General features: G+C 51.9%; 4 protein-coding genes across 6 annotated transcripts in view; 2 read left to right on the top strand and 2 right to left on the bottom strand.

Moving 5' to 3' along the window:
• LOC103188998 (leucine-rich repeat transmembrane neuronal protein 4) overlaps positions 1-7,837 on the top strand; it is a 23,485-nt gene extending 15,648 nt beyond the window's left edge. Inside the window, exon 3 of the mRNA XM_042344424.1 lies at positions 7,610-7,837. Within this exon, the coding sequence (XP_042200358.1) occupies positions 7,610-7,837 (228 nt within the window). The remainder of the gene's footprint in view (positions 1-7,609) is intronic.
• Positions 7,838-33,204: 25,367 nt separating this feature from the next.
• Positions 33,205-37,531, top strand: adra1aa (adrenoceptor alpha 1Aa). The gene is made up of 2 exons (XM_007912385.2): positions 33,205-34,120; positions 37,035-37,531. Exons 1-2 carry the CDS (start codon positions 33,205-33,207, stop codon positions 37,529-37,531), a joined length of 1,413 nt encoding a protein of 470 aa, XP_007910576.2.
• Positions 37,532-44,573: 7,042 nt separating this feature from the next.
• Positions 44,574-54,003, bottom strand: LOC103191394 (dihydropyrimidinase-related protein 2). 3 transcript variants are annotated; one of them, XM_042344473.1, is made up of 14 exons: positions 53,911-54,003; positions 51,361-51,449; positions 50,975-51,159; positions 50,209-50,373; positions 49,910-49,971; positions 49,710-49,790; positions 49,323-49,391; positions 48,953-49,073; positions 48,546-48,702; positions 48,210-48,351; positions 47,552-47,722; positions 47,188-47,367; positions 45,961-46,174; positions 44,574-44,933 (listed from the first exon to the last, which is right to left on the bottom strand). In XM_042344473.1, exons 1-14 carry the CDS (start codon positions 53,947-53,949, stop codon positions 44,842-44,844), a joined length of 1,767 nt encoding a protein of 588 aa, XP_042200407.1. In that variant the 5' UTR covers positions 53,950-54,003; the 3' UTR covers positions 44,574-44,841. The 3 variants fall into 3 exon arrangements, with proteins under 3 accessions (XP_042200407.1, XP_042200408.1, XP_042200409.1); XM_042344474.1 differs by having other exon boundaries at positions 45,967-46,174; XM_042344475.1 differs by lacking the exon at positions 53,911-54,003 and adding an exon at positions 53,182-53,282.
• Positions 54,004-66,769: 12,766 nt separating this feature from the next.
• The window catches only part of LOC103171632 (BCL2/adenovirus E1B 19 kDa protein-interacting protein 3-like), a 10,424-nt gene continuing 6,522 nt past the window's right edge, over positions 66,770-70,671 (bottom strand). The window contains exons 4-6 of the mRNA XM_042344502.1: positions 70,549-70,655; positions 69,861-70,010; positions 66,770-67,712 (exon numbers count right to left, since the gene is read on the bottom strand). Of these exons, the coding sequence (XP_042200436.1) occupies positions 67,661-67,712; positions 69,861-70,010; positions 70,549-70,655 (309 nt within the window). The 3' untranslated portion in view covers positions 66,770-67,660. The remainder of the gene's footprint in view (positions 67,713-69,860; positions 70,011-70,548; positions 70,656-70,671) is intronic.

The following is a 70,671-nucleotide window of genomic DNA, read 5'->3' as shown; positions in this document are numbered from 1 at the left end:
ACTCTAATGTACAATTGAGACGCTCAGAGACACACACGACAGATGCCGTACTTTCAAGCCCACACAGGGAGAATGTCAGTCTCTCTCTCTCTCTCTCTCTCTCTCACACACACACGTTATTATTTTTTTTAGCAGCGCAACAAAATGCGTCAGCCCAGAAGCTCGCGGTTGTTCGATAGTGCCCCTGAAACGTATGGGTTATGGTGCGATCATGTCTGCCGCGCGGTGCCTTAAGCAGAAGGTCTTTTACTTTAAAGGCAGTTGTGGAAAAGCACTCAACTTGTGGCTGAAATCCCGAGAGGCGGGAGGAACGCGGAGAGACGGGGAGCTGTAGGAAATGGCAGGCGTTGTTTGGCTCAGCGCGTGCGTGTGCGTGTGCGTGCGGGCGGGCGCGCCCGCCGGCCACTTTAATGAGGAATCTTTCGGGCCCCGTTCCCTCGCCTGTGGAAGCTTAAATGATCTCTGGTGGGAGTTCCCTGTGGCTCAGGGGTTAGAGCCCTCGCCTGGCAAGGGGTTCGATGCCCGGGCGGGTCAGGTCAGGTCAGGGCGAGGCATTGGGCAAGTTTCCTTACTCCCCCGCCGCCCGCACGCCCGCGCACACGCACACACGCACACACGCACACACACACACACACGCGCGCCTCTGTTTACCAGCAGTAAGTAGGAACCCAGTTGTTAGTTGATTGCTGGATTGCTTTTCCCGTCGGGGGAGGATCATAAAAGAAAAATAATAATACATCGAGCACTCAATCCACTAACCACAGGGTTCCTACTTACTGCTCGGCAAACAGAGGCGTGTGCGTGCGTGCGCGCGTGTGCGTGTGTGTGTGTGCGCGTGTGGAGTAAGGAAATCTGCCCAACATTTCGCTCTGACTCGCCCGGGGATCGAACCCGGGTCCTCTGAAAAATGGTCTCTCTCTCTCTCTCTCTGTGTGTGTGCACTGCACATCTCTGCCTTTCTCTCCAGGATTCACTCACAGGCACGAGCGAGCGAGCGAGCGAGCGAGAGCGCCAGAGAGCGCTCCAGAGATTCTCAGCAGCCTCGAGAAAGACAAACCGGGCCGTTGTTTAATCGGGAGTAAGAGTCGGTCATTTTGGGGGAGGGATTTCCTCTCCGTCCGCCACCTTTTTTTTTTTTTGTCGTTGCAAACATCAGGCGAGGTGCTCGGTTACTTAATCCTCGGGTGTTTGCGGACAAATGCACGGGAACGCCACGCTCAATTTATTTTTCTCTCTCTCTCTCTCTCTCTCTCCCCCCCTAAAAGATGAATTGCTTACAAAGCTATAATTCCTCCACATGCAAAGTGAGGGCCCATTAATCACAGCGAAATACCAGCCGCAGACTGGCAGTTTCGAGCTGCAAATCTCTCGCTCCCTCTCCCGCTTTCTCTGCTGCGGGAATCTTACTCCGGGGGTTTTATTATTTTTGCAGAGCAGATGTCCCTCTTAAAAACGTGACGTTGCGGTCCCCCTTCCCACCCACGCGCCGCCTCTTCCACTGCGCGGGTTTGCGGTACGGACAGACGGGTGTCTGGCACGCACACGGGGACCCCGTCGCCGCGCGTCAGTGCTCTCCCGACCGAACTGAGGCACTCTGCGGCGGAGCGCGGATTCACCGGGGAGATACCAGGGCTGGAAAGAGTTAAATTGGCCGCCGCGTTTCGCCCACGCAAGACGCGCAGTCACTACACTTTATGGAGTACCCCGTGAAGCGCTGTGAGACGTCTCGAAGACCCGATAAGGCGCTGTGTCAAAATGCCGGGATTATTTGGGGGCGACGACCGATTTCACTGACCCGATCCCCTCACCCCCACTCCTTGGAATTAATTATAATTAATAATAATAATAATCATCCTCGCATTCGATATAGCGCCTTATGGCGTCGTTCAGACGTTCCACTGACTCGCTGTTATATTTGTGTGTCTTTGCCGGCGCGCGCGTGTGCGTGCACACACGTGTGTGCGTGTGTATGCATCTATGTGTGTGTAAACGTCTGTGTGTGTGTAAATATCTGTTGTGTGTCTGTGTGTGTGTCTCTGTGTGTGTGTGCACATGTCCGTGTGTGTGTGTGTGTGTGTACGCGTCTGTGTGTGTATGTGTGTGTAAATATCCGTTGCGTGTGTGTTTCTGTGTGCAGTACACATGTCTGCGCGCGTGTCTGTGTGTGTGTGGGTGTCCGTGTCCGTGTGTGTGTGTGTGTGGGCACAGAACGAGAGGAATTTAATGAGTGCATTTTCCAGCGCCAATTTTCTCTGCCTGACCCAGAGAGAGAGAGGGGGAGAGAGAGAGAGTTAATTACAGTAAGTAAAGCCCTCAACACGGCTGAATTTATAATTAACGTGTCAGTGCTTCACACCCATCTATCCTTTGTTCGTAGCATTAGTTCAGGACTCTAATTTTAACCAGAGAGAGCGAGAGAGAGAGAGAGAGAGAGTTAACTCAACATAACAGCCCTCACGCACCAGCTAACACCCGGCTGCTAACTTTACACAGCGTAGAAACTGAGGCGGTCCTGTAACGCAGGGGGTTAGACCCCGGGTTCGATTCCCGGACGGGTCGGGTCAGGTCAGGACGAAACCTTAGGCAAGTTTCCTTACTCCCCACCGCCCCCCCACACGCGCACACGCGCCCGCGCACGGGCACCTCTGCTTGCCCGGTTGTTAGTCCATTGGCTGATCGCTTTTCCGGGGGTAATAATCCCCTCAAAATAACAAGATGGCAGTAATAATTTGGTCGCTCAATCCAGCGCTGTTTGTGGGGTAAAGTCGCTGTGCGCCGTTGGCTGCCGCGTTTCGCCCGCAGAGCGCGCAGTCAACGGTGTAATCCCGCGAAGCGCTTTGAGACGTCTCGAAGACGCGATGAGGCGCCCGGTCCAACGCGAGGGTTATTGCTGCTGCTGTTCCCCCATTATTATGGGGGAATGTACCCACGTGGGGTCCGGCAGCCTGGAGCCAGGACCTGCGGCGGGAGGCACGGTCGAAGGGGAGAGGTCTTTAGACGGGACGCGAACGGCGACGCGAGCGCCAGTCTGCGGCTTTGCCTTGCGAGGCTGGGATGGCGAGGCAGCGGTAATTTGTGGGCAAGCCACACCTTGAAATGGCTCGTTGGCTAATTATCGGGCGGGGCTGAGCGCCGATGGCGGCGCGTTACCAGCGACTTAGCGTTCAAACCGCGGCAGGAACCGCCGGGCGGTGCGGTCCTCTGGGCGTTTTGTTTTGGAGACGCAGCAGCCAGTTGCGCCCAGCGACATCCCCGTGGGTGCGGGGGGGTGTGGGGTGGGGGGTGGGAGGGGATTTCGTTTGGGGGGATTGTTGGCTGGGAAACTGAGGGAGGGAGAGAGAGAGAGAGAGAGAGAGAGAGAGAGAAAACAGCGCCCACAGGAGATGTTTAATGTCCACCTGAACAGGTGAGGTTTCACGACTGATTCAAAGGGCAGCGTCTCGAACTACACACCACCCCCACCCCCCCAGCTCTGCACTGGGGCATTAGCTGAGACCCTTAGAGACAGATAGAGAGAGAGAGAGAGAGAGAGAGAGAGAGGGGGAGAGCTACCACTGAACCGGGCTGACACCCACAAGACGAAACGCACCTTCTCAAGGGCAGCGTCGCGCCTGAGACGCGAATCGTTGAGCATTCAATTATCGCTCGGTCTGTTGGCTTTCATTACCTGAGAGCGAGTGTAAATTCTCCCGAGTGCAGTTGTGTGTTCCCGTCGACGTTATTAATGGGCGAACAGCAGAAGCCCCAATGGCAGAAAAATCTTCTAATTAACCCGCGGCTTCCAATTAGGCAAATATCCCAAGGTCCAGCGGGGAATTAACCTGTGCCTCAACAAATACTCTCTTGAAAGAACGATCTCTTAATTAACCAGGAGGCTGCCACCCGCCAGCGGCTCTGGGTGGGTTATTTTTTTCCCCCCCCCCCACCACCGCTCCCCCCCCGCTGCTCGGAACCCAGACGTCTCAAAGCGCGCCGTGAAGTGTCGTGGCCGTGCAGTTTGTGGGCGAAACGCGGCGGTCGATCGCGCACAGAGTCGTCTCCCTCCCTCCCCCCCACCACCGCCACCCACACCCCACACGCGCGCGCGCGCGCACACGTGGATTGAGTGACCCGAGTTATCATTTTTTTTAAGGAGTTATTATCCCCCCGGTAAAGCCATCTGGCAAGTCGACTGACAACCGGTTGCTGCTGGGTAAACGGAGGCGCGCGCGTGTGTGCGTGTGTGTGCGTGTGCGTGTGTGCGTGTGTGTGCGTGTGCGTGTGTGTGCGTGAAGTAAGGAAACTTGCCCATCTTTGCGCCCCGACCGGTCCTGCCCGGGAATCGAACCAGTCGCTCGGGCTACTGAGCTACAGGACTCCACAATTGATGACTGGCCCGCGCGTGTGCGTGCGTGTGTGCGCGTGTGCGTGCGTGTGCGCGCGCGTAGGGAGAGGGCGGGGGGAGCAAATGGGGAACCCAGACCGGCTGAACTGATTCCCCCAAAGGTTTCGGGGAAACTCGAGCGATAAACGGCGGATGGAGTGTGAGTGGGGATGGATTCTCTGAGGCATTTGGTCAATTCCAATCATCCTCATGAAATTGGACGCCATCGTGGTCCGTCTGAGGCTCGAGCGGTCGCTCCTCAAAGGCTCGGGGGTCCGAGCCCTCGCCTCGCAAGTTCAGTGGTGGGTTCGATTCCCGCGTGGGACAGGTCAGGGCGAAATATTGGCCAAGTTTCCTTACACACACCCCACCCCCCCCACACCCCCCACCCCCCACCACCCCCCACCACCACACACACACCTCTGTTTACCCGGCAGTGACCGGTTGTTAATCGGTTGGCGGGATCACTTTTCCTGCTCTCCCTCCCCACACGCACACCGACACACGCACACACGCACATACACGCAGTCACACACAGGCTCACACGCAGCACACGCGCCGCACAGCGAGCACACAGACACGCACCATCTCACACGCGCACAGCACACGCGCACAGCGAGCACACGGACACGCACACAATACACACACGCGCGCAGCACACGCACACACACACACACAGTCTCATACACACACACAGTCTCACACGCGCACACACACACACACACACACACACAACTAACCCCCAGCTGAAGACCTTCTTTTTTGATGGTGCTTACGGTCACCTACCGCCACCCCCTCCCCACCCCCCTGGCTGGGGGGTCCCCCTCCCCCCTCCCCCCCCCCCACACTGTCAAGCGCTCCGGGACGCTACCCCACGTGACGGGCGCCGCGTCAGCGTAGTGACTGTGTATTTTTTGTGTGTATAATTGGGCGTGCACACCAATCCAGACACACGCCACCGCAACCCCCACCGCCACCGCCACCACCGCCAGTCTCGTCAACGGAGTGGGGTGGGGTGGGGGGGTAGAGAGTAGCAAGTGTACAAGGGCGAGGGGAGTGGGGGGGGGGGAGACGGGGGGGGTTAGGGAAACACCCCCAGCCTGAGATTACTGCCAGAAAACAGCCTGAGGAACGAGCAAAGCGCGAGACGTAGGGTCTCGGAGTGAGGAATGTACCCAGTCAGCACTCAGGGAGAGTGAAGCTGCCCCCCCGCCTCGAGAGGCAGAGACAACAGCAATCACAGTACATTAGCAGTTTGTTATGTCAGTGCGTATCCGACAGCCGTCATTAACACACTCGCACGTCGCGGGGAGCTGGGAGCTGGGAGCTGGGAGCTGGGAGCTGATCACAGAGCGCACACACACTCCACTCGCTCGCTCGCTCGCTCACTCACTCACTCACTCACTCACACCACACACACCACTCACTCACACCACTCACTCACACACACACCACACACCACTCACTCACACCACACACACACCACTCACTCACTCACTCACACCACTCACACACACACCACACACCACTCACTCACACCACACACACACCACTCACACACCACCCACTCCACTCACTCACTCGCTCACTCACTCACTCACTCGCTCGCTCGCTCGCTCGCTCACTCACTCACACCACACACACACCACTCACTCACACCACACACACACCACTCACACACCACTCACTCACACCACACACACACCACTCACTCACACCACACACACACCACTCACACACCACTCACTCACTCGCTCGCTCGCTCACTCACTCACTCACACCACACACACTCCACTCACTCACTCACTCACTCACTCACTCACTCACACACCACTCACTCAATCACTCACTCACTCACTCACACCACACACACACCACTCACTCACACACACACTCCACTCACACCACACACACGCCACTCACTCACTCACTCACTCACTCACTCACTCACTCACTCACTCACTCACTCACTCACTCACTCACTCACTCACTCACTCACTCACTCACTCACTCACTCACACCACTCAAACCACACACACGCACACACCCTCACACCATGCACTACCCACACGCCACCATACCTACGGCCCATCTGTTTTGGGTGTGGGGTATTCTGCACACGTATACACACTCCTTGCGTTCGATACCGCGCCTGATCACGTCTTCGGGACGTCTCAAAGCGCTTCCCGGGATACGCCGTCAAGTGTAGTGACTGCCCGCAGCTCTCAACGTGACTGGCGCAAAGATGGTTCATTGCGCAGGAAGCAGCTCTCCTCGGTGTGCACATTGCCTCGCGACCGAACAAGTTCCGGGAGCGCTTTTAACGAGCCATCGAGGTTTTATGGCTAATTTAAGAACTGGAGCGCGTCAGCTGCCGCCTTTGTCGACTTCAATTAGATTTGCCGAACCACTCTCCCTTTTTTTTGCCCATTAAAATGCAATTTGGGGGCCGTTGGAAATTTAATCGCTTTCCTGCTTTGTAACCAGACATATATATGTATAAAAAAAACGAGAGGGTGGGGGTGCGGGAGAGGTGGGGGGGGGGAGGTGGGAGGGGGTGGGAGGGGGGGGGAAGCGGGGGAAAGTGGGGGGAGGGAGTGGGTTCAGAGGTTTTTACTCGCCTCGCAAGCGAAGAGGACCCGGGTTCGACTCCCGGGCGGGTCGGGTCAGGGCGAAACCTTAGGCAAGTTTCCTTACTCCACACGCGCACACACACGCGCGCACACGCACCAACATACACCCCCCACCCCCCCTACACGCACGCACACGCGCCTCTGTTTACCGAGCGGTAAGTAGGACTAAGGTGTGACCTGTAACTTTGTCGTTAGTCGAGTGGCTGATCGCTTTTCCGGGGGTAATAATTCCTTCAAAAAGAACTTACTCGCTGTTCGCGGCGGACGCTGCTGTCCGCAGTTTTGGCTGCCGGGTTTCGCCCGCAAGATACACAGTCACTACGCTCTATCGCACTCCCCCTCTATCCCTCCGCCTCGACCCCCAACTTCCTTCCCCATCTTCAGGTCGAGCCTGACGACCTTCCTCTTCGGGCTTCCTCTTTCTTCGACGAGGCGCTATATCACGTGTAAGCATTAATACTAATTATTGTTACTGTTATTACTATTATTACTGCTATTAACCGGCGTCGGCAGCGAGCGCGTGAAAGCGCTCGGGCAAACCAACTGCGTTGCACTCAAACCTGTTCCTCTCCTGTCCCCCCCCACCCCACAACCCCCGACCCCCTCCCCACAGGCCCCTCTTCCGATGAACATCACCGCCTTCTACAGTTACAACCAGCCCCTCGTGGGCTACTGCAAAGCCCACCAGACCCTCCACATACACAAGAGGTACGAGGAGACCCTACACGAGGAGCCCGAGGGGGGCGAGACGGAGCCCGGGACCCCCCACGCCATCATCTCCACCGTGGCCCGTTCTGCCGTGCTGCCCAACAATCACGTGGAACGACCCCAGTCGTCGTGAGAGGGAGACATCGACTCCAAAGACTTTGGCGTCTCTTTTCCTCGTGTGCGCGTGCGGCCGTGTTGAGGAGGGTGGGTGGGTGGGTGGGTGGTGGTGGGGCGGGGGCGGGGGTTTGGAAGGGAGGGAGTGTCAGAGCGGAGAGAGAGAGAGAGAGAGAGAGAGAGAGAGAGAAAAGAGGGGGAGATGAAGGAAGGAAAAAAGGAAACGGATCAAAACTCCCCCCCTTCGAGGAACTGCTTCGATGAGCCGTTTGGAGACGGACGCGACGGACGTGAGCTCGGAAACTCGGTGGCTTTCCCTGTGCTTCAGACCCTCGAGGGTGTACATAGATACGAACTCTGCTTATCATGTTCTTAAGAAAATAAAACTCGGAGAAAAAAAACAAAAGCCCCCGCGAAGGCACACCTCTTAGCTCTTCAAACCGCACCCCCACCCACCCCAACCCCTACCACCGAATGGCCTCCTCCTGTTCCTACGCTAACGGAGCGAGAGAGAGAGAGAGAGAGAGAGAGAGAGAGCCCACGGTGCTCGGTTGTAAGCAAAGCCGTTAATGACGACAATCTCCGTGACCTAACCTGAAGGGCGCTATATAAATGCAAGTTGTTGTTGTCGTTGACGACGATGATGATGATGATGATGATGATGTCCCTTCTCTTCCTCTGTGCCTTCGGTCACTCTCCCAGCCTCTTGCCCTCCACCCCCGAGGGCCTGGGCAGTCGGGGATTTGGACCCGAGCTGGGAGGGTTGGGATCAGGAGGGGGTGGGAGGGGGCGGAGGGGTGGTGGGGTGGTGGGGGCGGCAAGGGTGGTGGGGGGGGTAGGAGGATGGCTGAAGGCACGGTCGAAGAGGAGGGTTTTGAGATGGGCCTTGAAGGAGGCGAGGGAGGGGGTGGGGGAGGGGGAAATGGAGTCCCAGAGGGTAGTGGTGGTGGTGGGGGGGGGCAGGAGAAGGGGGTAAAATGCATTGGTATTTCGAAGTTGAATGGAAAGTGCACTTTGCCATCTGGGTCACTACGTGTATGTGCGTGTGTGCGTGCGTGTGTGCGTGTATGCAGTCATGTGTGTGAGCGACAGAGAATCCCTCAACGTGAGGAGCCCCCGTCCTTTAAGGGGATCTGTTACCTCTCTCGAGACGCAGTGGTAGACTACTTACTGCTGGAGTGAGGTTTCGCCTCGTTACCCGGGGATCGTACCCGGGTCCTCTCGCTTGCGAGGCGGGGGCTGTAACCCCTGAGCTACGGATCTCCAATAAATGTCCATCACTTACCCCTTCGACCCTCGTCAAACACGCAGGAGACTGATCACTGGTGGAGAGCCATGTCTCAAAATAAACCCAGTTTGAGGCAATACCTGCCATTTAGTGCCGATAATTTACATCCCTCCCTCCCCCCCCGCCCACCCCCTCCTCAATAGGTATTGATATTCCATTTTCAGATTGATAAATTATTTCTCTTTCCCCCACTGGAGCTCTCTACTCTAACCCCCAATTCCCTGCTCTCCTTGGAGCACAGAAGGTTGAAGGGGAGAGCGGGGGGTGTGCGGTTGATCGGGGCTATGGGGGGGAGCGTGAAGGGAGTGGGGTTGACCAGGTCTATGGGGAGGGTGCGGGGGAGTGGGGTTGATCTGGGCTGTGGGGGGAGAGACCATGGGCCGAATGGCCTCCTCCTGTGCTGTATGATTCAGTGATTCTGTGATATCCTCCCGACTAAAAACAGTAACTGCCCAGCGTGGTAGGTGGGGGGTGGGTGGGGGTGTGGGGGGGTTGGGAGGGGGGAGTGGCGCGGGGTGGGGGGGGCAGTCGGTTAAGCGGGAAACATCAATCAGTGACATCAAGCGCTGGGAAAGGAACATAGCACTTCAAGCGGCTTCACAGCGAGAACAGAATTGGATTTAGGTGTGGAATTGCTCCTTTGATATGTCATTGTGTTTGATCAAAGAAACCCATTCATCCATCGGTCCATTGTGTCGGCACCGGGGGTGGTGGGGGAGAGGGGTGGGGGGGGGTTTGGGTAGGAATTCTTCTGTCAACCCTACAAGCCAAAGCCCTAACGGAGACAACCTGTTGGACTCTGCTCTCAGTAACAATAGATAATGATCCCAATAATCCTCGCGGTTGACCCGGCGCCTGATCACGTCTTCGAGACGTCTCAAACAGCGCTTCGCGGGATACCCCGTGAAGTGTAGTGACTGTGGACTTTATTTTGTGGGCAGTTGATGTGCGCCCAGCAGCGTCCCCACAGACGGAGACTTTGAAGGGATTATCATCCCTGGAAAAGCAACCGACTAACAAGCCGGGTTCCTACTTGCCGCGGGGGTAAACAGAGGCGCGTGCGCCCGCGTGCGGAGTAAGGAAACTTGCCCAACGTTTCGCCCGGGAATCGAACCCAGGTCCTCTCGCTTGCGAGGCGAGGGCGCTAACCACTGAGCTACATTAGCCAGGATGCCTGTAAAAATTCTCTTGCTCTCTTCTCTTGAGCAGCACTGTGTGTGTGTGCGCAGAATCCAGTTAAAGTGGCTCCTAAATAAACTTTGCTGACAGGAAAATTATATTGCCGCAGCAACTGGGCTGTAAAGCTTGATGTATGTGTGACAATATTTACCGCCAGCCCCATCAATATCTTTCCATTCCATTATCGTCCGACAGAGACAACGACACACAAATAATTAAACCCCCGGCAATTTCCTTTTCCCTCGTAACGCCTCGCCTGAATCAGGGGGAAAAAAATGGCACTCCATTGCGCCCGTTTCCCGGTCACTGTGGGGTCTTTGGCTCCACGATGAGCTTGAAGTGGGACCTCCTTGGAGGATCAAGGAGGAACTGGTTGCTTGGCGGTTCGACGCTGTCTGTGGGGACCCGCCCGCCGGGCGCAATTGGCCCTGCCGCGTTTCGCCCACGAAACACCCACTTTTTTACGGTGTGTCCCTGTCAAGCGCTTTGAGACCTTCTCGCGGGTCGAGCGCACGGCCGATCGATGCGCAGGGAGCGAAACGCGAGCGAGATCACGAGTATAATCGCCGAAGTCGCTGGGGACACTCACACTTGCTCAGCGGGTCGGGCAGCATCTATGGAGAGAGAGGATCGCGTGTTAACGTTTCGGGCAAAAAAAGAGATGCTCCATTAACTGGAGGGCGATTAACGGCTGATTTGGGGACAAGTTGGTTAGGAAAGGAAGGGTTGAGGCCAGGACCGAAAGGTTATCAGCCTGAACGGTCACCCCCTCCTTTCCTCTCTCCATAGATGCTGCCTGAGGATGTCCCGATGCCCTCGCTGGGCAGTCAGGGATTTGGACCCGAGCCCGGGGAGAGGGGGGCTTGGCATAAAGGAGGGTATTGAAGGGTAGGAGGGTGGCAAGGGTGAGGAGGGTGGCTGAAGGCACGGTTGAAAAGAAGGTTCTCGAGACGTGCCTTGAAGGAGGCGAGGGATGCATGTTCCAAACGGTGGGAGCGAGGGGAGTTTAATAAGGCTCCTCTCTAAACTCCGTAGCCCCATCACACCAGTCTCGCCAGGCTCCGCTGGCTCCCTCTCGTCCCTCCCTCAGCCTTGCCCCATTTCTTCATCGAGCACAGGTGATATCCAGGAGGAATTAGTGGCCATTTCAATCACTCAGCCTGACACTCAACATGCTTCCCCGTAAAGCTTAATGGGCCCTTCTGCCTTTGCAATCACACTGCCACTCACCGAAAGAAAGCCTTCACTTTGTCCTCGCCCGACAGCTGCCAAATTGGCCCGGTCAAGCGGGCTGTTGAGGCATCTTCGGGTGATGCTCACGAGGACTCCTGTGGTTAGAGCCCTCGCCTCGCAAGCGAGAGGACCTGGGTTCGATTCCCGGGCGGGATAGGTCAGTGCGAAAGGTTGGGCGACTTTCCTTACTCCCCCCCACCCCCCCACACACACACTCACACACACACACACACACACACGCGCCTCTGTTTACTTCGCAGTAAGTAGGAACCCGGCTGTGGGGACGCTGCTGAGCGCAATTGGCTGCCGCGTTTCGCCCGCAAAACACACAGTCACTACACTTTACACTGTATCCTGTGAAGCGCTTTGAGACGTCTCGAAGACGTGATAAGGCACTGTGTCAAATGCCGGGATTATTATTATGATTATGATTATTATTATTCCAAGGACCGGAGTACGGAGCTCACAGGCGACCGAAGGGGTTCAGTCGCAAGTGCGATAGGTGCACAGTTTTTGGAGAGGAACTCTTGCGTTATGTATCATCGTCAGTGAGAAATGTGTCCCAATCGGCACGTGGTCTTTCCTGGGGTAATAATCCCTCCAAAATAAATCGGTCGCTTCAATCCACGACGGTTTGCGGGGGAAGCCGCTGGGGGCGCAGTTGGCCGCCGCGTTTCGCCGGCAAATCACAGTCACAGCCGCCGCACTTTACGGTGTAACTCTTCCCGCTGATTGCTGCGGGTGTTGTCCTCGATCTTCTGCAGCCCCAGCGCTCGAGCCGGGGCTTTAGAGATGTATTTAATCTGGCAAATAAATCGGCCTTTCGTTGCACGTCTGCACCCTGCTGGTGATAACCTGTGAGGCGCGCTCGGTGGTACAGTTGGATGCTAACTAACTCACTAACTAATTAACTAACTAACTAAACGAGGGTGGTCCTAGCTGGACAAGCAGCGGGAAAGCTTGGCCAGACAGTGGTGTCTAAGCGCTTTGAGACGTCTCGAAGACGTGATCGGGCGCTGTATCAAATGCGAGGATTATTATTATTATTATTAAGCAGCGTTTCGGGGGTGGGGGATAAATACACTATATTCTATAAATATAATATAATAAATGTAAAAATAATAATAAAATGTGAGGTTAGTCGAAGGAGGGTTCGAAGAGGAGGGTCTTGAGGTGGGGTCAGTGTCTCGGAGAGCCGGGCAGATAGAGAGAGAGATGGGAGGTGACCCTAAACACAGTGGGTCTAAGAGGAAGGTCTTTGGAACGCAAGAATTATTACATTATTATAATATTATTATAATACAGGGCAGAGTTTGGGGTGAATTGAGCAGCCAGGTTTGCAGAACAAACTGCTGTGGTTTAAACCCAGATTCAGACCCCCCCCAACCCCAACCCCCCAACCCCCCAAACCCTCCGAGAAGGGACCAGTTCCTCACAGCAATAAAATGGTTCACAAACATTGAATTTTATGGGCCGTGAATTAGTTTACAGAGTTACGGAGAAACTGGTCCCCGGGAGGAAATAATCCACTGCTTTGTCTGCGGGTGAACAGATATAGAGTTGTTGCCGAAAATACTTTGGGGACCGAGCGTAAAGGACTTGCGCTGCTTCTACCGAGCGGTTGTCTGTGCGCGAGTTTCAGACGCTATTCCACGAGGGTTCAGTGAAGACCAGCAAACGGGAACTTTGGGGAGATTCGGAGCACGTGGGGGCGGGCGGGCGGGGGGTGGAGGGGTGGGGGGGGTGGGCGGAGGGGGTGGAGGAGAGGCGGGGGGGTCGAAGAGGAAGTCCTGAAGGCGGTCAAGGAGTGGGGGCGAGGGGGAGACGGAGGGACTGATGCGGAGGCTTCCTGTGTTTTCATGGCAGAATGGGGCGTTCCCCCCTTATCTCTCCAAACCTGTCTCTCTCTCTCTCTCCTCTCTCTACACCACAAAGTACACAGTCACTCCACTTTACAGCGTATCCTGCGGAGCGCTTTGAGTCGTCTCGAAGGCGTGATAAGGCGCCGGGTCAATTGCAAGGACTATTATTATTATTATTATCATTAATATTATTATTATTCTACTCATTCTCCTCCCGTTTGAGACGCGTTACAAGGAGGAAAAAAAAACCAGCCCAGGGGTTTGTGCTTGAGATGCCGTTCAGCTCATAGCATCTGATTTACTTTGCACTGACAGCCCCCGATATACGCGGCTGCCGTGTCCTCAGAGACAGGTTCGATCAATCTGTCAGCGGAGGTCAGAGACTGTTGAGTTGGGAGATGATTCACGTATTAACTTCCAGGCTCCGGTGATCGAGACAGACAGGGGAGGGGTGAGACGTTGGGCAACGTTTCCTCGCTCCACGCGCCTCTGTTTGCCTCGCAGTGATAATAAAAATCCTCGCCTTCGATGCGGCGCCCGATCGCGTCCTCGAGACGTCTCTCGAGACGGGCTTCGCGGGACACGCCGCGAAGCGCTGCGACTGCGCGTCTTGTGGGCGAAAGGCGGCTGCCAATTGCGCGCAGCGACGTCCCCCCCACGAACAGCCGTGGGTTGAAGTGACCAAATTTATTATTTATTGTTATATACTTAATTTAATTGTTTAGTTATCCGTTTATCTCTCTATCGCTCTCTCTCTCTCTCTCTCTCTCGGTCCGTTTGTCTGTCTATCTATTCCCCCCGGGGGGGAAAGTTTCGCCCTGACCCGCCGCCCCCCCGCCCGCCCGCCCGGCCGGGGATCGAACCCGGGTATTGCGACCCAATTTCGGGCAAAGGCTCTTGTTTTACGGGCAGCAAATAACCGGCATTGCAACAGATTGACGTAAATAATAATAATAATAATAATCCTTGCATTTGATATAGCGCTGTTCACGTCGGGAGGACGTCCCAAAGTGCTTCACAGAACACACTGTAAAGTGAATTGACTGTATGTTTGTGGGCGAACGCGGCGGCCAATTGCGCACAGCAATGTCCCACAAACAGTCGCGGATTGAGTGAACAACATTTTTTTTTGGGGGGGAAGGGATTATTAGCCCCGGAACAGCGATTCCCCCCCCACCACCCACCCCCAATCGACTAACAAGCGGGTTCCTAGTTCCTGTTGGGTAACAGGCGTGTGCGTGCGCGTGTAGTGAGTAAGGAAACTTGCCCCAATGTTTTGCCCTGACCCGACCCGCCCGGGAACCGAACCCCGGGCCCTCTCGCTTGACCTGCAGCGGCTTTCCACTTGCACTGATCGCGAGGTGAGAGGGATGCGAGTCCCCGCCTGCCTCCGCGGCAGCTGGAGGAAGGCACGGAGCCAGGACGCAGCTGTTGGGAAGTGCGAGAACCAATTTTCCAACAGGATAGAATTTGCAACGACATTGTCAGACACGGCAATTTATGCCCGGTGCACTTCGTACTCTGTCAGTAATTTATTCTCCCGTGCCAAAGTCCCTCTGTACCATACATCTTAACCAGATGTACTGTCGAGACCGTTCTGACCTGATTGCTTTACTGAGAGAGACGGAGAGAGAGAGAGAGAGAGAGAGAGAGAGAGAGAGACGGAGAGAGAGAGTTATTAATTTCCTTAGTGGGCTGTACCGTGTTACGATAAGAGTCGGATAGTTGGCGCGATTGATGATCGGACCGAAAAGCGGTGGGTTAGTGGGTGTGAGGAGGGTGGGGGGGGGGTGGGGGGGGGGGTGGGGGGGGTGAGAGGTTAGATTGGGAAATGGTTCCGGAACTGATGAACTGTTGAGGGTTTTCTTGAAACTTTGCCCTTGAAAGCGACTCCCGGACAAGAACGGCTCAGACCCTTACGACTGGCGCTCGCTCTCAATTAACCTTCGGGTCGCGCAGGAAACTGCAGAGGAATTAACCTCCGGGCAATTATACAACTCATGACAAAATTGGACGTGGGTTTTTTTTTTGTCTTTTCGGAGGAGACTGTTTCTCTATCGCCCGCGCTCTCTGCACTCTTGTTTCTCTCCTGTTAATTAGCTGTTGCGAAGCTCCCTTTACAAGGCACTTAACTGCTCACTTGACAGCTCCCGCGCACACAGTTATAACTCGCTCGAGCTCCTCGCAAATCGCAGGGATCAACTAACCCCCTGTAAACTCAACGGTCGACGACAGGTTGGTTTAGTGGGGGTGGAGGGGAGTGGGGGGGGGGGGGAGAGAGAGAGAGAGAGATGGGGGTTGTAAGATAAATAATAATACTTGCATTTGATATAACGTCTTCGAGACGTCTCGAAGCGCTTCACAGGATATACCGTAAAGCGTTGTGACTGTATATTTTGTGGCCGAATGATACAAAGTCGTTGCTGTACAAAATTCCCCCATTCCCTCTCACCCACCCCACACCACCCCCCCTCTCCACAAACCCACACACGCGCCTCTGTTTACCGGCAGTCAGTAGGTTGTTAGTCGATGGGGGGAATCGCTTTTCCGGGGGAGAATAATCCCTTCAAAAAAAAACCCCAATAATAAAGTGGTCGCTCAATCCACGGCCGTTTGTGGGGTAAAGTCGCTGTGCGCAATCGGCTGCCGCGTTTCGCCCGCGAGACGCACAGTCACTTCGCTTTACAGGACGTCTCGAAGACGGGAAAAGGCGCTGCACCAAAGGCCAGGATGCTTAGAGGTTCAACCCCCACAGGGTAAGGTGTGAAAGATGATTCTCTTGCTCTCCACCCCCACCCCCCCCCCCACCTCCACACCCCCTCCTCCTCCGCTGGTCAGAGACCCCGACAAGACATCGTGTAACGGGAGCAATGCCGTGGATTGTTGTGCATTTAATGCTGTGGTTCATCGTATGCGGGTTGACCGACTCCGTGTAATGCAGTCGAAATTGTTTTGTGCCCTTCACTAGCACTCTCTCTCTCTTTCCCCCCTCCCCACCTCTCTCTCTCTCTCTCTCTCTCCCCCACGCCCCCTTTTCTTGGCCTCAGCATTGCGATGTTTAACCCCCGAACGCGACCCCTCTCCCCCCCCCCCAAAAAAAAAAGAAAACTGCAGCGCGGACTGATCGGCCGCGAGGAACCTTGTATCCCGAGGAACCAAAGCACGATCGTGTGGTGGGGGTGAGGATGGGGGGGGAAGGAGAGGGATCGGGGGTTGGGGGGGGGGTGGGGGTGGATAATGGGGGGGGGGGCAACAAACCCAGCCCAGAGGAACAAGAGCTGGAATACATTAATGCTAATATATTACTCATGTAATGAGGGGCAATATATTTCGGGCAGATAGTAGCTGCTGAACTAATGGGCTATTATGCTGTTTATACGATTAGTTCCACATGATCACATTCAATTTGGGTCGGGTTGACCTGAATTGAATGAGATTCCTCGGGGCTCCCGTCTCCAGATCCGTTTGCGCCTTGGGAGACATCATCAAAGGCGGGAGGGAGGGAGGGAGAGAGCGGGAGGGAGGGAGGGAGGGAGGGAGAGGAGGGGAGGTGGGCGGGAGACGGAAGGGGAGCAATGAGGCAGGGTGGGAGGGAGGGATGGATGGATGGAGAGAGGGAGGGAGTGAGAGGAGGGAATGTGAGGGGAGGCGAGGGGAGGTGGGCGGGTGAGGGAAAGGGGGGGGGGGGAGGGAGGGAGGGATGGATGGAGAGAGGGAGGGAGTGAGAGAGGGAACGTGAGGGGAGACGAGGGGAGGTGGGGGGAGGGAAGGGAGCAAGGAGGGAGGGAGGGAGGGATGGATGGAGAGAGGGAGGCAGTGAGATGAGGGAACGTGAGGGGAGACGAGGGGAGGTGGGCGGGAGAGGGAAGGGGAGCAAGGAGGGAGGGATGGATGGAGAGAGGGAGGGAGGCAGTGAGATGAGGGAACGTGAGGGGAGACGAGGGGAGGTGGGCGGGTGAGGGAAGGGGAGGGAGGGAGGGAAAGGAGGAGAGGAGGTTTAATGGATGCCACCTGTGAGCACTGGTCCCCATCATGTTCTCCCGTACAAACAGCTGTGTGGTGTGTCCTCCCCAACAGTGGGAGCGCAGCACAGATGTTGCTGACGGTGTGGGAGGATGTGGGGATCAGTCGGGCGTCTGCGCTGAGGGTTTCTGGCTCAAGAGAGGGAAGTGTAGTAACTGCCCGGTTTGTTAGTGGGCCCCATCGAGTGGGAGATTGTTCCCCCGGATACTTGTCATGTCGCTGAACCATCCCCAACACACGCACACACACACACAACATACTACACACACACACACACATGACATACACACGACATACACACGACACACTACACACAGATACACACACAACACACTACACACAGATACACACACACGCAGATACACACACACACACAACACACTACACACAAATACACACACGCGCACACACACACACACACACGACATACATACAACACACTACACACAGATACACACACCCACACACAGAGATAGATACACACACACTAATAGACACACACTGATACACACACGCACAACACACACTGATAGACACACACACTGATAGACACACACACACACACGAACGCACACGCAGACCCCAACAGGTCCCAGTCCTGATGACAAATAGGGGGTGACAGGTCCCCAGGGTTGTCTTGTGTGATGAACTGATACGCTGTACACGGTGGATACCCATTTCGGTAAGTGAGTAATAACCCCTTCAAAAGGGGACGCTGCACAGCGCGATTTGCTGCCCGCATTTCGCCCCCAAACTACACAGTCACTGCACTGTGTTTGACGCACACGTTTTCCTCTTCACAATGGCGGCCGGTGTTGGCCGCGGGTTAACTGCTCCACTGACTGTCCGTCTGTCTGTCTGTCTGTCGCTGGGGGCAGAAGGTAAACCGTACAGACGCAGAATAAAATATCCCCCCCCCACCCCACCCGTCCACAGCTACCAATCCTCCCCAATAATAATAATATTAATAAGCCACGCATTCGATACAGCCCCTAATCAGGTTTTCGAGACGTCGCAAAGCGCTCCACTGGACACGCTGTCGGGTGTAGTGACTGCGTATTTTGTGGGCGAGACCCTCGTTAATGCACCGTCCTATTCGAAGGTTCGCCTCCCAACCCATTCAGCCCCTCGAGCCTGTTCCGCCATTCTGTTAGATCGCGGCTGATCTGGACCTCGAACCCCAATTACCCTCCTTTGCCCCCAATCCCTTGAGTCCCCCCTGACCTGACATCCACCTCCATCTCGAAGAGGTGAACAGATCCTGGCGTAATCCATAGCCGCTTGGGGGGGAGGGAGAGAGAGAGAGGATGAAGACCCTTCCCTACACCTAAAGACCTTCCTCTTCGACCGTGCCATCCATTATTCGGATCGCAAACACAAAGCGGTACCCGGGGCTAACGGGTTCTTTCGGAGGTGAGAAAGGATGTCGTTTGGGCCGCCGGCGAAATGGAAGCCTGAGGGCTTTCAGGGCTTTGAGTCAGACGACGTACGATCGATTAATAAAATACCGACAGACACAAAGGGAATACTTTGTGTGTGTGTGTAAAGAAAATATACATATATACATATATAACGTGTCACTTGGCCAGACAGCACTCTCAATGGCCAAGCTGTGTGTGGGTTTATTTGCTTAGACTCCAGCAGTTACCCCCCAACGCACACTCTGGGCTCACCCCCCCCCCCCCCACACCAAGCCTTGGCTCTCGCCAACCTGCGCCTAATACTCTCCGGAATTATGTAAGCAGGGAACGGGTCCCTCCAGGGGGAGAGAGAGAGAGAGAGAGAGAGAGAGAGCATTCCATTCCAACGACATATCTCTGGGATTTCCACGTGTGTGTAGGTGGGAAGCACTGAATTCTCAGTGGGGGTTGAAGACTCTTAAGCAACAGTGATGGGAGGGAGGGATGGAGGGAGGGAGGGAGGGATGGAGGGCGAGAGGGAGGGAGGGAGGGAGTTGGAGGGTTTCTAGGATTGTTTTAGATAAACTCGCTTTCCACATAGGGGAAAAAAAACCTGAGCTTTCTTCCCCGTATATTTATTCGCACGACATAACTTAATCGGTTTTTAATGACACGTTTTAATATTCCAAAGTCAATTTGGAGGCGGTTGATGGTGGTGGTGGTGGTGGGGGGTGGGGGGGGGAGAAAAAATGCTTCATCAAATTAAGTGCGTGAATTATATTAGCTTTTAGAGACCGAGTTGAGGGTTTCACAAAGCAAAAAAAAAATAAGGTGATGTTTAAACCGTCAACTTTAATCTCTTTATAATTCGCCCTTAATTAGATCTCGCCAAAATTTAATTAAAAAAATATAAAATGAAGGACGTATTTGGGATTTTTCTTCTACAAACGCCGCGTAATGGAACTCATTGTGTTGCCTTCAGCCCTTACGGGGGCTATGGTTTAGCAACGAAACTTCCGACCCGACTTAGCGCAAGGGGTGGAGACGTCAATCGGGACGTTTGACGTGTTTGCTGCTGTTGTGCGCAGTCGGCTGCCGCGTTTCGCCCACAAGATATACAGTCACTACACTTGACAGCGTGTCCTGCGAAGCGCTTTGCGGCGTCTCGAAGACGCGTATCAAATGCGAGGATTATTATTATTATTATTAAAGCCATACCACAACTTAGACTCACGGGATTAATGCCACACACACACACACCCACACACCCCCCAGCACCGCACCGCAAGATTTATTCCGACGCTGCAAACCGCCGGTACAAACGCTACTGACTGTCGGTTGATTCAATTTGCCGTCGGAGTGAAACCGAAAGCCCCGAAAAGGTTTCGAAATTGGACGCGTATAAATCCACCCCTTCGGCGATCGCGTTGGGATCCACAAACCGTGACCACTGTCATCTTATCTCTCCGCCAAATGCCCTGTTAATTTATCACTCATTTCAGCTCATCCCGTGACTTGTTTAAGGAGTGTAACATTTCACGCAGCTGTGCTTTGACATCCTTTGACTACCATTTGTGTGCGTGTGTCTGTCTGTGTGTGTCTGCGTGTGTACGTGTGTGTGAGTGCGTATGTGTGTGTGTATATATGTGTGTGTGTGTATTTCTGTGCAAGTGTGCATGTCTGTGTGTGAGTGTGTATGTCTGTGTGAGTGTGCGGGTGATTGAGTGTGTGTGTGCGTGTATATGTGTGTACACGTGTAAGTGTGCGTGTCTGTGCATGTGTGTGTGTGAGTGTGTCTGGTTCAGTGAGCGAACGATAAAGCTGTGGAACATCCCTGGAGAGACGGTCAAAGCAGATTAGATAGTTTTCTTCCAGGAAAATACGACGATGGGAGTTCGGGACAGGACACAGGGAGTTCGGGACACGTGAGCAAGTGACCGCCAGGAAGATGGAAGGAGAATTAGATGGACCTCAAGTCCTTTTTGTCGTGTAGCATTTCTTCTCTTCTTATATCCCCAGCAACGCCGAGATAAGAGTAAGCGAAGGGGGGCCATTTCAAGACAGACACCAGGAAGTATTCCTTCCCGCAGAGGCCAATTAATGCCCGGAATGGGCATTAATTGGGTAGAAACTCAAAGCTTTGAATGAGTGGACGGAAGAAGGGAGTGAGATAAGATGACAGATTGCTATTCACCCTCTCGAGCTGCAAGGAACACGCGGTTTTGCTTCTGAACGGGGGGCTGAGCGATTGCCTCGCTCGCGAAGACTTGATGGCTCCGTGACGTTTGACGGTCACTTGGAATATTACACCGAGTTTCCTCTCTATTGCTTGCTGTCCAGACCGGTAGCACATGGGCGCGTTTCACAGTCTAGCGGGGGTCTGACTGACAAACAGAACACGGGCGCTGTCGTTCTCCCCCTTCGGAGTCTGCACCAACTTTAACCATAAAATAATAATAATAGGAAGAAGAAGAATCCTCGCGGTTGACACAGCGTCTCATCACGTCTTCGAGATGTCTCAAAGCCCTTCACGAGTCAGAAGGTTTGCGGGTTCGAGCCCCCGTGACAGGGATTGGAGCTCACGTAGTCCAGGCTATGATGGCCGGGCGGGGGGGGGGGGGGGGGGGAGGGCGGGGGGGGTGGAGGTAGAAGGGGGAAAAACCCCATTATCGGAGGCACCATCTTTCGGATGAGATGTTAAATCCATTTCCTCTTCCGGACCCTGATCTCGGACAACACCCCCTCTCTCCCCCGGGTTAAAAATCATATTTCATCCTCCCCCCTCCGCACCCCGCCGCCGATTAAAAAAAAAAAAAATCGCTCACTTACTTCACGGCGGTTTGCGGAGAAGTTCGGCGGCTCCGTTCACCTGCAAAAGGAAACAAAAAAAAATAAGAAGAATAATCCGGGCACCGAATCCACGACTGTTCGCGGAGCGCCGCTGCCCGCGTTTCGCCCGGAGAGCGAGCATGCGCTTCGAGACGTCTCGACGACGTGATCAGGCGCTGTGCCGGACCGCGGATGGTTGATCCGCGTTCACCTCGAAACGTGCGGTCGCTGCGCGTGTGACAGAGAGAAATCCTACGTGAAATGCCCGGAGGGCAACCGGTGGATTTTTTTCCACTGCCTTAACGCTTTTATTGGTTTCAAAAAAAGGCAATGGAGCTAATCTAACACCATAAACATTTGCCCAAGATTTTGTTCTTTCTAATTGAAAGGCGATATTAAACCCCAGACAGTGATAAGAACAATTAATGACACATTTGCTCTGGAAGGCACTTATGAAGGAAAATAATTAGCGGGGACTCGTTAAAGCCCAATTTGGCCCGAGTTGCACGTTGCGCGGAGGAGGGGATTTGTGCTTTCGCTGCAATCAAGAACGCGACTTAACTTTCTTCCCCCCCCCCCAAGTTAACGGCCATTAATCTCTCAAACAGTATGAGCGGCCCTTCAAAGACGGGTGACCGCTGGAGCTAAGTGCGTTGATAATTAATCGAGGTCAGAAAGAATTAACGGTGGAGCGATTCCAACTCCCCGCCTCCCAGATTCACGCGGAGTCAGACTCCCCACGTGGTTACGTAATAAGCAGCCGGATGCTGTGAAGGGGTGTGGGGTGGGGGGGGGGGGTTGTGGGGGGGTGATAAGATGGGTGGGGGGGTTCTGGAGGGGGGAGATCAGTTGGGCCGAAGGGCCTTCTTCATCATCCGATGCCACCTGGTACAACCTTCTGGATCGTGTCAACTTTGGACAGGTTTTGAGGGCTGAGACGATAATAAAAATAATAAGAAGAAGACGTCTCAAAGCGCTTCACGGGATCCGCTGTGAGGTGACTTGACTGCGTATTTGCGGGCGAAACGCGGCGGCCGAAGCCATGTGTGTGTGTGTGTGTGTGTGTGTAGTAAGGAAACTTGCCCAATGTTTTGCCCTGACCTGACCCGCCCGGGAATCGAACCCGGGGTCCTCTCGCTAGAGTATACGATAGTCTGTCTCGGTGATATCTCTCGGGGTCTTGGCGCTGATCTACTCAGACCTAACCCATTTGACTGAGGACTCAACCTCAACCCACTCATGTCCTCTCCCCCCCCCACGCGCAGTGTTCTGCTGCCATCTGCCGTCGTACTCTCATCACTGCCTGGATTTAATCTCGTCTCATCCATCTGCCCACCCGTTTCCCCCCCCCCCCTGCAAAATAGCTGCGGCTTTGCCCACGAAATACACAGTCACTACACTCCATAGCAACAATAATCCTACAATAACAATCCTTGTGCTCGACACAGCACCTTCCAGACGTCTCAAACTGCTTCACAGGATACACTGTGAAGCGTAGTGACTGTTATAGTTTGTGGGCGAAACGCGGCAGCCAGTCGCGCACAGCAGCGTCACCCCCTCCCCCCCACACACACACCCCGTCCCACACAAACAGTCGTGGATTGTGTGACCGCATCGTTTTGGGGGAAGGCTTTATTGCCCCCGGAAAAGCAATCCATTGATCGAACAACGACCGGGTTCGTACTTACCGCTCGGCAAACAGAGGCGCGTGTGCGTGTGTGCGCGCACACGCACGCGCGCGTGGAGTAAAGAATCTTACCCAGTGTTTCACCCTGACCCGCCCGGGAATCGAACCCGGGTCCTCCCGTTTGCGAGGCGAGGGTCTAACCACTGAGCTACGCCGTGAAGCCAGTTGGCTTTCAACGTCTTCCTCGAAATGAGCAACTTATAAATAACTCATCGGATCATTAAAGTCGGGGATATTTCTGCAGCGTCAGAGGAGACCTTAAACAGATCTGCAACACCATCAGAGACTGATGGGAATAAATTGCGAATGAATTGTCTCTTTCCGATCAGGTCCTTGATAAAAACAGACAGCTGAAGCCAACTGCAATCTAATTATGTTTCAATTCTGTGTTCAAATCAACTCAGATTGAAAATCCATCCAGTGGATTTAGTCCGACACTTAAAGAGTAAGTAAACGCTATCAAGTTAGTGGTCATGATCCGGTTTGAACAAACACTAAGTCTGCAATAAATCCGGTGGGTGAGACTTGAGGGACCGGTCCTCGTCTGTCGGAGATTTATTTGCGCGAGGCAAAACGTTATGTAATGGGAATAATAATGCCCGCGTCTGACTCAGCGCCTTATCGCGCCTTCGAGACGTCTCGAAGCCCCTTGTCGGGCCTGCGAGACGTGTTCCAAGGACGCGCTGTAAAGCGCGGTGACTGTGTGCTTTACGGGCGAGTGTTAGAGCACACGCCGGCGTATGCGCGACCATAACGTGCGTTTGGACAGCGCCCCCACCTCAGGGTAGGGTCTCGGAGCACGACAGCGAGGCTGAGGGGGGGGGGGGGGAGAGGTGACCGTAGGCACTGATCGAAAAGGAGGGTCTTCAGGTGGAACCTGAAGATGGGGGGGGTCAAGGCGGAGGGATAGAGGGTGAGTGTGACAGAGTTCCGGGGAGCAGTGGCTGAAAATGTGGCCACCGATGGTGGAATGGAGGGCGCGAGGGACGTGTAGAAGCCGGAGACACTCACTCTGACACACACTCACTGACACACACACTCCGACACACACAAAGTCTCTTACACACACACACACACACACTCACTCTAACACACACTCTCTGACACACACACACTCTGCCACACACTCACTCTGTCACACACTCACTCCGACACATACACTCTCAGAAACACACACACACTCTTACACACACACACACACACACACACTCTCAGACGCACACTCTCTTGCACGCATACACACTAAATGGGAACGGTCTTCCCGGGGTCTAATTTAGGGAAGCATTAACTGGGCTGATCTGCGCAGCAGCTAACGGATGCCGTGAAGCCGGAGAAACACTGCACCCGGCATTGAGCAGGTAACCAGACTGCGACTGAATCGAACCGCAGACAGTGACTGATTCATTCAGTGGAGATTTTTGGCGATGTCTCAGGCAGATCACGCCGCCGTCATTAATCTCCGGAAAAGACAGGATCAGTTGAGGAGATCTGCCGTAATTGAAGGCGAGAGCGTGGAGAGAGTTTGAGAGCTCGGGTTTGCTCTGTCCAGGAACAGCCCCCCCACCCCCCCCACCACCACCACCACCCCTAAGCCCTCTTCTCAATCAGCCGATGGCTTTTCCGCGGGTAATAACCCCTTCAAAGAAATGATAATGATGTTATCGTCCCTTCCAACATCCCCCCAAGTTCAGTTCCAGCCAAACACCTTCGACCTTGAAAGGACAACTCGTTTATTCCTCTCTCCTCTGTTCAATTCCTCTGTTGGGAGTTCTCGGCCGCGGATCGAAGCGACCGAATCATTATCGTTATTCCACCATAACGATAAGGGTTTGGTCACTTCAATCCGCGGCCATTTGCGGGCGGGGGAACGTGACAAGGCCCTGTGTCGAGCGCGAGGAGTTATTATTATTATTATTATTATTCATATTTATTGTTCGCCTCCTTTACCCCTTTACAAAAGGAACCTTAGATCGCGGTCACAGACCCCAATAATCCCAACGGCAACTCGCTGTTTTGGGCAGCGATGCTCGTTTCTTCCTCGAGACGCCCCATTTCTGGGCGTATTTTTGTAGCATCGTCGGAGTTGGGGGGGGGGGGGCGCGGAGGGGGGGAGATACCCTTTAGGGTCAAAAGGAAAATAGGGGAAGATTGCCCACAAGGGGGCAATGATGGCTCACAAAATCAATCCCCTGCAACTCGGCCCCAGTGACTGTAGGTGTCCACAGCACTCGCAAACATAACAATACAATAATAATAATAATAATAGTAATAATAGTAATCCTGGCAATTAATAATTCTGTGAAGGGCTTTGAGACGTCCTAAGGCGTCGTATCAAATGCAAGGATTATTATAATTATTATTATTATTATTTGATGGTTGGGGTACAGGCTTCGGGAGCAAGTCCCGAGCATCAGCCCTGACAGCATATTTCCCTCGTCGGTCTTTTCGAGTGACCCCCTGTCAAGTCCGCGAAATTAGGGTCAATTACAGCCCACCCCCCCCCCTCCCCACCCCGGGGGGAAGCTGAACCCGAGGGACTTTTTGCTCAACGGGAACCAAATTGACATTGAAAATGACAAATCGTTCCTTTCTCTCCCTTCATACTTTAACCCTCACTCTCTCTCACTCACTCTCTCTCTCTCTCTCCCTCTCCCCCACCCCACAATAAGGAGGGAGGGGGTATAGAGAGAGAGAGAGAGAGAGAGAGCGCGCGAGGCGGGAGGGAGGGGGGAGAGGGAGAGAAGCCATCAGAAGAGTTTCGAGAGTGGGCAGCAAGTGGCTGACATCGAATCGAGATGGGAATAACCGTCCGTGTTGGTCGTTGGACGTTGGTTGCACGGAGGGAGATCACACAAAATATTATTATTATTATTATATATTATTATTAATATCATCATTATTCTGTTACCCGCCTTTGCCCCGTTTCCCTTGACGCCCCGACCTAATAAATACCTATCCTTTGGGGGAGCGAGGAAGTGGGGGAAGGGGGGAGAGGGAGGGAGGGAGGGAGGGAAGGAGGGAGGGAAGGAGGGAGGGAGGGAGGGAGGGAGGGAGGGAAGGAGGGAGGGAGGTCACAGAACTGGTGGCAACTGTATTGACGCACAGTTTGGCAGTTTGAGCCGTTACCGTTAGTTGGCACAGAGCTCTCTCTCTCTCTCTCCCTCTCTCTCTCTCTCTCCCTTTGGATGGTGTCCCAAATCCGCAGCTATCTTTCACGGGACGACTCCGGGGACATTCCCGGGGGCACGTCTGGCCATGGAGTGGAGTGGCATCTTCCTGGCTCGGAGCAGGGAAGGGGATGGAGGCGCAGATTTATCCCCTTTGGTCGCCGCGCTGATTAAAATTATTCTGCGCCGAGTTCTTTTTATTTACGGCAGCGGCGGCTTCTGGAAGAGGGCCAGGGAATCGTTCCCTGTCCGCCAAGATATAATACACAGCATCCCGGAGTACTTAAAGCCCACGGTGTCGAACTCCTGGCGTTCCCCTAAGCGAAAGTCGCGTGAAATGTACTACTCATTTATGGTAACATTTGCAGAGCTCGAGACGCAGCGCTGAACGGTTCTCCGAGAGTTTATTAAAACAGATTCATTTTGTTCCCGTGGCTTTTAGTACCCCCCGACGCGCAGGCGAGTTCCTGCAAGAACGACCGTAAGATTTTTTACGGCAGAATTATATTTTCTTTATTGCTTTGGAGGTGGGAAACCCGGCGCTTAAAACTTAACAACCGCTGGAACTTAGGAAGATTTCGAGCCGCAAAAAATACAGTCAGTTCACAGTACATTCGTTAAAGTGGATCAGCGCTTCGCGGGATGCACTGCGAAGTGTAGTGACTGTGCGTTTCGCGGGCGCAGCCGATGGCGGACAATGGCGCACAGCAGCGATCCCCAACAATCCGCCGTGGAATTGAGTGAGCAAATGATTATTATTATTAGTTATTTAAGTCTATTCCCGATCGCCGAACCTTTACTTGGAAAGAAGAGACGAGAAAGGTCACCTCACCCCATTTTAACGGTTTCACCCAATTAAGGATATAAGGTCAAAAGGTTTCTCCGCCTCACGGCCACTGAGCCATCGGGGCCCAGGGATGTTGTAAAAATAAAATGACGCAGGGGGTCAGCTTCAGGGGCATTTGAGTACATTTTTATTCAATCCCCGAAAGAGCGAGCGGAGGTCCCGAGTCGGTAGCGAGACTGTGTGATCGGGGGCTCGAGCGCTCAAGAGAGTAGAAGAAAACAAAGCGAATAATTGGGGTCCACGGCTGTTTGCGGGGGACGCCGCTGTGCGCGATCAGCTGCCGCGTTTCGCCCGCACAACTTGCGGCTATCGCGTGAAGCGCCCTGAGACGCCTCGAAGACGCGATAAGGCGCTGCGTGGGATGCCAGGCTTTCCCCTCTGCGATCGCACGCGGAGCCGCAGCCTGTCGCCCCCACGCCCCTCACGGGAACGCCAGCCAGCCCGCCCGCCCGCCCGCCCACTCTTTGCCGGGCCACGGGAAATTAAAAAGCGGACCTCCCTCCGCAGAGTTATGCGTCCGTAGATGAGCGCTTATTGCGGAGCAGATTAATGGCTGAGACGTCTGAGAGTCCAAGTCCGTAAATCCTACTCCTCCGCTCCTACTCCCTGGAAACCACAAATGACTTTGTGATCTGTTCGTTTCCAGAATAGTAATGAAAATGGACTATTTTTCTCTCTCCCCCACTCCCCCCCCCCCCCCACCCCACCCCGCGCTCACGTCCGCATCCCACTTTATTAAAGCATCTCGATGGGGCGATGGAAAGCCATCGGGTGCGCGTTAAGGAAAGATAAGTGGGGTCCTGGTGGCTCAGGGGTTAGACCCCTCGCCTCGCAAGCGAGAGGGTCTGGGTCCGATTCCCGGGCGAAACTTTGGGCAAAGTTTCCTTACTCCACACACACACACACACACTCACACGCCTCCGTTTACCAGCAGTAAGTGATCGATTGGTGGATCGCTTTCCGGGGGTAATAACCCCTTCAAAAAAAAAACAAAAGTAATAATAATTTGGTCGCTCAACCTACGGCTGTTTGTGGGGGACGCTGCTGTGCGCAATTGGCCGCCGCGTTTCGCCCACAAAACACACAGTCACTACACTTCACAGTCTTGACGACGTGATGAGGCACTGTATCAAATGCAAGGATTATTATTATTATTATTATAATCAATCAATCACTCAGCCTTGACTTGACACCGTTGGCTTTGATATAAAAGATAGACAGAAGGGAGAGAGAGATAGAGAGGAGAAAAGTCGGGGTCGGGGACGTAATTTAATGAATAAACCGGACACGCTCAGCTCTGAGCTCTAAATCGCGCCGTCTGCAGTGAAAATCAGACTGTCAGGGAATAATTACACGCCGCTCTTTGCCAAAATGGATTGTTTTGTGTTAAAAGATTAGCAAAGGCTGATTAACACCCTTCCGATTCGCGAGGAGTTTGAGCGAGGAGCAAAGGAATAAGGCGGATTAACTCACGGGGGCAGATTTTAATGGAAAAAAACCTGACCGGCCTCAGAAATATGTTCCGGTCGGTCTTCACGCAGCTTTTCGGAGCTGTTTGACCGGTGGCAAAACAGCCGAGCCGACGTGGGAAGGAGTCCCAGAGGGTGGAGGTGGGGGCGAGGGGTGGAGGGGGGGCGCAGAGAGGATAAAAAGGCTGTGAAGCTGTCCAGCGGATATCTGAGGGGGTGAGAGGCAGATGTTTCGACCTGAACCGTGAAGAGGAAATGAGTTTAGAGTGGAAGTCTGGACTGTGTCCGCGCTTTATCTGCTGAGCATCAGTCTGTCCGACGTTGCCCTGGGCTGGAGACTAACCCGTGAGCCTTCGCCGCTCTCCTCCCGTAGCCCTTTCCTCCCGGAGTCCCGGAGCTCAGCGGTTAGACCCCTCGCCTCCCGAGCGAGAGGACCCGGGTTCGATTCCCGGGCGGATCAGGCCAGGGCGAAACCTTGGGCAAGTTTACCATATCCCCCCACCACCCACCCCCCCCACACACACACACACACACACGCGCACACAAAGTTATTTCCGTACTCCAGTCACTTCTCTTCACAGCGTACACCCGTGAAGCGCTTTGAGACGTCTCGGAGACGTGAGGAGGCGCTGGGTCAAGGGCGGGGATTAATTGTTGTTAATTATTAATTATTATTATTAATCATAACAAAGTCCCGGCCGGCCCCAGGCACACGGCAACTGGCCAGCACATCACGGGAGAAGCCAACACGTCCAAGCCAACGATCGGGAGACGGAATAACAAGCAAGTCCCACTAAATGTTCCACTGCTGCCATTGCCACTTGTCGGAGGACTTCCGGGACGGTTATCAGCTGAAAGAATTACGTCCCTGCTATCTCCACAGCGGGCCGTGAAGAAACAGAACCGATTATAAGTCAAACCCCCACCCCCCCACACACAAAACACTCCGCAAAAGCAAGCAGATAAACGGGCAAACCACTCGCAACCTCTCGAAGCCTAAAACTCCTTGATTTAGGGAAGACTGCAGCTCGGCTTCTGCACCTGTTTCCACGGGATACACCGGGAAGCGAAGTGACTGTGCGCGTTGTTTCGTGGCCCGGTGTCGCCCCTCAAACAGTCTTGGAAACTTGCTTCGGGTTTTAATAATAATAATAATAATAATCCTTGCATTTGATATAGCGCTTTTCACGTCGGGAGGACGTCCCAAAGCGCTTCACAGAACACACTGTAAAGTGAAGTGACTGTATATTTGTGGGCGAACGCGGCGGCCAATTGTGCACAGCAATGTCCCACAAACAGCCGTGGATTGAAAATGACCAATTTATTATTGTTTTTGGTTTTGGAGGGACTATTATTAGGCTCTGTGTGGAGTAAGGAAACTTGCCCAAGGTTTCGCCCTCTGCCTGGAATTGAACTCCAATCTCTCGCTCGCAAAGCGAGTGCTCTAACCACTGAGCTACAGGACTCCACAAGTTTTAGTCCTGCCTCGGGAATCGAACCCAATTTCCTCGACACAGACCTGACGAGCCACACGTTATATATTACCTGTCGAGCTTAAGGTGCAATTTCCTGCTGATCAGAGATCACGGGTTTAATAGACGGAGCAAACATTGTATTACGAGGCCACTCGAAGCCAATTTCAGACGGTCAATAGCAGCTGTGGGTTTGATCTCTCCCCGGGAATAGGTTTGAGTCGCCTGAATCATAACGGGGGGAGCGAGCACTTTGATATTTATCTATCGCGCGTGTACGATGACGTCGTTTTGGTCTCGAGAGACGTCTTCGAGGGCTTTGCGGGAATCGTCGTAGTGTGCAATGACCGCGTTTCACTGACGCACATCGACAACGAGAGCTTGAGTTGACAAAGCAGCTGCCGAGCGCAATCGGCCGCCGCGTTTCGCCCACGAAACACACGGTCGATTCACGGTACGATGTATATTCCCTGAAGCGCTGCGAGAGGTCTCGAAGACGAGGGTTATTGTTATTGATATCATTTATTTATCGCCGGCCCTCGTCCGCCTGACAGGTTTCAAACACCAAACCCACGGCACTTCACGTTACTTCGAGGGCGAAACTTACCCTCCGGGTCAAATAGAAATTAACCTTTTATTTCGTCCGCAAAGCCCACTGTGTGTGGAGGTGGGGGGGAGTTATATATATATATATAGTATTCCCTGTTGTATTTCCCAATGCCTGCATTGCCTGGCAGAATCATCTGTCCATCTTTCTGTACGTCAATGCAAATCAGGCAATTTTATTTTATTAAAAAAGACACAGAAAGGGAACTGTCCTTCGGAGATTTAAAGCTGTCGTTTGTCTTTGCTTTTGCGGAGTGGAAGAGGGAGAGATAGAGAGAGAGAGAGAGAGAAGGGGGTGGCGGGGGAGAGAGAGCTCTGTGGGCTTTGGGTAGGAAATCACTGGATGGTCATTAAGAAAAGCATTGACGCGAGTGAGTGAGTGAGAGAGAGAGAGAGAGAGAGAGAGGGAGTGAGTGAGTGAGTGAGTGGCTCAGAGCTGACAGCACAGTCGGGCTTTCAGTCAGTCAATGCTGCACATTAACAGCGAGTCTCTCTTCTAAGGACATCAGCACTGAGCCACGGACGGACGGACACACACGCACACACAGACGGACGTGCACACGGACGCACACACACACACACACACACGCACACGCACGGAGCTCAAGTCCTTCACTCCAACTGGAAGAACCAGATCTGTGGCTGTAATTTTTCCCCTCGGTGCTTCTTTCCCCGCAAATCACCTGAACACCACCAGCCTCGTAAGTAGAATAAAGTACGATCGCTCTCTCTTTTTTCGCGGGCGGGCGGGCGGGTGGGGGGGGGAAGGGTGGAGGGAGGAGAGGGCGAGTTGGTTGGTGGTGGGGGGGTGGGATGGGAAGGGAGAGCGACGAAGCTAAAATGCTGTCTCATTTGATTTGATTCGTATTCCGCGCCACCGGTAACCCTTCGCAACAAATAATGAGCGACATTGATTGCCAATGAATAATAAGTACGACTCGTGATAATAAATCCTCGCGTCCGCTGCAGCGCCTCATCGCGTCTTCCGGACGTCTCAAAGCCCTTCGCGGAACAGACCCCACGCAAACAGTCGTGGATTGAGTGCCTAAATTATTATTATTATTATTATTATTTATTTGAAGGGATCATTAACCCCACCACCCACCCCCCCCCGGGAAAAGCGATCCACCGATCCACTAACAACCAGGTTCCTCTTTACTGCTCCGGTAAACAGAGTGTGCGCACAGTAAGGAAACTCGCCTGAGGTTTCGCCCTGACCTGACCTGACCCGCCCGGGAATCGAACCGAGGTCCTCTCGCTTGCGAGGCGAGGGCTCGAACCCCCTGACCCGCCCGGGAATCGAACCGAGGTCCTCTCGCTTGCGAGGCGAGGGCTCGAACCCCCTGACCCGCCCGGGAATCGAACCGAGGTCCTCTCGCTTGCGAGGCGAGGGATCGAACCCCCTGACCCGCCCGGGAATCGAACCGAGGTCCTCGCGCTTGCGAGGCGAGGGCTCGAACCCCCTGACCCGCCCGGGAATCGAACCGAGGTCCTCGCGCTTGCGAGGCGAGGGCTCGAACCCCCTGACCCGCCCGGGAATCGAACCGAGGTCCTCGCGCTTGCGAGGCGAGGGCTCGAACCCCCTGAGCTGCCCGGGAATTGAACTGAGGTCCTCTCGCTTGCGAGGCGAGGGCTCGAACCCCCTGAGCTGCCCGGGATTCCCTACGTCACTTGTCATAGCATCTCGTCAGAAAATCTCGTTTGTTTCAAGAACAAATGAGATCGATTTCTACGAGAAAATAATATCTGGGGGTGGGGGGGGGTGGTGGGGGGGTTGGGGGAGTGGGGGGGGAGGCAGTGTAAAGTTTGGGGGGACAGGACATGTCAAGCGAACAGATGCAGAGAAAATTCTTACGCTCTCATATGTATCGCGCCCCAAAAATTGTGGGTTAAGGAGTTTGGTTCCTTTTCTTGTCCCCCCCTCTCCTCCCCCACTTCCCCACACTCCCCCCCCTCCCCCCACCCCAACCCCCAAACCCCCTCACCCTGTCAGGGGGTAATAATCCCTTCGGAAAGTAAATAAGTAAATAAGTAAATAAATAAATCAGTCACCTCAATCCACGGCTGTTTGTGGGGACGTCGCTGGGCGCGATCGGCTGCCCGTGTTTTGCCCACAAAATGCGCAGTCACTACACTTCGCGGTGTACCCCGTGGGGCGCTTTGAGACGTCTCGAAGACGCGATGAGGCGCCGCATCGAATAATTGGCTTATTATTGTTATTATGATGATTACTATGATGATTATTATTATTATTCAGAGGCCGGCAGGGCGAAGGACAGACTGGGAGGGGTCAGGACGGGGGGGGGGGGCGAGGCAGAGAGCCGATGGCGTTCTTCTTTGCCAATGCGTCGTCGCTGGTCATCCTGAACTGCTCGGGGTGCGCCCCCCCTTCACTGAACCCCACGAGGGCTGTGTGCCTGGGGCTGGTGTTGGGCTCCTTTATCCTCTTCGCTCTCCTGGGGAACATCTTGGTCATCCTCTCGGTGGCCTCCCATCGGCACCTGCACACGGCCACTCACTACTTCATCGTGAACCTGGCCATCGCTGACCTCTTGCTCAGCTCCACCGTCCTCCCCTTCTCCGCCCTCTTGGAGATCTTGGGGCGCTGGGTGTTCGGAAGGCTCTTCTGCAACATCTGGGCGGCCATGGATGTCCTGTGCTCCACAGCGTCCATCATGAGCCTGTGCGTCATCTCCATCGATCGCTACATCGGAGTCAGCTACCCTCTCAGGCACCCCGCCATCATGACCGAGAAGCGAGGGGTCCTGACCTTGGTGGCCGTGTGGCTACTTGCCCTGGTGATATCCGTGGGGCCGCTGTTCGGGTGGAAGGAGCCGGAACCGGAAGACGAGAGCGTCTGCAAGATCACCGAGGTTCCCGGCTACGTCCTGTTCTCCGCCTTTGGCTCCTTTTACGTCCCCCTGGCCATCATCCTGCTCATGTACTGCCAGGTCTACGTAGTGGCCAAGAGAGAGACGAGGAGCCTGATGGCCGGGGAGAAGAGAGAGGGCTCGGACACCAACAAGGTGACCTTACGCATCCACCGGAAGAACGTGGGAGGTGACGTCTCGCCCAGATCCGGCGAGCACCACTCCAGGGGCAAAGGACATCACCTGAAGACACATTTCTCCGTGCAGCTGCTCAAATTCACCAGGCAGAAGAAAGCAGCGAAGACCTTGGGAATCGTGGTGGGAGGCTTCATCCTCTGCTGGCTCCCCTTCTTTGTGGTCCTTCCACTGGGTAAGAGACCCCATCCATCGCCGATCGGGCCTTCAGCCGCTCTGCGCCCCTCACCCCCCCATCCCCCCCACCACCCGACCCCACAACTCACCCTCTGGAACTCCATCCCACATTCCCTTCGCCTCGTTCCCTCCCTCTCACCTCCTCCAAGGCCCACCCCTCTTCGAATTTTATATGTGAAAATTGGGTTGTGGCATTTGCCCGCAAGACACACAGTCACTACACTTTACGGTGTGTATCCCGCGATGCGCTTTGAGACGTCTCGAAGACGTGATGAGGCGCCGGGTCAAACGCGAGGGTTATTATCAGTATTGCACATCTTAGTCCAACAACGTTGAAGTTCCTCGAACATGTCCTTGAGACGTTAACCCAACGAACAGCGACACACATCATCGCTGCCCCATATAAATCAGGACCGTTTGTTGGGTTAGAGTGGGTGGGACAGGTCAGGGTGAAACCTTGGGCAAGTTTCCTTACTCCCCCCGCACCCCCCTCCCCCCCCCCCACACACACACGCCTCTGTTTACCGGCAGTCAGTAGGAAAGTAGGGACCCGGTTGTTAGTCGATTGGGGATCACTTTTCTGGGGGTAATAATCCCTTCAAAAATAATAATAATAATAATTTGGTCACTTCAACCCCCGGCTGTTTGCGGGTGACGCCGCTGTGCGCGTTTCGCCCGCAAAATATACAGTCGAATCGCTTGACCGCACGTCCTGTGAAGCGCTTTGAGAAGGTCTCGAAGACGCGATGAGCCGCTGGGTCAGGCGCGAGGATTATTGTCCCCCGGGTCGTCGCTATAAATCCGCCGCTGTGAGGGTTAATAGCCAACCACGTGACGTGACATGACCAGGAGACGAAAGCCACGTCGGAAGGGCTTTGCCTTGTGGAATTCAAGGTCGCAGGACCAAAAATGTTCCAAAAATAACGGTCATTAAACTGTCAGACCCGGTTCGAGGAGTCTGGGCCGTGTCCTGTCCCCTCTAACGAGCTTCGCTGGAAGAATCCTTGCATTCGTTGCAGCGTATTGTGTCGCCAAAATGTCTCCAAAGTGCTTCACGGGCTTATGTACTGCGAAGTGGTGTGACTGTGGCTATTTTGTAGGCCGGTAGTTTGCGCCCAGCGATATCTTTCTCTCTCTCGCTCTCCCCCCCGCCCCGCGCAGAGCGAGTGAGCGATTTTTATCGGAGGGGGGGATTTGTCAGCTGTGGGGAAAAGCCCCCGTTGTTGCCCGTCATCGATCGGGCTTTCACCCTCTCTGCCTCCGCCCTCTGGAACTCCATCCCGCAGCCCCGCCACCTGGTCCTCCCCCCACCCTCACCTCCTTCAAGACCCACGTGGAGACCTTCCTCTGCAACCGTGCCTTCGGTCGCCCCCCCCCACCCCGCCAACCCCTCCCCTCCCCTTCGACGCGAGATGGTGGAAGCCGCCGAAGCACTGTGCGTCGTCTCGAAGACGCGATAAGGCGCCCTATCAAATCCAAGGTTGTAGCAGTATTATTAGTGTTATTAGTAGTAGCATTATTATTATTAGCAGCAGTATTAGTAGTAGTGGTACTATTATTAGTAGTAGTAGTATTATTAATAATAGTAGTAGCAGTAGTATTATTATTAGTAGCCGTATTATTATAATAATAATTAGTAGTAGCAGTAATATTATTAGTAGTAGCAGCAGTATTAGTAGTAGTATTATTAGTAATGGTAGTATTATTATTAGTAGTATTAGTAGCAGTGGTAGTAGTAGTATTATTAGTATTATTATAGTGTTGAACATTTAATCAGCTAAGATGCTGACGCACTCACTCAGTTGCTGTTCTATCCTTGAGCAATTGTAACGGTGCACTGCCGTGCGGGAAGGTAATTGGCATTTTGAATGCTTTCCTCCTGTCACTGTGGTCTCTCATCACTGTCAGAGCTTCGAGGTGACTCAGTGCTGTGTAATTAATGTTCTGAGAGACACAGACGAGTGACGCAGAGACCTGAGGCTCTGCACGGATCCTGTTCCCCTGCAGTTTGTCTGGTGTCACACAATCCCACGGCCGCTTTGCCCATCTCTGCCGTGACTCTCTCTCTCAAAACATCCCCGTCGCCCTCTCCCTAACGAAAAGGGGCCCTCTCTCTCGCTCTCTCGCTCTCTCTCCCTCCTCCACTGTCCTGGATAATAATAATAATAATAATTAATAATAATTAATTACCCCCGGAAAAGCGATCCCCCAATTGACTAACAACAGGGCTCCTACTGACTGCTGGTAAACAGAGACGCGTGTGTGTGTGTGTGCGTGTGTGCGTGTGTGGGGAGTAAGGAAACTTGCCCAACGTTATTATTATTATTGTCGTCTCTTGGCCGATTTGGGTTATTCCCTTTTTTGAGCAAACGATAAGAGAATTTTTAACAGCCATCCCACTTGGGAACGGTTCTCAACTCGGGCTCTGCGTTCGAGTAACCGAAGGGATAAATACAGTCTTTCCCGTTTGGTGGCAGTGAGCGTCTTCTCCTCCCCAACTTGGCACTTGGCACCGGATCCGTTAACAGCCGCACGAAAGGTCCCATCAATCCTCTACGTTCGGGCAAACAGACTTGAGAGCAACTGTCGAAAGGGAATCGGATGGAGAAATAACTGGCAAAGATATTGGGGGGTGGGGGGTGGGGGAGTAAGAGCTGTTGGATGGGGGGAACTGGGGCTGATTGAGTAGTCCACCCCCCCCAGAAAAGCCATCTGCCAATCGACTAACAACCTACTTACCGCTGGGTAACCCAAGGCGTGTGTGTGAGTGTGGACTTCAGGCGACTCGCCCAAGGTTTCGCCCCTGACCCTCCCCTCCCGGGGCTCGAACCCGGGTCCCGGGGCGAGGCGAGAGCTCAAAGCGTTCAGCAGTCGGTCTCCACGTCCCTTACGGTTGTCCCCTGTTCCTCCAGGCTCCTGCTTCCCGGCGTACCGGCCGCCGGAGACGGTTTTCAAGGTCACCTTTTGGCTGGGCTACTTTAACAGCTGCCTCAACCCCGTCATCTACCGCTGCTTCAGCCAGGAGTTTAAGCGGGCCTTCCGGAACGTGCTGCGGGGGGAATGTCACCGCAGGAAGCCCCCCGTGAATCAGGGCTCGAGCCTGAGCTCCTCCAGCGCCCACAGCGGGGCCGAGAGGCCGAAGGAGGTGGTCCGCACCCAAGTGGGAACCAACGAGGCTTTCCTCGGGATCGCCCGACCCCAGGCCCCCAGCCAGTGGAGCCTGCTCCCCGCTCGCCCGGACCACCGGACTGCCCGCTCGCCCCGCCAGCCCCCCAGGGCTCTACTGGGCTCGTGCTGCGGGGGTGGTGGTGGTGGTGGTGGTGGGGTGGGGGGGGGCCGAGAGGGGATGCCAGAGCCAAGCCCACCTCACGCGCCCCCCCAAACCCCGCTAGGCTCACACCACACATGATGGGAAGACCCTCGAGCTGAACGTGCGTTGAGCGAAGAGTTTATCGCTCCATTGAGGACTTCGATTGGGCTCCGAGAGGCCTTTGAAAGAGTTGAGAGACACACACACACACACACACACAAGACACACGCAAGATACACACACGCGCACACGCACACACGAGCAGCGCACACGCGCACACACGAGCGCCACAGAAAGTGGTACGTAAAAAAAAAAATCACCCCCGTCCCCTCGCGCAGGGCTGAGAGCGAGGGGCGACAAGAGGGCAAAGGGGCTCGAGAGAGAGTTTCGCCCACAAAACGCACGGAGGACTCCCCCCCCCACACACCCCCACCTTCCCCGAAGCGCTCTGAGGCGTCCTCCCGCGCCACGACACCTCTGCGCCGGCGTCGAACCTTTCGGGCCACGAAAACGAAACGGAATCGCGCCTCGAGACGAGAGAGAGAGAGAGACACAGAACAGAACCCCGGGGAGAAAAAACACCCGGCATCGAATAAAAAAAAAAACAAAGACCCCCCCCCCCCCCCGGGTTTGCGTCCGTCTTTGCGTCCGGCGTTCCGTGATTTCGCGCGACAACCGTGTGCGCGCGCGTGTGTATGTGCGTGAGTCTCTCTCTCTCTCTCCCCATCCGAGGGTGTTGCAAACGCACAGTCACTACACCTGTGACTGGGGGGGGAAGGGGAAAGGGGGGGGGGACGAGGGGGGAGGTGACCGTAAGCTCGGTCGAAGAGGAAGGTCGTCAAGCGCGAACGGAGGTCGGGGAGGGAGAGGGGGAAGGCTGAGGGAGTGGGTGGGGTTGGGTGGGGGGGATAGATAGAGGGGTGAGAGCGGTAAAGTTTCGGGGGTGGGGGTTTGATAGTGGGGGCAGAGGGTCGGGGCGGGGTGGGGGGGGGTAGTGTTTCACGAGCGGAGCAATCAGACGACTCTCCCAGCCATTTGCTAATGTAATCCCCCCCCCCCTCACCGCTCCCCCTCACCGCCCCCCCCTCACCGCCCCCCCTCACCGCCCCCCCCCAGTCCCAGCGGTTGCATTCCTACAGCTTTTAATAAAACTTTGTCTGACGCGTTTAAAACTTCCCTGAACTTTCCCCCGACTCCTTGTCCGGCCGGAGTTTACCAGATGGGCTGCGTTCACAGGCTCACACCCCCCACCCCCCAGGGTCTCGGAGATTAACCCCCGCACCGCCGGCACAGTCACCGCCCCTCTCCGCTAAGGGTCTGCCGGGCGAAAGAAGACCCGGGTCCAAGCAGTTCGCCCCCAGACTATACACGGTCTCTACCACACCAGCCACCCTCCGCCCCACCCCACCACACCAGCCACCCTCCCCACCCCACCCACCACACCAGCCACCCTCCCCCACCCCACCCACCACACCAGCCACCCTCCCCCACCCACCACACCGGCCACCCTCCCCTCCCCACCCACCACACCGGCCACTCTCCCCCACCCACCCACCACACCAGCCACCCTCCACGGCACACACACGCACACACACACACGCGTGCGCTGGCAAGTCTGATGCAGGGCTCCCTTTAAAGGCGAAAACCGAATGCTCGCACAAGGCTAAAACCAGGCGGAATTTGGGGAGTGGGATTTGGAGTCTCAGTCGTTCAAGTGAACACGTAAAGCAGATGATTCCCAAGAAAGAGACGGAGTGAGAAACAGAGAGAAACAGAGAGAGAGAGAGAAATATAAGACTGTTTTCTTTACTTAAAACCTTTGTGGGACGGCAATACTCCGGCTAATGCCTCCCACATTGCTCTGGGAACGCCGAGCTGTTTGGTAATTAAAAGCTTAGGGTTTCCTCCTTGGGAGTACTTCCTCCTTCTGGTTTCCACACATTCCGTCTTTAATGAAATTAAAAAGTCGGGTCGACTTTTCCCAGACTTTTTCCCACTCAATACAACCTCATCTTCCACTGACCACAGGAATTACAGTGATCCCCCTTTTTCCTCCGTATTGCTCCAAATTTCCACCCCCTCCTTCTCTCTCTCTCTCTCTCTCTCTCTGTCTGTCTGTCTCGTGTCCAAACTGACAAGAGGTCAATAAGGAGTCCCGTGGCTCAGGGGTTAGACCCCTCGCCTCGCAAGGCGAGAGGACCCGGGTTCGATACCCGGGCAGGACAGGTCAGGGCGAAATATGGGGCAAATTTCCTTACTCCCCACACACACACGCACACACACACGCACACACGAGCCTCGGTTTACGAGCAGTAAGTAAGAAACTTTTCGCCCACAAAATACGCAGTCACTGCACTGTAGCGTATCCTGTGAAGCGCTTCGAGACGTCTCGAAGACATGATAAACAATGACAAGTAAAGAAGCCTCCGAATCAAGACTGAATGGATGAAACGTCCACATCGCTGTGGCCTCTCAAACACTTAAGGCAAAACAATCTCTCTCTCTCTCTATCTCTCTCTCGAGGTCTTTCCCGATCAGACTATACAACTGCACCGGCGCCAGGACTACTGCAGTCCACCGTTGTGGCGTATATTTGTAGAGATAACGTGGCATTTGCACAGACAATTCTGTCCTCTGGTGGGAACTCAATGCCGTCTGTGTGAACCACATTCTTTTTATGGACAACTCCGCTCTCCAGTGGACACCGACCGTCAACGCAGCCAACTGGTCAAACCCGGGGGATGGCTTAAGGGGACTTGTTTGCAACTTGCTGCCGAAACTCGGAGGAATTGATGATGATAAAATAAAATAATAATAATATAATAATCCCGGCATTTGATACAGCGCCTCATCACGTCGTCCAGACGTCTCAAAGCGCTGCGCGGGACGCGCTGTAAAGCGAATCGACTCTATATTTGAGGGCGAAACGGGGCAGCCGCTTGCGAACCCACACACAGTGGTGGATTCAAGGAAACTTGCCCAACATTTCGCCTCCATCCTACACCCCCCCATCCCCACCCACTGCTCCCCCCCCCCCCCACCACCCACTGCTCAGGTCCAAATCCCTGTCCAGTGGCTTGGGACGTCCTCTTGACGTAAATGTCATTTCTTCTTGTAACGAGGGTCGAAATAAAGGCCAGTGGGTGGTTCCCGGAGGACTTGGCATTGCTCATGGTGAAGAGCATTAAATATTGGCAGCTTTAAAGAGGACAACAGAGGTCAGCAGGAGATTTGGGTTCGATTGAAATTGATATTTCCGTTGACAACTGCTGGGGCCGTTTGAGTGAGTGTCAATTACTCAGCTCTACTGTCTTCCCTGAACCATTGCCCTGAAGCCCTGGGCTTTCACTCGGAGTGTGGAGCAAAGGCATTGATCCAATAAATGGTCTCTTTCCGAGCTGCGCCTTGCATTGCAATCCCCCTCCAGGGCTGATGGCCGTAGAACTCCAGAGACACTGAGACGAGCAGACGCACAGACACCACGAAAGCGAATTGACCGTATATTTTGTGGGCGAAACGCGGCAGCCAATTGCACACAGCAGCGTCCCCACAAACAGCCGTGGACTGAGCCACCAAATTATTATTATTTTTATGGAACCCACTATTCCTCCTTTTCCCCCACCCAACCCCAGGGCACTGTAGAGACAGAATCAACTGGGGAGCAGATGACTAGATGTTTGGGATATTGAGGACATTTAGTAAATACAAAGAAATGTGTATTTTATTTTATGATCAATTCACTTTACGGTGTATCCTGTGAAGCGCTTTGAGACGTCTCGAAGATGTGATAAGGCAAGGATTATTATTATTATTATTATTAATTGGAAATGTAACCGCGATCTGACAAGGACCTTCCCTGGAGCAGCGAAAGCGCTCAAAGAAACGATCGACTCTTAAACCACCACGGAAACACTGGACGGTAATCTGCCCCCATGGGGTCTGGAGTAATCAGGTCCCCTGTGGTCAGCTCTGGCTCCCGCCCGCCTCGGATTCCTTCATCGTCACCGGCCGAGGACGCTAACCTTTCGCCCAGGCCTGTCAACCCCCAAACACCCGCGAACATATTGGGAGTTCCCTGTGGCTCAGTGATTAGACTCCTCGCCTCGCGGGCCGGAGGACCCGAGGGGGTCAGGTCAGGGTGAATTCCTGCTCTCCGCACCACTCTTTTTATCCAGGCATTCAGATCCATGATCTCCTTTTGCCAGTACCAATTAGCTCCCGGCTCAGGTAACAGTCCCGATATCATCACTTTGGAAGTTCTATTCCTTAGTTTAATTCCCAATTCCCGGAAACTCGCTCCTTAACTCGTCCCCACTGGTCCTACCAATGTCATTGGTCCCTATTGGATCCTCTCCCTCATGCCTCAAATTTATCTCCAGCCCGGCGGTGACATCCGTCACCCCGACCCCAGGAAGACACCAGAGTCTTCTTGTCTCCCCGCTACGGCGACAGAAAACTGTCATCAGTCCTCCCGACTGTCTCATCCCCAATAAGAATTACATTTTTAACCTCCTGCACAGGGGTGTTGGGGTCAGTTTGCCCGTCTTCCTCACAGATTTCCTTATCCACACAGGTTGCCAATATTTCATACCTGTCAGACAAGGCTAAAGTCTGGGATTCTTCAGCCCCTCTCTGTCGGGAACGCTTGCCTTCACCCAGTCGTGTCCGTCGCTGCTACAGTCTTCTTCCTTGGGACTCAGGGGAGTGTCCGGCTCCAGGAGAAAGCTGTCCAGGAAGTTTACTCCATCCCTAATGCTGTGCAGCGTCTCCACCCAAATTCCCTCACGCTCTGGCCTCGCCTCACTCCGGACGTAGCTCGCTCTGGGCTCTCGGCTCCAGTGAGGCTCGCGCAGCTATCTCCTATTTATACTTTCTGGGTACAACCCGTTTCTGATTTGCTCAGCAGTGATTTGGAATTAACGCCTAATCAAGTGGTTAATCAATAAGTTAATTTAATCAATAAGTTATGTGTTATTGGCTACAGCTGCTCCCTGTAAAGTTACCCCACAAGACCAACGTACCAATGGTATCAGCAATTTTAAATAACACAAGACTTAAAACAACTACTACAAGACTTGAATAACAACAACAACAAATTGGGTTATGTGCTCACGATAGCAGTTTTCACGACACTCACAGCAGCAATTCCCACTCTCACTAAATTCCCTCACACTCTGGCCTCGCCTCACTCCGGACCGTAGCTCACTTTGGGATAGTGAGTTCCATACATTCACTGTGCGAAAGGGCTGACCTCTGATTTTAAGGCTGTGACCCCTGGTTTTAGTTTCTCCAACCGGGGAAACAATCTCCCACTATCTACTCTATGCCCTTTGATGATCTTATAGGTTTCTATAAGATCCCCTCTAATTCTTCTATATTCTGGAGAATATAGGTCCAACTTGTTCAGCCTCTCCTCGTAACTCATCCCCTTCATCCCTGGCACTAACCAAGTAAATCTACGCTGCAACCGCTCCACGGCAAGTACGTCCTTCCTTAAATAAGGGGACCAAAACTGCACACAGTATTCCAGGTGTGGTCTCACCGGGGCCCTGTACAGTCGCAGCAAGACTTCCCTATACTCTAATCCTTTCATAATGAACGCTACCATACCGTCCGCCTTCCTAACTGCTTCGAGTCTCGACGACGTGACAAGGCGCTCGATCAAATCAGATACCACACACACACACACAACACAACCAGCCGAGACGTAAGGAGTTATTTTATTAGCGGGTGATAATGTTACCAGACAGTATTATTCTTTTTTCCCCCCCCCTTAAATCTTCTTCCCCCGTGGGAATAACTTACAGGACCTTTGACAAACATTACTAAGATGGACCAGACAGGGAGGAGAGGGGGAGGTGCGGTGGGGGGGGGAGAGCTTTTATCTACGACAGGCAAGAACAGGACACCGGGTCTCAGAACGGAGGCAATTTTCTTTAAAAACCACTACTACTTTTTTTTTTTCCGGGACAACTTCAGAGCATCGAGTCGCTGCGATATCGTGCGCCGGAGAAAAACCTCGAACCCACCCGTGATGCGCTCTCGAACCACGAGCAAACGACACAGCAAGCGGGCGATGAGTGGGGGCGGCGGTGGGGAGGGGGGTGTTGGGGTGGGGGAAAGGAAGGAGAAGGAGAGAGAGAGAGGGGAGGGGGAGACGGGCTCACATCACACGGGGAACACGGCTGGCGCTGGCACTTGAACTTGCGGTCTCTCCAAGGCTGGCACGGAGAACCGAGGCGCAGGGGAGGGAGGGGAGGGGGGCGCGGCGGGGCAGTGGGAGGCCATTCAGCCCCTGGAGCCTGTTCCGCCGTTCTATTAAGCGTGCGTCCGATCTGTAGCTCTACTCCAGACGTTCCCGCCCCGTCTCCGTCCGCAACTCAGCCCGAGCTTTGCACCAGCTTTCTCACACGCGAACATTACAGACACGCAGACCGCACACGCACGCACGCCCACGCACGCACACAAGTCCCGCTTCGGGGCACAGGCTTGTGGAGCGCAAGCTCTTTTCCCCCGGGGCTCAGCGCGAGTCGTGACCGACCCCAAGTGGAAGTCAAAACTTATGTGCGGATGATTTTTTTTTTCTTTCTTTTTCCCGTCTTCTGCTCGTTTCGTTAAAAACTGCGCCGTTTCGGGGCAAATTAAGAGCGGACCCGCGGGTGAAGTTCCGCGAAAAATCCGAGAGGGTCGTGCGTGCGCGCGAGCGCCGCTGTTAAACACGCTCCTCCCGTGAAGACAGCGTTTCATGCATCGAGAAAATAAAATAGGAGATGTCGTGGCGTCTTTGTTGTAGTCTCCGTCGTGTGGTCAGGACAGAGAGAGACAGACAGAGAGAGAGACAGACCGACCGAGAAAGAGAAACGCGCACCAAATCTCCCCTCGAGGCCGTGTGCGCGTTGGCCTGATATTTTTTTTTCCCCTCTCGCACCGACTGTGGGTTTAAACGTCTCTCTCTCTCTCTCTCTCTCCGTAAAGCCCTGGCGGCGGATGTAAGCGAATGGGGTTGTTGTTCTTACGCGCACACGCGCGCGCACACACACATACGCACACACCACACACACACAACAACAAGATTCCATTTATAGAGTGCCTTTCACATCGGGAGGACGTCCCAAGGCGCACGCACCACACACACAGGCACAGACACGCGTACGCGCACCGCGCACGGGCACAGACGCACGCGCGGGCGCCCACGAGCGCATGCACGTGAGCGCACCTGCGTGCACGCGTCCAAGGGGGCCCGGGATCGAGCTCGCTTCGTCCACAGCGACCGTCACAGGCTCTTAACGCAAACGAACATGGAAAGGGGGAGGGAGAGGGAGAGAGAGAGGGGGGGGGGGGGGGGAAAGAGGGGGGAGAGAGGAGAAAACAAACAGAAAGGTTCTGCCGCTGCTGTTGGGGCCGGAAGTTTACCCCAGGGTCGTGATGTTTGCCCGGCCTCCAGGAGGAGCCACTATACGCTGTCCGGTACGGCGCGGCAAGTTGTCATCTATCTGAGCACCTGCGGGAGAGGGCGAGAGTTACGAGATACAGAGCACTTGCTTGGAGAAGCCGGGGAAAGGCTGGCCGGGCGGGGACGGGGTAGGGTGGGGGGGTGTCTCGGACTCTCTCTCTTTCTCTCTCTCTCGTCCGCAAATAGTCCGGCCCACCCCCGAAAAAACACAGTCGCTACGCTTTATCGCGCGTCCTGCGAAGCGCTTCGAGACGTCTCGAAGACGCGATAAAAGGGCGTCCGTCGAGGGCAGGAATTTGTCCCGAAATCGCGCCTTTTTGGCCACTCTCAACCCCCGTGGCCTCAAGTCGTCATTTCCTTTCCTCTCTGACTCTGTTGTGTGTGTTGTGTGCGTATGTTGTTTTATTTCTTTTTTTGACTCTCTTCGCCCTCCCCCCCTCCCTCCCTCCCTCCGTCCCTCCCTGTTCCCAACGCAGAGAGAGAGAGAGAGAGAGAGATCACGAGATCCGTTCAGTCGTAAGAGGCCCCCACCCACCCCACCCCCACCGCCGTCTCCATTTGATCTCAGGAATAATCACGTGGCGCTTAGGACCACCTCTTGTTCTACGTCCTCGAAGTCTTGCCGTGCGTTTCCTCTCTCAATCCCTTTAGGTACAATCCACCATCCACCCCCACCACCCGCCCCCCCCCCCCCCACACACCGAGACACCTGCGTTCAAGACCGAAGAGCCCTCCTACATCTAATAATAATAAAAAATTATGATAATCTTTGCATTTGATGCAGCACCGGATCAGCCAATTGCGCACAGATTGAAGTGACCAAATTATTATTATTATTAATCATATTCAAAGGAATTATTAACCCCCTCTCCCCCCCCACCCTGGACGAAAGCGACCGGCCGATCGAACCAACCAACCAACCAACCAACGGGGTCACCCCTACTTCGCTGCTCTCTAGTTAGTGGGACTCAAACACGAATGGGCGTCTAACCGTGTTTGTGCGTGCGGGGACAAAGCCCCGGATCGATAGCTCGCGCCGGGCGTTCTGGGAAGTAATAAAAAAGAGGGAACACACATTTACCGGACAAACTGAATCCAGACTGGTGCAGGTTCCTCATCGGGGCACCCTGTTGTTGTTGTTGCTGCTGCTGCTGCTGCTGCTGTTGTTGCTGTTGTTTGGCCGGGGAGGTGCGGGCCGAGGAGGCGGGGGTCACGGACTTGGGGGTCGCTGGCACGTCGCACACGGGCCCGTCGTACAGCCCCCGCGGGACCCCGCGCAGTTCCGTCAGCTGGAAGACAGGGACGGAGAACCCGTGGAGGGGACCGGACACGAGAGCCTTCCCTGGGGAGCGACCGCAGCTGCGGGCAAAGCGGCTGGCTTGGTGTCGCGGATGAGATTCCCCCCCACCCCCGCCCCCCCGCCCGCCTCGCGTCAGGAGGACGTCCCGAGGCGCTGGACGGTCGAGGGGATTGGTACCCCGAGACTGGGGGAGGGGGGTGGTTCGGGTTCAGGGAGGCAGGGGAGGGTGGATTGGGACCCCGAGACTGGGGGAGGGGGATGGTTCGGGTTCAGGGAGGCAGGGGAGGGTGGGGGTAGGAGGGTGGTCGAAGAGGAGGGTCTTGAAGGAGGAGAGGGAGGGGAAGGGACTGCAGGATGGAGTTCCAGAGGGCGGAGAAGATAAAGGTCCCACCTGGGATGGTGGCCGGTCCAGGCTGGGCGGGGGGGCCTGTTGTAGGCCAGAGCCCCTGAGAGGAGGGAGCGGACAGGTTGATATGTGGGGGTGGGGTGGGGGGTTAGCAGGGGGTCACAGAGGTTGTGAGGGAGGGAGGAGGGCCTTGAAGGTGATGATCAGGATGAGGATTTTGAACCCTATCCACTGTGGGGTGGGGGGGGGGAGGGAACTCAATCTAACCTCTCTGAAGGACAGCGCTATGGAGGGATATGGGGAGAGAGTGGGGGTGTGGGGTTGATCAGGGCTATGGGGAGAGAGCGGGCGAGGGAGTGGAGCTGACTGGGGCTTTGGGGAGAGAGCGGGGGAGGGAGTGGGGTTGATCAGAGCTTTGGGGAGAGAGCGGGGGAGGGAGTGGGGTTGATCAGAGCTTTGGGGAGAGAGCGGGGGAGTGGGATTAATTTGAACAACTCTTTCGAAGAGCCAGTACAGACACGATGGGCCGAATGGCCTCCTCCTGTGCTGTATCATTCTGGGATACTCTAATGGACCCAACCCTAAAGTAGAGGGAGATCATGACCGACCGCAGCAACAGAAAGCCCCCTCTCTCTGTCTCTCTCTCTCTCTCTCACCTTGCTTCTCGCCTTTATTCTCTTGTACACGTAGTCAGGGAAGGGCTTCCTGGGGATGAAACGGCCTGAGCCCTCGCTGGTGTGAATGGTCCCGTCCTCCAGGACGATTTTGCCCTGACTGATGACCACCAGAGGCGCCCCACGACACTCCATCCCTTCAAAGATGTTGTATTCCACCGCCTACGGCCAACAACGCAGAGAGAGAGTGCAGTGTCACAACCACAACGGCACATTACATTTGTCAGAGGACGTCCAAAGGCACTGGATTTGGACCCTCTTCTGCGACCGAGCCTTCGGCAACCTCCTACGCCCTAACCCTCCCCTCCCTCCCTGCCCCCACCCCACCCCCAACAGATCAGCTCACCAGGTTGTGGGACTTCGCCGTGAGGGTCTTGACCACGTCGGGGTCCCAGATGACGAGGTCAGCGTCCGAGCCCACCGCCACCCGGCCCTTGCGGGGGTACAGGTTGAAGATCTTGGCTGCGTTGGTGCTGGTCACGGCCACGAACTGGTTCTCGTCCATCTTGCCGGATACCTGCGAAGGCGTGGGTTTGGTCAATGGCACCAAAGCGTTCTCGAATACTTCAATCAACAACAACACTACCCCCATACACACCCCCGGCCCCTCACGCAGGGTAGAGTCCCACAGCGCTCGACAGTGGGGGTAGGCGGGGGGTAGGGGAGTCATGGGGGGGAGGCAACTGTAGACTGGTCGAAGAGGAAGTTCTTCAGGGGAAGGAAAGGGGCGAGGCGGGGGGAGGGATACAGGAAGGAAGACTGTTCCAGAGTATCGGGGTGGGGGAGGTGGTGGGGGGTTAGTGGCTGAAAGTACAGGCACTGATGGCGTAATGGAGGGCATTAGGGGCACGAAGAAGGCCGGAGATACATCAGACGTGTGCCCAGGAGAGCAACACTCTAATTGGGGCCGAATTTACGGCGTCCCACAAACACTCGTGGATCAAGGACAGTTGGTTAGGGCGGAGTGGGCTGGGTTGGGTGGGAGGGGGGAAGGTTGTACATACCACAGCTTTGTCCCAAATGATGGACATTCTTTCCTCAACTCCGTTAGTCCCCTCGGGAATCAGCGTGAAGTCATCCTTCCCCAACGCTCTCTGAGCGGTGTTGAAAGTGCAGTGAGCACTTCCTGTGACCTGCAAGTCCCCACTGCAAACAGAGGTTAGATACAGAGTTAATCTCTCTCTCTCTCTCTCTCTCTGCGCTATCCATCACTCTACTTGCACGCGGTGAGGGTTAGGTACACAGCGAAGCTCCTCTGTACAGTCTCGCTCGGGTTTCAAAGGCATTCCAACCCTCGAACGCGTAACTCGAGCGACAAGAACGAGCGAGGAGCTGGTTACCAAGAGAGGAGGGAGTTGAGGTAGTCCGGGGTGGTCTGGTCGGGGCTGAGAGGAGGGGAGGTGACGAAAGCTGCAGCTTTGGCCCAGTTCTTGCTCCAGTAATAAGACCCATCGGTGCCAAGGCTGGCGGTGATGGGCTCCCCATACACCACGGTACCTGCGAGAAGGGGGTAAAATCAGCACCCGTTGGCGCGAGGCAAAGGCTCGACCTCCCCCACGGGGAAAGCTGCCACGTTTCGCCCACAAAATGCAGTCGATTCGCTTTACAGCGCGTCGCGTGAAGTGCTTTGGGATGTCTCGACGACGCGATAAGGCGCTGGGTCAAATGCGAGGATTATTACTATTATTATTATTATATTATTCCCCGAATAGGCAACACTTGCCTAACCCTGGGGGAGGAGACCTACCTTTCTTCCTGGCTTGGGCTATGACGTCAGCGGCAGTCTTGCTCATCACCTTGGTTATATACAGGGGGCAGTTGGTCTGATTGGCAACAGTCACGGCCCGATTCACTGCTTCGGCCTCAACCTGCGCGGAGGAGAAATATTAACGGCGCAGGAACGAGAGGGATGGCTTTAGGGTACCCGAATAGGGAGACGGGGTCGAAGAGGAGGGTCTTGAGATGGGTCTTGAAGGAAGCGAGGGAGGGGGGCAAGGCGGAGGGACTGTTGGGTGTAACTATAAGGCAGTAACACTGATGTCCTAGGTTCCAAGTTGGGTCAGTGGCCTTGTTCCTCCATTAGCCCTACATTTTGCTGAGAACATTCGCTATCCTACCTCTTCTGGCCTGCTCAGGACATGTCCCTCAGGTCCGGTGATTCCCAGGGAGAGGATCCTACGTTGCTCCTGGAGAAAAAAGAGAGAGAGAGAGAGAGATGGTCAGGTTAACAACATCCTCCAGAACCTCTTATAAACAAGAGCTTATCGCTGAGGCTCGTGGGGCTATTCAGCTGTTATAATCTTTCTAATAATCCTTGCCTTATCACGTGTCAAAGCCACCCGCACTGTAAAAATGAATCAACCGTATATTTTTTGACGGTGGAACAGCTTTGAGACACTTCTTCGACCCGAAAGGTGTCGCTGAACACAATCTACCCTGCGTTAGCTAGCGCGCGCACGCGCGCAAACACACACGCACGCCCAGAAAGCCAACAGCTTCGGTACCTCGGCGATAATGTCTCCGTTCTCGGCGTGAACCTGCGCGATCGCTCCCAAGTCACGGATGGCACTCAAAGCCTCGTACATCTGCAAGCAGAGGGCAAAACGCTCACCCTCACGGCAAGAAAACAAAAACACAGCCCGGCGCAGCACCGGCCCTCCCCACTCCCACACCCCCTCACTACACGTCAGACCGCATTCCTCACCTGCGCGTCAGTTAACTGGTAGTGATCCTTGTAAGCCATGTACACGAGGAAGGAGTTGACGCCTGTGGAAAGGAACGAGAGAGAGAGAGAGAGAGAATGAGTGGGGAGGGTTTCCTGATTTCTCTCCGTAAGGATGGCGTGATATTCGACCGTGAGTTGGGGGCTCAACGGGGGCAATTGGCCCGAGGTTTCGCCCGGAGTCAGCCCACCGGACGGCGGCGGGGGGGGCAGTAGGGGGGCATCGAACCCCTGGCGAAGCGAGTGCTCCGAGCGCGGCGAGCTGCAGGACGAGCCGTTACCGTGTTCCTTCACCAAGAACTCCATCTCCTCCTGCAGCCCCTTGTACCACTCGGTGATGTCCACGTGCAGGGAGTAGTCGCAGCAGGTCTTGCCGTCCGCCCACTCGCGCCACTGCTCGAAGGCGGTGATCAGGCTGATCCCGGGCTCCGCCAGCACGTGGTCAACTGGGGGAGGAAAGGGATCGCGTTGGCGTAACGGGACCCAGCGCAGAGGACCCGGGCAGCCATGCCCCAGGGCAAGGCATCGGCTTCGTCCAGCCACCGTGCGAATGTTTGCTGAGAGGGGCTATTACACACACACACATGCGTAACACACGCGCGCACACACTAACACAGCATACACACACACAGCACACATACACAAACATAGCACACACACACAAACACACAACACACAGCACACACACAAACAAACACAGCACACACACACACACACAGCACACACACACACAGCACACACAAACAAGCACACACAAACACAACATAGCACACACACACACACACAAACAGCACACACACAGACAAACACAGCACCACACACACAAACAGCACACACACAAACACAGCACACACACACACACACACACACAGAGACACACACAAACATAGCACACACACAAACACAACAACACAGCACACACACACACACACAGCACACACACAGCACACAGCACACACACAAACACACAGCACACACACAACACACAAACACACAGAGGCGCCCACACCCGCACACACACATATATATAACATACAGCGCTCTTACAAATCATGGTGGTGCCACCAGCGAGAGCAGCTTTTGTGCCCTGGAAGAAGTCATCGGCCGCGATCATCCCTTTGATGGGCATCTGCAGACGCGTGTGCACATCGATGCCCCCGGGAATTACCATCCACCCGTGGGCGTCGATGGTCTTCACTCCGCCGGGCACGATCAGATTCTCGCCGATTTGCCTGCGTGGCAAAGAATGAACACGTTTCTTTTTTCGGAGCAGCCGGAAAGATGAAAAGGACGTGAGGATAAAGGGGAGGCCTCTGAGCGAACCCGTCCGAGCGCAGGGAACACGAACCGCTCGCGCCCTTCGCCGCGGACTGCGTCCTCGGAGCGCTTACCCCGGGCAGACCGCGCGCGCGAGGCGGGAAGCGGGCACTTACTTGATGAGACCGTCCTCGATGTAAATGTCAGCAAAAAAGGATTGATCATCGTTGACGATTTTACCGCCTTTGACCAGCAGTCGGTCACTCTGAACGAAAGGATCGAGTAGGATTTAACATATAAATGTAATAATAATATAATAATAAACTATATATATCAAATAGGATTTAATATATAAATATAATAATAAACTATAGATATCAAAAAGGATTTAATATATAAATATAATAATATAATAATAAATTATATCTATCAAATAGGATTTAATATTAAAAAATAATAATATAATAATAAACTATATATCAAATAGGATTTAATATAAATATACACTATTTATCAAATAGGATTTAATATATAAATATAATAATAAACTATATATATCAAATAGAATTTAATATATAAATATACACTATTTATCAAATAGGATTTAATATATAAATATAATAATAATAAACTATACATCAAATAGAATTTAATATACAAATATACACCATTTATCAAATAGGATTTAATATATAAATATATACTATATACTATTCACACACACACATATATATGTGTATATATATTATTAGATAAGCCCTTCAAAAACTGTTTTATGTAATAATTTGGTCACTCCAATCCACGACTGTTTTATGGGGACGCTGCTGCGCGCAAGTGGCTGCCGCGTTTCGCCCACAAAAATATACAGTCAAGTCACTTTGCAGCAGACGTCTCGAAGACGGGACGCGGCGCGATGTCGATTATTACGACGATTATTAATAACAATTAATATTAATAACATAAGCTCTCATGTCTGCGCAGACGGACACCCAGAGTATTGAGGGCTGCAGCCGCGTTGCCGTGAATTAATATGGACCGCCACAGACGCACAGACGCGCCACCTCCCTCACGACTTAAACCGCCGGCGACTATTCTGAGCGCGTTCCCTCCGACCGTCAGGTCGGACGCGAGACACGTTGACCTGCGGCGGAGAATTAACCCTTTAACCTCGACCCTTTAAAACGGCTGTCCCCGCCGATCCGGTCCCGAACGGTTCGTGCCCCCCCCCTCTCCACCCCCCCCCACCCCGGGGGCGACGAGGCGGCTTTTAAAGGGCGCGGTGCTCGGTAGGCGTTATTTGTTAAAAAAAACTGCATTTTTTTCTTCCGGTGTATAAAACAAAAATCATCATTTTGGCAAATAGCATTCAAGATTTATGGTTTTTTTTTGGGGGGGGGTTTCTTTGCAATGGTGTAAAGTCAAACAGTAAGGGAAGGGGGGTGGTGGGGGGGTGGGTGATTCCCACTGTCTTTGTGTGTGTGTGGGTGTGTGTTGGTGGGGTGGGGGGGTGGTTCCCCACTCTCTCTTTGTGTGTGTGTGTGGGGATGTGTGTTGGTGGGGGGGAGGTGTTTCCCCACTCTCTCTTTGTGTGTGGGTGTGTGGGTGTGTGTTGGTGGGTGGGTGTTTCCCACTGTCTTTGTGTGTGTGTGGTGGGGGTGTGTGTGTGGGTGGGGGTGTGTGTGGGTGTGTGTGGGTGGGGGTGTGTGTGGGTGTGTGTGTGGGGGAGTGTTGGGGGGGGGGAGAGATGGGAGTGATTCGAGGCTAACAGATTAAAAGCAGAGACTCCACACAATTTTCCCTGGGAATAAAGCTTTAGCAATTGACTGATTAATTGATTGATCAGTGCTTCTGCCAAACACTGGCTTTCGAATGCATTTATTGCACAGTTATTGCATCTTTTTTTTTGATGTAAAAAAGAAAGAAAGAGACACAGAGAGAGAGAGAGAGAGAGACACAGACAGACAGACAGACAGACAGAGAGGAGAGAAAGATCTCACCATCTGCTGAATTATTCAGTAACGCCATCAGCTCTCGCCCTGTGCTGTCGCTGTCCCTGGTGCCCACAACACATCTCCTGCTCTTTCTTTCTCTCTCTCTCTCTCTCTCTGTCTATCTGTCTCTCTTTTTCTTTTTCTCTCTCTCTCTCTATTTGTCTTTCTCTCTCTCTGTCTGTCTCTCTTTCTTTCTCCTCTCTATCTGTCTCTATCTTTCTCTCTCTCTCTCCCTGTCTGTCTCTCTTTCTCTGTCTATCTCTCTCTATCTGTCTCTCCTTTCTTTCTCTCTCTGTCTCTCTATCTGTCTCCATCTTTCTCTCTCTCTGTCTTTCCTTTCTCTCTCTGTCTCTCTCTCTATCTCTCTCTATCTTTCTTTCTCTCTCGTCTCCATCTCTTTCTCTCTGTCTGTCTGTCTCTGTCTGTCTTTCTTTCTTCCTCTGTCTCTCTCTCTCTCTCTCCCTGTGTCTGTCTCTCTTTCTCTCTCTGCCTTTCTTTCTCTTTCTCCCTCTCTCTGTCTCTCTCTGTCTGTGTCCCATCAGCAAACGATGCATCTTATTCCCTCAAAAGGTAGTTTTTTGTGGTGCAAAATGGCTCAACACATCTGAGATAGAGACACAATACCCCAGATTGCCTGGACCCACAGCCCACCCACCCACCCAACTACCCACCCATCAACCCACCCACCCAACTACCCACCCACCCATCAACCCACCCCCTCCCTTTTGCTCTTACCGTGATGCGAGGGATATTTTTCTTGCCTTGGTAAGACATGGTCCTCTCAAATCCAGTGCTATGCGACAAAGAAGGGGGATGGTGATGGTGATGGTGGGGATGGGGAGGGTTGGGGGGTGGGTGGGGGTGGGGGGGTTTGCAGGAGGCGAAGGGAAGCCTTTTGCAAGTGGTTTGGTCTGCTGGGTGGGTGGGTGGGTGGTGGGTGGATGTCTCTCTGTCTCCTCCTCGTTGGCCCCAATCCCTTCCCAACTGGGAGAGGCTCCAGCAATAGTGGTGTTAAGCTGAGCTGCAGCTTATAGACATGCGCCTTCCTCTAACCTCTCCACCCCCATACACACACACACACACACACACAGAGAGCCCACCCCCCCAGATAGCTTACCCCCTCAACCCCCTGATTGGCTCCATCACTCCAGTGTGGGGTTGGCAAACAGCACACAAGACCCTCCAATTCGCTGATGTCCTCAATTCCCTACTCCCAGCAGATGATCAGATGGGGTGGGCTCAACTCCAACACATCCCAGTGATTGCAATCTTGCTATCCCCCCCCCACCCCCCCACCACCCCCACCCCCCCCCATCTCTTCCCCCTGACACACCCTGTCCTCCTTCTGTGTGTTTTTTTTGTGCAGTGCAGTGCTTGATTTGCTTTTATACAGTACGTGCAAAAAAAAAATCACTCCCTGAATATGATTTAATATTCCTTCAGCCTCAACTGCTTTTCTCTCTCTCTCTCTCTCTCTCTCTCCCTCTCTCTCTTTCTCTCTATAGATATATCTATGTATCTTTTTATATATATGCTGCTTCTTTTTTTGGGGGGGGGGCTGGGGTATACAAAATAAAGCACGAAATGTACACAGTTGATTCGCAAAAATATAGTCAATTTCGCCCACAAAATGAACGGTCAATTCACTTTGCGTTATTATTCCGTGAAGCGCCTTTGTTTGGAGTGGAGGGGGTGGGGTGGGGGGACGTCTCGAAGGCGCGATAAGGAGCTGTACCGAACGCAAGGATTAGAATTATCATTATTACTATTATTGTTATCCTCAGAAATAAGAGAGAGAGAAAACGAGGAGGAGTGAATGAAAGGAGCGTGTGTGTGCGTGTGTGTGCGTGTGATTACTAACTGGTAACGGACAAACAAAGAGGTTCCATTAAGGTGGTGAGAGAAAACACCCTAATTATTTTAACCGTACCAACGGGATCCTTTTGTCTGGATTCCTGTTCACTCAGAATGCCCGTCTTTGTGTCCGCTAACCGACTGCCCGGGGCTAGAAGGTGACTGTCGCCGACAGATTTTGACGGAGGCTTTGCAGCTAGAATAAGGTGCAGATGTACTGGGGATATTAGCTGAGTGCTGCCTTTCTTTCCATCAAGGTGGCCTCCAGCCTCTTTTAGCGCGAGATCGCTGGCAGGACAGTGATGCGGTTGAGCTTCGGGACCTAAAGAGGGAGACGTTGAGCCCGTCTCACTTTTAAATCTGGTATCTTTACTGATAATATTAATAATAGTAACGTGTAATAATCCTTGCATTTGATACAGCGCTTTTCAGGTCTTCTCGACGTTCTCAAAGCGCTTGACGGGATAGACGGTAAAGTGACTTGACCGTATATTTGTGGGCGAAACGCGGCAGCAGCCAATTGCGCGCAGCAGCGTCCCCACAAACAGCCGTGGATTGAGTGACCAAATTATAACTAATACTATTTTGAAGGGATTATTACCCCCTGGAAAATGATCCGCCAATCGACTTACAAGCAACCGGGTTCCTACTTACTGTTGGGTAAACACAGGCGTGCGTGTGGGGTAAGGAAACTTGCCTAAGGTTTGCCTGACCCTCCCGGGAATCAAACCCACAGCCTCTCGCTTTGGGAGGCGAGCGCTCTAAACACTGCGCAAGAGATACGCTACAGGACTAAGGCCTATTTTAACAGAGTAAAAGGGAAGGTGATGCTGGCATCCAAGATACCTCAATTGGGGAGAGGGAGAGAGCTCCATCTTTCAGCCCATCCCGTTATCATGTACGAGTTCGAGGCTTCCCCCCTCCCACCGCTCCCCCAATCAAAAGGAGTCAAAGAATAACAACAACAATTTACACTTGTCTAGTGAGTGCCCTTCATGTCGGAAAGACGTCCTAAGGACCGCTGAACCGTCAGTGTTTTTTTGGACCTGTTGGGGTCAGGAGGGATGGAGGGCAGAGGGTGTGGAGATAGGAGGTTGGTCGAAGATACGGTCGAAGACGAAGGTCTTTAGATGGGACATGAAGGAGGCAAGAGAGGGGGTGGGGCAGAGGGATACCAGCAACCAGATGGTAAATACCTTGGTTTATGACACAAAAAGCATCTGGTTAAGGTACAGAGGAACTGGTTATGGCAGCCCTCAGAGATGGAATTAACCTCTAGAGTCACTGTAAAGTTCTTAGGAAAAGTCTTCGGGGCACTATCGACCTTAACCCTCAATTGCCCAGCACCACAAACTGACACCAAATTGTCCGTCCTCCCGAGGTAAGCAGAGAAATCAGCCGGACTGACACGTTTGAAATGACGACAAGACTATTTTCATTTGACCACATTGTCGGAAGCGAGAGAGAGAGAGAGAGAGAGAGAAAAAAAAAACCTTCTCTAGTTCTTAAAGAGAAAGATTTATCGGTCTCTCAATCCAGAGCGAAGCCACGCAACTGAAATAACTGCAAGTACAACAAAAAAAAATAAACCCTGCAGTTAAGTTAGGATTTTCCTTCCTCCTCCGTTAAAGAAATCACAGCAAAGTCAAAAAAAATGTGCTCACCTTCACACAGTTGTGTTGTGAGGCTGTTGGATTGGATCCACTCCGGGTTCCGAGTTCCTGATCTGCCTTGCCAACAGTTGTTTGAGCATCCTCTCTCCCCTTCATGTGGGCAGACCTGCCTGACGTCTCTTCGCTCATTCTCCTCCTGGAGCCACAACTTAGAGCGTCAAAATCAATACTTTTGCTTTCCGAGGAGTCGTCCACCGAAGAGAACATTCCCCCAGATTTCTGTCGAGGCTTGGGGCTGCCGGACCCCAGGGTGGCGAAGTAGGCTGGAAGTTCCTCTCCTACTGTCCCCCTCTTCATCGCGGCTTCTCGGACGGAACTGGGCAATTCTGCTGAAGCTTTACGGTTTTAGCGGCTTCAGCAAAAACGACCTCACGGTAACTTCAGGCAAGGATGACAATCCCTGTGATAGAAATTCTGTGGGGAATGGGGAATGGGGGGGGGGGAATCACTCTTCCAAATAAGGGATCACCATGCAATGATGTGATGAGTTGTCTGCACAAACACTGCATCATTAAACTGTATCAATCAAGGCGAGACTGAGGATGTGCATTGCGCTTCAGCCACCAGCTACAGTTCGCCAAACACACAGCGAGCGAGTCATTCTTAAAGAGGTACTGCACAGTGCCTCTCAAGGCTGATTCAATCTGATTCAAACACTTAACTCGAGAGGGAATGGATTCAAACGGTGGTGGGGGGGGGGGGGGGGGGGGAAGGAACCGGATGAACCGAGAGGTTGCTAATAAGTGGGAGCTCTCAGCGTTATCTAAAAGGAACCAAACTGATGAACCATTCATTCCCATCATTTACTTTTCCAAATAGCTCCTTTGCCATTAATCCACGGCTGTTTGCGGGGACGCTGCCGTGCGCGATTGGCCGCCGCGTTTCGCCCACAAATATTCAGTCAATTCACTTTACAGTATATTCAGTGAAACGCTTTGAGAAGCCTCAACGTGATAAGGCGCTGTGTCTAACGCAAGGATTACTATTGTTATTATAGAAACACTTTACAGAATTAGGCCGCACGGAAGTCAAGTGGGACCTTCTTAATGGGGCGAATGGCGTAGCTAATTCGAGCCAATCAGTCAGTCAGGTCCTACAGACACAAATCAGATCAGTGGCCAACTCATTAGAATAGTGTTTGGGGGGCGGTCAGGATAGACTGAGAGAGAGGAAAATAAATAAGTAAACAATTTCCTTTGAAGTAGTGGTGATCTGAGCCCCTCAATTTACAAGGCGATACCGACTGGAATTAATGATCCGGTTGCAAAAAGGAAGAGTGATGCCAAGAAGAATCGGTCGAACACGGACACACCGCACAGTCGTTGCTTTGAAGGTCATGTACCCTTTGGCGTCTCATCGTACTGCAGGACCAAGTTACAGAGCCAGGGTACAGTACTGTATTGCGCTGTACAGTTCAGTGGTTAGAGCCCTCGCCTCGCAAGCGAGAGGACCTGGGTTCGAGTCCCGGGCGGGTCGCGTCAGGGCGAAACGTTGGGCAAGTTTCCTTACTTCACACGTCTCGGTTTACCCAGCAGTAAGGTGGAACCCAGTTGCTGGTCGATTGGTGGATCGCTTTTGCGGGGGTGTTAACCCCTTCAAAAATATATTATAATAATAACAACTCGGGACACTCAATCCGGGATTGTTTGTGGGGACGCTGCTGTACCCAATTGATGTACTGATGTGTTTCGCCCACAAACGCACAGTCAAAAAATTGCAGTGTATTGTGTGAAGCGATTTGAGATGTCTCGAAGACGTGATAAGGCGCCGCATAAAATTCAGGGATTATTATTAGCAGCGTTGCTTTGTATTGGGACAGTGTTTCTTTCCTTTGGATAATGTAAAGCTGCTGTCCTTTCAGGACTGCCGTGCTTTACAGCGAGGTCTTTAACTACGGTGAGTCACCTATATTTCTGTATAAAAGAACGTGAGGTCAGTGCTGGTTGTACCGTATGATCCAGAAGGAACATGTACTGGCACCCGATCTCAAAGCAAAATGCTTCAGTTGCGATCTGCAACCCAACAGCTCTGATGCACAGTACCCTCCGTCAGAACCGGTCAAGTCAATCGAAATCACGGTGGAAACCTCAGTTTAACAACACATTACATTTACACGGCGCCTTTCGTGTCGGGAGGACGTCCCAAGGCGCTGGACAGACACGGGTTTGGGACCGAGAAGGGGGGGGGGTGTTGCTTGGGATCGGGAGGGGTGGAGGGCTTTTTTGTGCTGTGATTCCTATGGGTTTGACCTCCGATGGAGATTAAAGACACCAGGTTTCGCCCACAAAATAGAAGTCAATTCACTTTACAGTATATTCTGTGAAGCGCTTTGAGACGTCTCGAAGACGTAATAAGGTGTTATCTCAAACGCAAGGATTATTATTATAATTGTTGTTATTATTATAAACAGCAGAGCAGTGTGGAATTCAGGCTGAGTGACTACAACATGTCTGCACTGAAACACAGATAATAAATCCTTGCACTAAAGGCGTCTCAACGGGGAGATGATTTTGTTCATCTCACCCACCGATTCCTCCGTTCAATAGGTCAGTGCTTAGTACCAGGGGAAAGAAGTGTTTATGCCAGGTTAACAAAAAACCCTCAAAGAACATGGGGTAATTTTACAGACAAGATAATCCAGGCCAGTGAAACAAATAAACTCCAACTTCCGAGCTGTCTGCTCTCATTTGCTTCCACGGTGCGAGTGTTTTTTTTTGTTTAAAAAAGCGAGTGATCTTTCTCAACCAAAGCGCTCACCTCAAGCGCCGAGACCCCGTTTTGATGGGTCTATCGCAGTCCTGGCAAATGGTGGGCCGGAGCTGCGATTAGCCTCGGGCTCCAGACCCACAGAAACAAACAACTTTGAAGGGGCCTTAAAGTGGCATATAGAGCCAAGTGTCAGTCTGGTTCAGTCGGTAGCACTCTCTCTCGCCTCAGAGGTTGTGAATTCAAGTGAAACAAAGGTATTTCAAGACAGGACATAGTCTAAGCCAGGGTGGGTCCTTTTTGACTGCTGAGGTTCTGGATGCCCTATTTGAGAGAGGTCCGTGGGCTGCATAAGCAATGTTTTTGTATTTCCCGTCCAGAAACATAACTTTTAGATACAAAATATACAGTCAATTCACTTGACGGTATATTCTGTGAAGCGCTTTGAGATGTCGCGGAGATGCGATGAGGAGCTATATCAACTGCAAGGATTATTATTATTCTATCGTTTAATAGAAATGATAATAAGAATAGCTTTTCACGTCTTCGAGACGTCTCAAAGCGCTTCGCAGAATGTGCTGTAAAGTGATTGACTGCGTATTTATGGGCGAATCGCGGCAGACAATTGCGCCTTTACACGTCGGAATGACGCTGCTGGCTGGGAACCTGAGCTCGGGGTGGGCGCCGAGGGAGGTAGAGTGGGAGGGGAAAAGATAACTGAAAGCGTGGTCTTGAAAGAGGGGAGGAAGGGAGCGAGTTGGAGGGACCCCATAAATGGAGCTCCAGAGACCGAGGCCAAAATGGTTGGGCGGATGGGGTGGAGGGACGCGAAGCAAGCCGGTGTTTGCTGGACAAAGGGATCGTCAGTGTCGGGAGGTCGCAGATGTAGGGTGTGGGTTGGGAGGGGCAATGAAGGACATGGAGGTGTTTCTCACCGAGCAATTAGCTGCCCGTAAAATATACAGTCACTTCACTCTGGAAGCCCTTTGAGACGTCTCGATGACGTGACGAGGCGCTGTGTGAAGTGCGAGGATTATTGTTAGTGTTATTATTTTTAACGCAGACCAAACAATGAACGCAAACCGACATTCGCCGACAGGATTGAAATGATATGGAAACCGCGGGAGTTCAGAATTGTTCGACGAGCGAAAAATGTCCAGTTTCACCCGATTTGAGTCCGTAGCAGGCACGGACATATATGGAGCTGTTAACAGCCGGAAAGCAGTTGTCATGACACCGCGAACAACAAATCAGTCCCGAGCAGAACATCAGAACACCCTGACGCAGCCTATCGGGTCCCTGCAAGATGCAAGTAGCCCTGTCGTGGATTGGTTCTGGTCAGGGATGCATTTCCTCTGACATGTCTAGACGTTCGGAGGAAAATTCAGGCTTTGATCAGTGCCTGGCTGGACGCAAGCCAGCCTTGTCTGAACCAAAAGAAAAAAAAAAAGAAGTTCAAATACATTTGATTTGCAAATTGTCACGCGCACTGCAGTGGCACAGATATTGGCGCAAATAAAGCCGGTCACTCGAGTCCGTGGGGGTTTTCGTTGTGTGCAAATTGCCTGTCGCCTTCGTCCACAGTGCATACACACACGCACGCACACGCACGCACACGCGCAGTCACACCACTTTACAGTGTATCCTGTGAAGCGCTTTGAGACCTCTCAGTAGCTGTCAGCGATGATAAGGCGCAACGTCAAATGCGAGGATATAAATGTACGTTCTACAAGTGTTGTCATCCGTGTTATTTTGCGGCGATCTGAAACAAGACGGATATTAAGACTATAAAACTATGAAACCCGTCAGGAAACGAGCACAGCGACCCCTTGAAGGCAGGCGATTTCCTCTTCTGTTATTAAACTCTAAAACAGGAGGCTGCAAAGCCCAGTCAAAAAACATCAACTTGAATTTATACGCGGAGTCTAGTAGCTCAGTGGTTAGAGCGCTCGCAAGTTTCCTTACTCCACGCGCTTCTGTTTATCCCGCGGCAAGTAGGAACCCGGTTGTTAGTCGATTGGTGGATCGCTTTTCCGGGGGTAATAATGCATTAAAAAAAAAATCGTTCACTCAATCCCCGACTGTTTGTGGGGGACGTCGCTGTGTGCAATCGGTTGCCGAGTTTCACCCACAAAACGTGCAGTGAATTCACTTTCCGTGGGGTGCTTTGATCGTCTGGAAGCTGGGATAAGGCGTTGCATCAAATGCAAGGAATATTATTAGTATCTACGCGTTACCCCTGATGTGTTCCATTCAACAATCGACTGAATAAGTGGCCCAAACAGGGGCCCCACCCTGCGGGGCAGAGCAGCCCATTTAATGGGATGGCAGCGATCCCGATAATGCAGGATCTTTATTCATTTACATTTCCCTCTGCAACTTCTCTGCGTAACCTTCATCAGAGCTGTCATGTCTTGCTGTTCACAGTGACAATCACTGGACTTTGCGAATTTAATTTGACCTTTTTTTCTGCGCATTATATTATGGGAGGGAGGGACAGAGAGAGAGAGAGGAGGGAGGGAGGGAGGGGGAGGGAGAGAGAGAGAGAGAAACCTGCTGAGTTTAAGAGCGAGTTTGAAGCTTTGCCAGCGTTCCTGTTTTGCGTTAATAAAACCGTGTTTGCAATATGAGAGGGCGCGACACTCTGTAGAGCAGACAGCGAGGAGCTGTTTCCCTCCGGAGGGTGGATCGGAAACCGGAGGACACAGATTTAAGATAATTGTAAGAGAACCAGATGGGGAGAAGAGGAGACATTTTTTTTTTAACCAGAGCAGTGTTACAGTCCAGAAAGGGCGGTGGAAGCAGATTTCTAAACGGGATTCAGATCGGTACTTAAAAAGGAAAGATTGGCTGTGGGGTAAGAGTGGGGACTAGTTGTTCGCTCTTTCAAAGAGGTACGATGGGCCGAATGGCCTCCTTCTGTGTTGCAAGATCCTAGAGTGCTCTGGATTCCCTGTGGGAGTACACAGTCGGGGCTTGGCAGCTGCCCCGAATGCACGGGGTAAACTCAGGAACAAATGCTAATGGCAGGAATTGACCTGAATCTCCCTACAGCCAAAATCAACCCCAACAAACTCCTGCTAACTTTACTCTCAGCCGAGGGAGAGATTTGTTCAGCCGCCGCCAAACAATCGCATTTCACACAGAGAGCACAAAGCCATTGCCGGGTCCAGACTGCAGTTCCCCCAAAGGAGAGGTTATTCTTACACCAAGTTGTGCAACGAAAGCCCAAGCGCTTCCTTCGGTTGTTTCCACTGGCGTCTGGGTCCGTAACCCCCGACGACCCCCGATTTAAAATAGTCGTTAAAAGAAGCAGAGGGCAGGCGAGGAGAAATGTTCTCACACAGCGAGTTGTTCGGTTCTGGAATGCGTTGCCCCAGAGGGGCGGTGGAAGCCGATTCGATCCCAACTTTTAAGAGAGAAGTAGAATTATTTGGGGAGGACACATTTGCAGGGCTATGGGGAGAGCGCGGGGGAGTGGGGTTGAATTGGATAGCTCTTTTCAAAGAGCCGCCACAGACACGATAGGCCGAATGGCCTCCTTCTGGGCTGAATGATCCTATGATTCACCAGAAGGAAGAGATAAAAAGAAAACTTATCCCAGTGTATAAATGTATTTGAAACGGCGATGGTTTAGCTCTGGGAACAGGAGGCTGTCTTTGCCTCATCTCACCTTTGGATGAGAATATAGTTCACGATACCAAGAAAAAGCAGATTCAGCAAAAGTGCGATAATAATAATGATAATCCTTGCATTTAAAATAGCCTCTTATCGCATCGTTGAGACATCTCAAAGCGCTACACAGAATATACTGTGAAGACTGTATATTCTGTGGGTGAAACACAGCAGCCAATTCCACACGACAATGTCGCACAAACAGTCGTGACGAAGATACTTTCAGCAAATGTACCGGTCTGGGATATTGGTTTACAGACACACAGCTCGAAGCACCAATGGTTCCCGGAGGACTTTTTCAACTGGGGCTGATCGACTGTTCACAGAGAAAGTCACTCGTCACATTGATTCCAAGTCAAAATAACTGACGTTAGCAATCAGAGGTTACGGCAACACCAGATACCCTTCCGCACTTTCAGAAGGAATTCTTAATCGCTCGAGTCACTTGTTATGAGGCATGTATTTAAATTTATGCATTCGACGACTGAGATTCAGAGACACTGCCCTAGAAACCATTTTCATTTCACACTAAAAAAAATATTTGCTGGGGATATCAAGCGGCAGCGACGCTCTCAGCAGTGACTTCTGCTGGTTACTTACTTACAGTACATATGTATAATAATAATTCTTACGTTTATCTCAAATGCCTGTCTTCTCCACATCCTTTGCACGTACCACGTCAATCCTTCAATTGAGAGCGAAGACGAGACATTGTGCGCAATCTATCTCGTGCGAAAAAGATGGTAGAGCTCAACTTGGGATTAATCGCTGAAGTAATACGCCGGGCCATTAGAAAATTGTGGAAATGTTTGCGCAAAACGCGGGAAGTTTGACAAATCTTGCGGGGGATTTTGATGGGCTTCGCGGAAAACTGCGGAGACTTGTTTGGCTGCCGTTGAGAGACGCATTTTTCACTTTAGGGATTTAAAAACGAACGATGTGTAGTTGCGTTCGAAATATTAAAAACGTGAATTTGAAAGGTACAGTACTTACCAGGAATTCGTCGCGGGGGCTCAGGTTAGGGCGGGGAGTCCTGCAAACAGACGTCAGGAGTGCAACCCGGCTGGTATTTCTATCGTGGTTCACTAATGGGCGAGCAACGACGATTTCCCCGCTCGCACAGCTTCCGCGAACCCAACACTCCGCACTTTACTCCTGTCCCAGGTAAGATGTACTGCCGTTGACTCTCCACCATCACGGCAAAGTTCAGGATGAATCAGGTTTGAGCAGCCGACAGAAAACGCTGCGCCGTGTTCTTGAGGAGTACGTTACACACTTAAAAGCATTTAAAGCACATTTGTGTAGCACCTTTCACAGTGGGAGGACGTCTCGAAGCCCTTGAAGACCTCCTAATCTCAGCAGTAACCTCTTTAGGCTATTTCCAGACCGTATCCACACAACCACAAACAGAGAGACATCGTGAAAAATGAAACGTGCAAAAAGCAAAGATTTTTTTTCTGAACAGCTTTAATGGCACAAAACTGATAATGCTACTAATTTTACACTTATCTGCACACACAATACAAAGTGCGACCTAAAATTAAATGTTCCATCTGTGGATAATTACTTTGGCTCAGTTAACTTCAATGAATTCACTGGGTTTTCTTCTTTTTTCTTTGAAACCCTTATTTGCAAATCGAACGTTCTCATCCGAAAAATATTCCAAAAAGACGTGTGTTTTAAATGGTTCACCTTTTCGTAAAAGTCCTTGATGCAGCCAAATGCTGTATACGTGACGTAGAAATGTGCAAGCATGCATACAATTTGTTTTATTTACACTCAGTTTGGGCAAACAATTATTTGCGACTTGCAATCGAGTTTACTAGTGCGTTAGTAAAGTCAAAAGCCTGACATTTTCTTCTGATAAATCAATCGCTTCGCTTTCCAAAGAAGCTTTTGGGATACCTCATTTGTAAAAGTTCTCTTCCCAGTAGAATGAAGCCCCTATGGAATTAAAAGTAATCACTGGCAAAAAAAATGTTAGTTTTTAACTCGAGGAATGGCATTCTTTTTGAGAGAGAAATTAAAGCGACTAATTTCTCAACGAGAGACTGAGACGAAGGAAGATACTTCACTGGGCGGCCTTCACTCAGCGAACTTTGGTTCTCTTAAAAAAGATTATGGGGAAAATACTCGAGAGGATTCTAACAGCTGCTGTCACTGAACACCTAAAGAGGGTTGACTCAATGAGGACATTCATTCACTAGTTGTGCCCAATAAATCTATGCGAATTAATTGAGGAAATGACTGGAGCAGTGACCAGATGTAGACTGGGCCTTCAGCTGTATATACTATTCATAAGTGACTTGAAAACAATCCTGTCTTGTAATCTTATAACATTTGCTGCGAAACTACAGAAGTGAATAGTACTGAGCAAGGGAATAAAACAGAATATAAGATTTGGATCAATTCAGTAAGTGGGCTAAGGAATGGCAAATGGATTTGAATGTAGATAACTGCAAAGTAATCCACACATTGGGGAAATGAAACACTGACATGGACACAAAATAAAGGGAGTGTTTATGAGCAAAGGGAGGAATTATTGAAGGTTTCCTGTCAATGTGAAACTACCCTCAACAAAACGAGTCGAGCGCTGGATGGATTGCATCCCGAATGCAATACAAAATGTTCTACTCTTACATAGATCGGGGCTGGGGCCAGGCGTGCAGTTTGGTAACCTTACTGTTCAAAAAAGGTTCACAGAACGACCAGAATAATTCCCAAACTTAAAGCTGTCAGTTGTGAGGAGAGGCTTATGTAGCTGAACACGTACTGAGGAGGGATGACTTCAACTAGATCTTGAAAGTGATGGAACACATAGGTGATGTGGATGTAAGTAGACTTATCTGACTTTGCCTGTGGGAGCAGTAATACAAAGCAGACATTTAAAATTAAAAAGCCTCAAGCGGCGAGCGATAAGAATGTTTTTCCCTGCCAAAAAAGTAGTGGAAACGTGGAACAGACGCCCAACAAAACCAGCTGATCAACTGCTTTAAAAATGAACTGCAGAAGAGCTTGCTTATGAACACTATTATACGATTTAAACTTAGGTGTTAGATGGAGATTAAAAAAAATACTGCTTCAGACTGCTTTGGGTGTTCACCCGGGAAATAGCTGCGGTTCAATAAAGGCCACAGTAGCATCGATTTTGCATAATCCAAATGCAAACAGGATTAGAATAATCTTGGAAAGAGTGAGTTTGATGGGTCTAAATGGCCTTTTTTTCATTTTTCTAAGGTTCTCATGGAGTGTTAGACTCTTTCAGATGCTGGTAGTCCCATGGATCACTTTCTGCAGCATTTCAGAGTTCAGCATCCACAGTTTATTGGTTCATCACCTTCTACAGCAAGATCCTTTCATAACAAAATCCTATTTCACTGTTCAGAACTCCAAAATGTCACTCCCCTTTCCTTTGTGCACTTAGAAATTTCATGATATTTGATTCTATATCTTTTCCTAAAATATAGGTGGTTCAAAATCAGAGTGGAATTAATCGCATAACAAACAGCAGAAAGAAATTTGAAAGGAATAAAGAACTGAGTGCCTTAAGTTTCTATTCCCTGCCTTCAACCCTGGGCTTTGAAACTCCGTGAACAGGGATTCAAGGCTGGTGTGAAAGAGGAAGGATGGAATTTTATGCCTATAAATCTAGCTGAGCGCAAGGGTTAGGTTCTTCATCTTTTCTCTTTGATTTCCTAGAAATGTTTCACTTTGTATTTTTAAAAAAAAATCCAGGTCCTTGCTGGATGGGTCATGGACAAGGCTGCTTATCTACCTACTGCTCCGAGATACCGCCCGGCGTGAACGACGCTATATAAATGCAAGAAGTTGTTGTTGTGGCTTTAGTGGGGGAAGTAGAAAACCCAGATTTAGGGAGGGAATAATATGAATTTGAAAGAATCCAATATTTCTTGAAGGTCAGACCCTGGAATAAATCAGATCGGGTGTAGAATTTCTGTTAAGTACCACCAATGTCAAACTTTTGTTTCTTTTCACTTGTCAGTTCAAGTGTTTTGCACATCAGCTGCGCAGCATGAAAATTTGGGGACTTCAAAAATCAGATAAGGTGTGTCTTCCTCCTGGTGCTTAAGACTGCGAGGTGTACAAGTTAATTTCACTCTGTTTTACAACATCCTGTTTTAAACAGCCGAAAGAAACATAGATACACGGGCAGGAAAGAGAGGAGAGAGGCCCATCGAGTTCCCTCCCAGAAGAATCTCCTCGTTTCACCTCCCACCAAAGGCGCAGCAGAATTGCTCCGCAAGTGACGGTTTGCTGCAGGATTCATTTGACTCGCGAGCAAACCATGAATTGAAGGCAATTATAACTCATTGCGTGGCTCACATACTGTAACAAGTCATAGTGGAGGAGTGGGGGAAGTGGTGAATAAGCCTGTTAGTGCTCTAAAAACACAAGTCATGCTCTGGCAGCCCGAAGCAGAGAATTTCTTCACGTAAGTGAAAAAAAAAGGGATGTTCTGCTTTGTGCTTGAGAAACTTCTTTTTTCCTTCGATTCAAATGCACTGATGGGACGTCAACGTAATTTCACGGATCACGTGTAAATCCCAGTCAGGCTGTCAGAAGGTACTAGACGACGACGACGTGATTAGTCTTTTTCCAATGTAGACCCTAAAACAAAAGGGTATCTGGTCAGGATGTTATCTTTTCGTTTTCGCACACCATCAAATATTTAAAAGGTTCTAAAAAATGTGACCAAATGAAGTGTAGAAATAACATACTGTATAGCCAAGCGTGCCGATATCTGCTCATGAGACAATACAATTATGCCCTGAATAGCACCGGTCTCACAAAGGCAACTTCAAACCTAATTCAAGCTGGTGCAACATGTTATACATCACAGGCACAAAAGGACCTCAATTTGTAGAAACTTTGAAACCACAATCCAACCTTTCACAATGCACTTCAGGAACACTTTTATATTAAAAAGTAAAATTCTGAAGCTTTTATCTGTCTAATAAACAAAGGGCCTACAAAATAACACTTGCGGGTTAAAGACTTCTTTGCATAAAAGGTTTAACTGGTCTTAAGCGCATTTATAATTCCTTAGTCAAGCCTGTTCACAGACAGGAATTACCAAATAAAAATAACCCAAACTGTGAGTACATTACAATAATAGTAATAATGCATTTGCGCATTAACAGATATATTATAAAGTGATTTGACTGTATATCTTGTGAGAAAAACGCACTAATTATGTCCCACAAACAGTCATGGATTGAATGACCAAATTATATTAATTCTTTTTTTAAGGGATTATTATTCCCCCAAAAGCGATCCGCCAATCGACTAACAACTGGGTTCCTAATTACTTCTATGTAAAAAGAGGATGTGGAGTGAGGAAACTTGCCTAACCAAATAAAACAAAAGTTTTTCATTTTGTTTTCATTGAGCTGGTGCCAAGGATACTGTGCTCCAGAGAAATAAAACATAAATACGTTGCGATCCCAATCTTAGTATGCATTCAAGTAAGAGCATTAGCAGACACATGTTATTGAAGCATATGAAATGCTTTAACAGAATAAGAAATGAGAAACCCGAAAGAATATTTTCGGAAACAGCAGTCCAGAAGGCAGCAGAACAAGAAACAGCGGAAATCAAAATAGTATTTCTTTACCCAGAGGAAAGCCATGCACACAGAGTAACTAACCAACAGCTGGAATGGATTACCCAGAAAGGGCAATTGAAGTCAAGACTGCTTTTATTTATGGAACAGTTTCAGGCTGTCATAGACAGAAATTAGGGGTGGATTCTTCACTAGCTATATAACCCATTCTCTGAGTGCAACTTAAAGGCAATTTAAGATTGTGGTTCTTCATCCACTGGAATTTAAAATGTACTTCATATGGGAATTAAATACTCCTCTTTTGCTTCTTGTTGAAGAGCATTCTACGTACAAGTTTTGGTGCAATCAAAATGTCTTTTTCGAATGATAGAAATGAATTTATCTTTCCCCTCAGTCTACTAAGAGTATAATACTAAACTTGATGTTGTTAACCACTGGCATACAATTTTCCTGAATAACTACATTTAGAGTCAAATATCTACAGCAAAACTCGCATTTCCACTCTCATTTCCCATCAGGAACGAAATTGTAGCTCGGAATGCTCTGAAGACTGTAATTTTCCTCTTGAGCACCACGTCTTTGTTCTCTAATTTTGCTCCTGAACCTCCATCTTTACTTGCCCTCAAATAAACTTCCATCAACTTCCTAAAATCCCAGAACATCTTGTTACTGATTCAAAATGGATCTGTGGTGGTCTTGAAATGATATAGACATTTTAAAGTGCTTCACTTGCTTTATGGTTTATTCTCTGATGGGCTTTCAACTCCCACACAGCCTCCTTCATCATCAGCTGTTCACATAGACTTGTCCTGCTACGAAACCTGAAGGATACCTTCGGTACAATGAGGAACTGGCACTGGACCTTCTTGTGTAAGTCGTAGGTTGTTGAGCTCGTGAAACTCATTACAAGTGTCACTGGTTAATTGATGCTGCGATTAGAACTCAGAGAACAATGTAAGACACCATTATTTTGTGGTCAGTGTTGCCCCAATGCCCCAAGACCCCAGTCTTGCACCCACAAGCATTATAACCACATTAAGTGAGAGCAGTACAAATGCACTCGATCCGGGAGACATTTATCCTCATTAGTGGTATAACGTCAAAAAGCCCTTAATAAACCTGCAATGGGAATGCTTCAAGAACAGATTGTAAAGGTTTTAAAGAAATCTTTTGAGAGCATCATTAAAGCTTACCCCAGACCAAGCGCCAAAATATGGGATAGAAGCAGGGAGGGGATGAAAATTTTCAGAAATTCAGCAGAAAAAATGCCTCCCTTCTTCATTGCCCCTGTCTTCCTCATACTCAGTGTAACTGACCGCTTGGGATGCTTGAACTGAAACTCCCTAAGGAAAGAAATTAAAAGAAGAAACATAACTCATCCATTTTTCAGTGTTTGGCAGAATTAATTAATCTAATCCATTTTATTCTGGGAGCACATTAAATTCAGTTTGCCCACTAATAGCATTTCCTAATTACGTAACGTCTGCATTGATAGCAAACTGCATGGTAAACAACGTAACTATCATGTAAAGATAAACATACAATGAATCCCAAGTGGCTCGCAATCATCGGCAGAGACTGGTCAGGACAGTTTACACCAAAGCCGTTTGCTACAGTTGATCTGTAACGCCTTAGGCATCTTTAAAGTGCCGGAGCTGCTGTGGAAACCATCCCACAATAAGCACAAGAGAAGCTGACCCAACAAGCAATTTACTTCCCATTCGTCACTGCTGGAATTGTTAGATTCCAGTGAAATCAGTTTCCAATTCAATTCATGTTTGAATTCATCACCGAGCCATCACCTAGGTTGGGATATCAACCAACACTACATGTGACTGCACACCACATTGACTCCATACACCCAGTCGAAGCACTACTTACTTTGGAGGAATGTTTTCAGGTCGACTCGACCAGTCAGAAATCCATTCAGTGCTCCTCTTTATCATGACATCCGCCTCTCGGTCTTTCTCCAAAGCATCGTCTTCAGACTACAAATGAAATTAA

The sequence above is a fragment of the Callorhinchus milii genome, unplaced genomic scaffold (genome assembly GCF_018977255.1).
Source record: "Callorhinchus milii isolate IMCB2004 unplaced genomic scaffold, IMCB_Cmil_1.0 Scaffold28, whole genome shotgun sequence".
In the NCBI taxonomy this organism is placed as follows: domain Eukaryota; kingdom Metazoa; phylum Chordata; class Chondrichthyes; order Chimaeriformes; family Callorhinchidae; genus Callorhinchus; species Callorhinchus milii.
Note: the sequence above shows the minus strand (reverse complement) of the source record. Positions and strands in the feature narration are given on the sequence as shown.

Excerpts from the sequence above, each read along its gene's own strand:
- LOC103191394 (XM_042344473.1), bottom strand. The coding sequence starts at position 53,949 with ATGTCTTACCAAGGCAAGAAAAATATCCCTCGCATCACG. Across the intron at positions 51,450-53,910 it reads AAAATATCCCTCGCATCACG|AGTGACCGACTGCTGGTCAA; the intron begins GTAAGAGCAAAA and ends CCTTTCGTTCAG. Across the intron at positions 50,374-50,974 it reads TGGTGGCACCACCATGATTT|TTGACCACGTGCTGGCGGAG; the intron begins GTAAGAGCGCTG and ends TTCCTCCCCCAG.
- adra1aa (XM_007912385.2), top strand. The coding sequence starts at position 33,205 with ATGGCGTTCTTCTTTGCCAATGCGTCGTCGCTGGTCATCCTGAACTGC. Across the intron at positions 34,121-37,034 it reads CTTTGTGGTCCTTCCACTGG|GCTCCTGCTTCCCGGCGTAC; the intron begins GTAAGAGACCCC and ends CTGTTCCTCCAG.